Genomic DNA, 72,089 nt, shown 5'->3' with positions numbered 1-72,089 from the left:
ACTCATAGAAATACAAAGAGAAATAACCTTTCATTACATATTCCAAGCATGATTGTGGGTTCTCATAGAACACATCAATCAAAACTCCTCTAGGGCTTTCAGAGGCCATCCACCTCAACCCATCAAACAATGATTCCACCTCACGGTCAGACATCATAACACCATCATTAGATTAGTCTCTATCCTATCCTTCCAAGGCTCCAAAGCATTTGTTCCAACCCGGCTCTCAGGACTAGTAACTCAACCCACGGCTGTCGCCAAGCTCCAGAGCACTTGTCCAACCAAGGCTTCCAGGACTAGTTACTCAACCCACTACTGTTGTAGGGCTTCAAGAGTGTTTTTCCAACCAAGGCTTCTAGGACTAGTAACTCAACCCACCAAGGGCTTCAGAGTGTTTGTCCCAGCAAGGTTTCTAGGACTAATAACTCAACCCAAGTTGTTATAGGGCTTCCAGAGCATTTTTCCACCCAGGGCTTCCAGGATTAGTAACTCAACCCAAGTCGTTACAAGGCTTCCAGGAATTAATAACTTAACCCAAGCTAAGGATACATGAGAACCAACCAAAACAAAACAAGGAAATAAACCCATAATCTCCATGGATATCCTAAAAATGGCAAGGCAAGGCAAATCCACTATCAATCCGCGTAATCATCCATGCCAGTGACAGATCATGACCAAGAAACCACATGCATGTGCCATGCATGCCAAAACTAGTGAAGAAAGCATACATACAACTTGGTACCTGCAAGCAAATTTGCTAATCCCAATGCCCTCTTGCGCTTTCGTGCTCTTCCTTTTCCCTCTTTCTCCAAAACTCCAAGTATGTCACACCCTCCAAGAGTGCTCCAAGAAAACTCTATGTATCCAAGAGTATGATAGAGAGAGCGAATAATGAGAGATCTCCAAAACTGAACTGACCAAGTCTTGCCCACTGATCCTTAAAAGCCTTCTTATTGACGAGGCCTTTATTTTCTTCATTTTCCATTATTTTCCTTCATTTTCCTCCTCACATGCAACCTATGACCTTTCACCTTCCTTTTCTCCTAATTTCCATTATTTTCTTAAATGAATGTGCCAAATTACCTTTTTGCCTCTTTAATGCCTTTGCTAATTTCCTTAGTCATAAACAACCAAATGAACACCCACTAGGATGTCTTGCCCACCATTCAGCTTAAAATATGTGTCCCATCACTGTGGCCTTTTATATTTTTACTTGAGTTTTTCCACCAGGGTTGCTACAGAACCCTCCCCCTTCAGGGAACATCGTCCTCTATGTTCAATGACACCTATAACCAAAAAAATTGTTGAATCAAAACATACTGCCCATGGAGCTTTATAACATAGCTCGTTGCAGTATTTATAATGATCACTACTGAAACATGACAATGATACTGTTTACTAGAGCTTTATAACACAACTCATTACGGTATTTACAATCCACATATACACATACAAATTTGCTTCAACCAGCAAATAACCATAATGTCTATGGAGCTTTATAAATCCAGCTTGATATGGTATTTACAATAATATACACATTTTCTCAACTAGAAAAAAAAAAGATACGATCCCTGCATCCGCAACAAGGGAATCTAGAGGCTCACACGTCCACCCTCAAAGTAGTACTAGGATTCACCTCCTTCCCAGGAAGTCCATAATCTACTGCCACAGTCAAAGCTACATCAAATGTCTAGCGCTGCAATCTTGCGCCACTTGTCCTCTCAGTGAATAGTTACCGACTCATTGTTTCCAGGGCGCACTCTTAATGTGCATTTGATTCCATCTGGCCATACTAATGACCAAAACCAAATCCATCCACAAAATTCCCTTCTCTTCTACACAGTCCCTCAGGAATCAGGTCAACCCTTCCGTGAAGTCAATCACCTTCCAAGTTCCACTGGCAAACCCATCTCAGGTAGTCCATCCCTTGGCAAGGCTTCCATGCATCTCAAGATACAAAAACCAAGGCATATACATGCCTCAAAACCATGATATCGACCATAGCATGCTCATGGAAATAAATGGACACAATTGGGTACCAGTGTCCCACAATGGCCCTATTCCTTAAGTGCTTTACCAACATACTATTGCATGTTCCAATTCCTTTTTCTGTTGCAATTTCTTGCAGTCGATTTCAATCACCCAACTGGGCATTTCATGCATTCCTATACCAAGCACATAACTTCCATTAGATTTAAAATAAATTGAAATAAATTCACATCATACCTTATTGGTAACTCGTCAATAAGGTACATTTGCAATCATGTTCGCTTCCTGTCACAACAAGTCAAACTAGCATCATGTATAAAAACATCACATCAGGTTAGCTCAAAACATAACCATAATAGATCAAAATCATAAATCACATGTAACCATCATAAATCAGAATCATAGATCACATGTAATCATCATAGACTAGAATCATAAATCATATGCATAGTAAAACTGAAATACAATACCGATACTTATCCTTCATCGATCCTTACTTCTACCTTTGTTATTTTGTACACACACCATATCGGTTGCCACACCCAACAAACACCCAGTGCCTTCTCCTCCACCAGGTGCACATACGCATAATGTGCATCACACACATATAGCCACACATGTCATACAACACCATGCAACGAATGCACCTATACCCGACATACAACACATACACCTACACCCAATATACAACACAACACAATACATACGCCAACATCGGGTGTACAACATAATACATACACCTACGCCTGATGTACAACATAACACAAATACGTATGAGTGCAATACAATGAATGCATATGTCACGATACCATGACTACACAATGCACATACATAATACCGCATGGACGCAACACAACATGTACGACATGCACTCAATCCCACACATACACCAGTACCACATTTGCCAAGCACCACCTACATAATGTGTGCACAACATCACATGTACATGGCACCACCTACACAACCTGTACACAACGCCATATGTACACTGCACCATTGTACAATGTATACACAATACCACATGTACACAGTACCACACACATGAGATGTACGCGACACCACATGTACACAACACCACTTGCACACAAAGCCACTTGTACAACATGTACACGAAACCACATGCACACAACACCACTTGTACAATCATGAACACCACAACATATGTACATAGAACCACATGTACAACATGCATGCAACACCACTTGTACATAGCACTGCATTTCCAACGTTTACATAGCATCATACACATCACTACATATCCAACATGTGCACAACACCGCATATCCATCATGCACACAGTACAATATGTACACAATACCACATATCCAACATTTATATAGCACTACCTATACCCAATATTGAATATGCAACATTCATATAACATTATATGTACTAACACCTTATACATAATATTGCATAAAACACATGTACACACATTACATATGCACAATACTGCATGCGCACAGTCATCACAAAAGCAACATGTACAACATGTATGACATATGCACTACAGTAATACCACACATCTTAAACCACTCTACCTTACCAAGAAACCTTGCTTCCAGTGTCTTTTTCATGCTTATCCTAGCATGTCGCAGACACACTTGTTGCATTTCGTTGATGTGTCCCTTGGTATAACCTGACCATAACATAGACATAATATAATCACATAATATCAACTCATAACCACATGATACTGACCTCATATATTTTTCATGACTTCTCTTCCCTATTGATTCCTTGTAAGACCGTGAACCTCTTCATGCCATTTGTCTGCGTAAGCAATCATTCCTCCACAAGAACGATTCATGATGACCCTGTCGGACAGTTACATAGATACATAGACACATACATACATATACATAAACATTAGCATAAAACAATCATGATCCATGACGACCTTGTCAGATAACAACATGCATACATACATATATGCATATAATCATTAGCATAAAGCAATCATGATCACACCATAAATATTAGATATCAAGGTCAAGGTTAAGAGAAATTCCTTTATTCATGCACAACATTGAGAACGACCATTCCCAACCTAGTCAAGCCATCCGACATCTCAGGTCCATTTACTTAAACTTTTTCTGGTTACCTTTATCGTATCCGTACTGTCATTGTCTGTTTACCACAATGGACCCAACCACTCCAACCGATTGTGATAGTTTTACCCTCCTCTGCGCTTACTCATGCACAGAGCTTCATCTGAATATTACATTACCTTTCGGGTACCACACAGCGCTTCTGAGCTCCACCAACTCTCCTCTTTCCCAAACAATCCCCAAGACTCAAAACACAAAAGGCAAGTCCAAAAAAAAACAAGAAGAAGATCATGAAAACCAATGACAATAATACAACAACAAAACCAAAGTGGCAAGTCCTTGCACCAAAAATAATAATAAATAAATTAAAATTAAAAAACAAAAAACAAACAACAACAACAAAATCAACAACAAATCAAGCTCAACAAATCATAAAATACCAAAAGCACAAGACTAGAAACAAATATTATGACTCAATCCCCATGGTTCCTAAGGAAAGCTCAACCTGAACCTTCTTCAGAATTTCGTGGCAATCTCTCGTGCCATGTAACTGCCTACATCATACTTCCATAAAAACATAACTTTTAGTGCATAAATAAACATAACAATACACTAGTTACCTCATTTTGTTGTGCCAAGCACGTTTCTTGCAACTGACCACATCCACGCCTTCTCTCAAGGGACTCCAATTCCCTTGACAGATCTACCTACAAATAGAGATTGACCAATATATCTATCAAGTACATGTTCATGACAATAGCACATATCCACATAATGTCAGACAAAATCAAGGTTAAGAATACTTCATGTATGCAAAGCACTCATTCATTGGGTATTAGGGTTTCCAAACATAGCCAAAGGAATTCTTGTCCAATTCCTTTCTTTTACACTTTTTACCTTGTTGCAATCGAGGCTTAGTATGTATTGTCACATCACCCAACTGTTAGTGATATAAACACATCAACTATTACCTTTTTAGGCTAATACCAGTATGCTTCTTGCAACTGCTCACACATGTCAACCACATGTTCCAAATATCAAGATAATCATATCTTATCAATTGAAATTAACGTTTACAAAGACTAACAAACATGTCATAATCCATAGTCAACTCATAGTCATTAGAAATAATGCTACAACTATCACCTACTACATTCAAGTACCTATCAATTGTCTCAACACATAGGTATTAGTACAATCATCTTAAGACAAGATCATTGGAACACATACTCATATTATGCAATTCGTTAAACATTCGACCAACTTGCAAACATACCATGTTACATGAATCAACCAGAGACATAATAGACACCAAATATTTGAACACCAAATAGATGACGTAATCAAACAATCAAGCACCAAATATACGACATAAGCGAAATCATACCTTAGTGTATTTCAAGGGAGGCTATCTTGTTTGCACAGTCAATCTAGGTTAGCACAATACAACTTCACAACATATCAACTCAAACCTAAATCATGATATCCATATCAGTAACTAACTAACATGTTCACGTCATAAGTTCATAAGCATTTGTCGTTCATGCATAACAATCACATATGTACGATCAATATAGATTAGTACGCCACCATATCACAAATATGTCGACTCATACCTGAATATCGCAACCATAACCATCTGCATAGGTCAAACTAGGTTAACAAAATGCATATAACATCAAGATCTTCAATGCAATGAACATAACCATCACACATATGACCAATCCAAATTACAACATCAAGATCTCAATGAAATAACCTCAATCATCAAGTTAATAACACATAACAACAATAAGCTATATGTCATGCCCATCAACAACATAAAACCTAATCGTAAGGCTAACCGTCATATATCAATAACAAGTTAACCTATAACATACTCATCAACAACATATCATATAACATAATCATCAAGTTATCTAACCTAACCAACAATAGCATTGCTTACAACCACATGTTAATATCATTATTGACTATCTGACTCATGTGCATATGACCATGCTAATCAACTATCACCTATCAAGTACATAACCATAACATCAAAAGACATGTGCATAACCTAGTGTACATAACCCTAATGCATATAACAATCCTTAACTTACATACCTGCATGCCCAACATACAAACATGTATGACGACGTGCTCTTGCCTCAAGGTTCAATGTTGCAACTTCATTGTGATGATCTGCATCTCTTTCTTTACCTCATTCAACATATTAGCATCATAAAAATTGATAGTGTCATGATGACCTAAATTTCATACAATGACTTCACAAGACATATTTGATCTACATTTCATGCATAACTATAACCAAGACCATGCCTGCATAACAACTGCATATACATATAAAAAATGAGTACCAAACTAGACACACACCATTCTAGCTAGAGTCCAGTCATCAATGTATGACCATACCAACTACACAAACCATGACCTCATGCATGACAAAACCAACCACCTCACCGGCACTTGATAGTATGTGATCACTGACGTGCATAACAATGCATAATCAACCATACACACATGAAGACATACTCCACGACCATGCCTTCAACCTTCACATGGAGACATCACTACAACCATGATCAACAAAATGCAAATGTAACAATCACATGGATTACATATATAAGGAACACATATGCAACCAACATGAAATCATGATCAACACACATCCAAAGGAGAGTGCAACCACTCTCTAATACCACTCTGTAACTCCCTCTGCACACATCTACTCAAGCAATCGGCCAGTCGAGGTAAACATACAATGAGAGGCCACTATGATATGATTCAACCTCCTAAGTAACCTTAAGAAAATTAAATTGACGAAAACACACCATACACACCTCCCTCAGGTGCTTCAGGACCCCCAGGAGCTAATCCACCACTCCAGGTACCCAATGTTGAAGAATCTAGTGCAAATAAGTGTAGTGTGATTCTTCGTTACTTGATAACAATTTGTGGATTCTTCTTACTTTTTCTTATTAGCTTAATCTTCTTATTATTATTCTTATTGCATGTGTGTTTACTTCATCAAACTGCTACCAAAACATAAGAACAAGAACACAATATGTTGGCTCTCTGCCAGGGCCAAAACCTCTCTTCTATTGAGAGGAAAACCCTTTAGTAAGTTTCTCTTATTGAAGCTTCTTATTGATCAATGTCAAACCCTAGACCCCTGACTTGAATATCCTCCAAGCACAAGTCAAGTCCTTCAGGCACTTTGTTACTTCAGCACTTCCTCCTTCCTCCTTGTTGCACTTGCTCTAGAAGAGACACATTTTGATAAGTCCCTTTTCTTGTGATGATCCCTTTATTCTACTTGACCAAATGAGCTCTTTCTTCAAGGTGTAGGTGTAGAATGGATATGGTTGTCCTGCAGCCCTATATTTCCACACATGTGGTGATTTCCTTGATATGGTAAGCTCTTTTCTTCCTTCGCTTGAGTTTCCTACTCCTTTGCTTGATTGGGAGACCTTATAGGTCTAGCTTCCTAGCCCAATTAGAGAGATATGCCAACTGTGGGTTTCTGCTGTTATGAACGCAGGAAACCTTCTCTATCCTCACACGTGTGACTATAGATTGCCCTAGAAAAAATCCTTTAAGATTCGGTGTTCTTCCTTCCTTCGATGGTGCACTGGAGGCTCCCTTTCTCATCTCTTTTTCACCCTTTACTTTCTAACTTACTGTGTTGATTTCAGAGGTAAGTGAATGCATTTTGGTTGAGTGGACAACCTCTATTTATAGAGGACTATCCCTTCTTTTAGGATAACTAGAATGCCGACTTGAGGACAATTTGTAGGGAGACTTGTTGTGCTTGCTTCGGATGGCTTCTTTGGTGGTGTAACATTCTTGAAGGAGCTTCTTTGATGGTGCCTTTGCATAGGAGGGGAATTGACTTTTCTTAGAGGTATTCTTTTGACCCTAATACATGGTGTAACATGCCCTTAAGGCCTTCAACATTTCCTTTTGACTATTTGAGTCACCTATAGCACTTAACATGTGCTAGACCTATTTCAATGAGCAAGAAACTCATTTACATATATTATAAAATAATATTTCTTTTCTTAAATAAGTACAAATATCAAAAGTACATATATGAAGACCGAACCTAGTTACATTTCCTTCAACACTCCCTATTAACTAGGGAGGTATTCATACAACATTACAAGGTGTTTGGCTATTATCAATTTCTGAAGAATTCACATAAGAGAAACTGGATTTGCAATCCATCTGTTATAGCATCATATCCATCAGCATTGTCACAATGCAAGGCCTTGACTAACAACTCCATCTCTTCGTGAGATCATGAGATACCATGTTGGTGAGACCAATGATTTATTGTTATGAAACCAACTCACCAAAATATAGAAAAGATAAATAAACGCCTTAGAAACAAGACTCTTCGAGGGGGAAACCTCCTTTACATTACACAAATGAAAAAATCTTAGATGATACAAATGACAAGACCTCCTTTCTATATATAGGAGTCTAAGGGGTCATAATATAATCAGAGTCGACATAACAATAATAATGTAAGGGCACAATAATAACAATAGTGGACTTCTATGGGGCACAATAATAACAATATGGGGACTACATGGGCACAACAATATAATAAGGGGGTTGTACTAATAACAATAAGAGGTTACAGTATTAGTATAGGGACCTAACATGCCCCTCTCCTTCAAAAAGTGTTGTCCTCAACGCTTGAGTAGTTCTTGATGCTTCTGTATAAAATTCTTGTCTCCCATGTGGAATCTTTGGTGGGTAAGTTCTTCCACTTGATGAGATACTCTGAAATTGATCAATTTCGTAGCTTTCGGGTTCTTGTTTCTGTGACTGCTCTAGGTTCCAATATGATTTTTCCTTCCTCGTCAAGTTTTGGCAATATTGTTTGAACTTGGATCTTCTGCAACTTTTGAATGAGTGGCCAGACTTCTTCATCCTTCTTCCATTCATCCCTTGCTTTGTTTATCCAATCTGGTTGGATAATAGAAATAGCATAAAACAATTCTTCCACATCCTCGTCCTTTCTTGAGAGTGCATTTGCAACAACATTTTGCTTCCCTTTTTTGTAGATGATTTCAAAGTCATAACCCAACATATTTGTGACCCATTTTTTTTGTTCTTCTAAAGATAATCTTTGTTCTAAAAAGTATTTAAGACTATCATGATCCATTTTTACCTTGAAGTGCCTTCCCATTAGGTAAGGTCGCCATTTCTTAAGTTCATGTAGTATTTCCAACATTTCCTTCTCATCAAGAGCTTACTTGAGATGCAGTCGTAAAAATAACCAATCGCCTACATCAAAACTTCTTTCACTACGATGTTGATATGCCTGTTGTTTCATTCGATTCTGCACCAAAGTGGCGTTATCCTTTAAAAGTTGGAGAAATTATTGTTGATGCTCAATGTGATATTTCACTGCTTGAATCTTTTTCTTCTTGATATGTCCTTCTATCTTGAGAGTTTGAGTAGTGGTAATTTCTTCCAATGCATTACAAGATATGGCTGGATTCATTTCTTGATGCTCAATGTGATGTTTCACTTCTTGAACATTTTTCTTCTTGATATGTCCTTTTATCTTGAGAGTTTGAGGAGTGGTAATTTCTTCCAATGCATTACAAGATATAGTCGGATTCATTTCTTGATGCTCGATGTGATCTTTCACTTCTTGAACATTTTTCTTCTTGATATGTCCTTCTATCTTGATAGTTTGAGAAGTGGTAATTTCAGCCAATGCATTACAAGATATGGTCAGATTCATTTCTTCTTTCTCGATGTGATCTTTCACTTCTTGAACCTTTTTCTTCTTGACATGTCCTTCTATCTTGAGAGTTTGAGGAGTGGTAATTCTTGCCAATGCTTTACAATATATCGTCAAATTAATTTCTTCTTTCTCTGGGGTTGGTTCCTGGTGTATATCCTTTTCTTTTGACGTTTCTTGATCCTTTTCTTCCTCCTCTTCACAATCAATGTAAAATAATTTCTTCTCAACACACTTATGACCTTTAATGTATTTGTTATCACAATTGTAACAAAGCCTTTTGCTCCTTTTTCTTCCAATTGTTGCGGTGTCAACCTTGTAGGTTTTGGAAGGCTAGGAGAAACAACACTTCCATCTTTATAGTTATGAGGGGTAGACTTCCTTGTTGTCATAACTTTGCTTTCCACTTTTCTTTCCAACCTGAATGCATTCTCCAATGAATCAGGTTCCCAAAGACAAACCTCATGTTGAATGTTATCCTTTAAAGTCCCTATGGAGACATCAATCCTTTGCTTCTCTGGAATATCATTTTCCCTTATATTCAATTTTTTAAAGTCCTCAATGTGCTCTGCCATTGAACCCTTTTGTTTGAGATTTATCAATTGGCTAAAGAAGGTGTTACTCTTTGTATCCTCACAATGTGCTATCATTTATTCCGTGAAAATTGACCAAGTGAGAAGTGCTTTACGAGAACACAACTCTTTATACCATAAAAAATGATCCGCTTCTAAATATGAAGATGCAATACGTACCTTTTGTAATAGTTGCACCTCATGTAGATCAAAATATTGCTCCATCTGTAGTATCCAATTTACCGGATCCTTGCCATCAAACTTCCTCATATTGCTTTTTCTTGATTTTAGGAGCTTGATCTTGAAACGACTATGACTCTATAATTTCGAATTTTATAGTTCTGAAATCACGACTGGCAGTAGCCCTCTACGTCCTCTTTCCAAGGCCACAAGTCTAATCCAAATTTGATTCTCCAAGAAGGAGTTATGCACAATCTCCCAAGATGACATGATTATGTTGACACCTAATCCGAAACGGATGGGTGAAGCTGGACAGTCATCTAGAAGATGAACTGATCCGTTTTATGTATGTATAAATAATAGTTGGCTAATGAATAAAATTATCAGTTCTTTCTTGCGCTCATTAATTTCTGGAGTTAACCTGGCCTGACATGGTATCAGAGCACAGGTCCCAAAATAGTGTAACTCTTGCTGAGCGCTGCATCATCCTGAGCGATTCCCTGACACTGAGCGCCTCTGTCCTGAGACTGCGTGCTTCTGGCGGTGTCCTGAGCGCCTCTGGCATGACAGAATATGGTGCGGTGAGCGTGGAATGCGCTGTTGAATTTCGTTGAATTCTGCAAAGCAGTGACTGTGGGCGTTTTGAATTTTTTGATGCCAAAGATGTCGAGAACCTTGATTCTGATAACCTTGCTGTGCGATGACCTGCTCATACGGTAAGAAAATCAAACGTATTCCTCTCATCTTTGTAGTTGTGGCTATGGCATCCTTTGGCCTGCTTTTTCCACGTTGTGGTCCTCTGAAAAATATGATAAGACATTAAGCTGCGGTATCACCATGCGACCATTTGAGTCGAGGCCTCTAAGACCGCCAAAGGAATCTGTCGTCTGCCAGGGAAATTGTGTTAAATGTTTTTTTTTAAGGACGTGACCTGGTGCATTTAAACTGCTTGTGTTTTGGTGACTGCATTTTATTATGGTGACTGAGTTTTATTGGTGACTGCGTTGTATTGAGGCTGTCGTAACCATGACTGCGTTTTTATGAAGACTGCATTGTATTGATGTATATGAAGACTGCGTTTGTAAAAAAAAAAATGCGACTGCGTTTCTTGTAATGGTGACTGCGTTTCTTGTAATGGTGGCTACGTTCTTATTTTAATGAAGACTGCGTTTTTTCTTGAAGAATGACTGCGGTGTATTGAAGACTGCGTTGGAGCAGCATTTCTGATGTCTTATGGAGCAGCATTTGCCGAAGAAATTATTTTTAAGAAAGTTGTCCCTTTGTATTTTATATTGATAGTTATCTAAAACGTATAGGTCAGAGGCTTTTTTGTTGTGGAAGCTATTTCTTTGGGCTGTGTACTGTAATTATTTGAGCAGCATTTGAAGTGCTGTTTAAGGGCCCCTCTCTTTGCATTGAATGCCGGTGAAAGAATGACTATGGTATTAATGACTGCGTTTTTAAGTGCACTCCCGCAGCTGCTTTAGATATATTTTTGAAGATAGCTGGTTTCCGTCTCTATCAAGCATATCCTAGACCTTTCACAAAACTGTTAAATGCTATATCAAGAGAGTTTATAGAGAGGCTGAAATCACAAAATGATCCAGACTCAAATCCAGTGATTTGCAGCTTGGAGACATAACTGACATGGTTATTGAAATTGTATTGTAAGCAGTTTTCAAAGGGGTTATATAAGTTGTTTTCAAGTCATATCAGTCAGAACATTTGCACAGTTTGTTTTTATGCTGTATTGAAGCACAAAAGTGTTATAATATTTCAATGAAATTCTGATGCCTTCTGTCACACATTAGAGGGATTTGTAGAATTTTTTTGTATAAAGCAGAAGTTTTTACAGAATGCATTCAATCATTTCTATGGTCGGAATAGTTCTCACTGGCAAGGAGAACTATTCTGAATGGTCTCGGATGGTAAAACACACCCTCATCTACAATGAGTTGTGGAAAGGTGTGTGTGTCGGAGAAGAAGACAGAGACCCTGTGCAGCCCACATCAGACAAAGAACTCGCCATTTGGGAAAACAAGAACAGCAAAGCCTATGCATTGATCGCAGCATCTGTAAATGAGGAAGTAAGTCGTCATATTTCATCCTATTCCACTGCCTTTGAAGCTTTACAAAAGCTGAAAGAACTCTATGATACACATTCTGCACTTGAAGTTGTTCAGCTCATGATTAAACTCTTCACTCTTGAACTGAAAAATAATGATCCTCTTGCTCTTGCATCTGAAATAAAGTCTATAATGCATGATATTAAATCCACTAAGGTTGAGCTGGATATCTCTCTTATTGCCTTTCTCAAAGCACTCTATCCTACCTACTCCAATTATCTTGAGTCTTTACAAGCAAATGGAAATCTTAAAGATATAACCTTTGACTCTCTTGTGAAAAAGTTTGCTGAAAGAGAGAAAGCCTTTGGAAAGAAAACAGTCCCTGAATCTTCTGAAGAGACTGTTTGCCTTGCTCACAAAGAAAAGCATCCTGCTCAAGATTCTACAAGAGGAAGAGGTGGACGAAGAGGAAGAGGAAGATACTTCAGAGGCAGGGGGGGCAGACATTCTCAAGCAGAAAAGGCAGATCTGCATTGCATTCGCTGCAAACGAAATGGATCACATGATGCTTCTACATGCAAGCTACCATGGGACAAGGTTGAGCAGAGAAGAAACCAGCAGAAAGGTAAAACTGATGACACAGACAAAGGTAAAGCACCTGAATCCGCTCACTATATTGAGGCACAATGTAACATTGGAGTAAATGAAGATTTGTTTAATGCTTCACTTGCTTCTTCGAAAAATCACTGGTTGCTTGATTCAGGAGCAACCTGTCATATGACTCATAGGAAAGATTTTTTTGAAGATTTCACTGACAATGTTGATGGAGCAGTATACTTTGCAGATCAGTCAAAAATCAAGCCATCAGGGCTTGGCACAATCAGGCTTAAACTGCCTGGTCTTCCAGACTTTCTTCTGGATCATGTTCTATATCTCCCACAGCTCAAGAGAAACTTGATGTCCCTGGTCCACATCCGTCAGCAAGGTCACTCCATTCACATGTTTGATGGCAAGCTTGAGGTAAGAAAGGCATCTGACCACTCACTTGTCATGAGGGGTATAGAAGAAGAAAGACTTCTTAAACTGCAAGGAACCTCTGCTCATGCACAAAATTTCTCATATATTTCTCATCATGAAGAAGATGCACTTCCTTCAAGTTTATTATGGCATGCTAGATTTGGACATTTAAACTATGATAGTCTCCGCTTGTTGAAGAAAAATGGTGTTGCTGGTTTGCCTACAATTCCTAGAAAACATAAACAATGTGATGCTTGCATTCTAGGAAAGCATAGCAAACAGTCTTTTCATGATTCACATTCAAGAGCACATAGGAAGCTTGAACTTATTCATTCAGATTTATGTGGTCCAATGCCTGTTCCTTCTGCAAATGGAAATAAATATATCATGACATTTATTGATGATTACACCAGAATGTGTTGGGTTTATTTTTTGAAGAACAAATCTGATGCTTTTCAAACATTCAAGAATTTTCATAAATGGATTGAAAATGATGCACAATCTCATATTGGGTCTATTCGCACTGATAATGGAAAAGAATATACATCAAATGAATTTGAACACTATCTTCGCCAACATGGGATTAAACATCAAACAAATGTGCCTTATAATCCTCAACAGAATGGTGTAGCTGAAAGAATGAACAGAACAATTTTGAATATGGTACGATCCATGCTTTTCTTCAAAAATGTAAAGACAATGTTTTGGGCTGATGTTGTTCTATGTGCTGCATATATAAAGAATAGATGTCCATCTAGTGATATAAGAAACAAGACTCCTTATGAATTGTGGTATGGACATGTTCCTTCGGTAAAACATCTCAGGATATTTGGTTCCACCTGTTATGCTTTAATACCAAAGGTACATAGAAACAAACTTGGTGCTAGAAGTCGTAAGTGTATCTTCCTGGGGTATTCAAACACATCTAAAGCATACCGCCTTTATGATGAAGTAAATAAAAAGTTTGTTTTATCTAGAGATGTCATTTTTCTTGAATCATCCAAATCTGACAGTGTTGTTGAGCGGCAACTTGATCGCTTGGATAGATTCACAAAACCGAAATCATTCCAAGAGTTTGATAATCAGATTCCACATCTTGAAGGGGGGATTCCTATACTAGATCAACATGTGGAATCTTCTTCTGAAGAACAATCTCCCCTGCATGACACTCCAACAACGGATGATGCTTTAAGTGATGTAATTGATAGAATTGGGAGACTCAATCTTGATTCAGACCCAACTCAATCAACAGAACAGCCTGGACCATCTCAAAAAGGTCCCCCAAAGTGGCTGACAAAGACACTTGAAAGTGTTCATCCTGATGAAATTGGAAAAACAGGAACCAGAAATTCAAACCGACAAGATGGAGGTGATGTAGATAACTCTAATTCACCTGTTGATATGGATGTTACTTATGATTGTGAATTGAACTTGTCTACAGATTTTGAACCAACTTCCTTCAAAGAAGCTGCTCCTCATGATAAATGGAAAGAAGCGATGCAGAAGGAGTATGATGCCCTCATAAAGAATGGCACTTGGAAGCTGGTTGATCCTCCATTTGGAACCAAACCAATTGGCTGCAAGTGGGTCTACAAGAACAAGTACAAAGCTGATGGCTCACTTGACAAGCACAAAGCTAGGCTTGTGGCAAAAGGTTTTGCACAGAAGGAAGGGGTCGATTATGAGGAAACTTTTGCTCCCACAGCAAAATGGGCCACCATCCGGACACTCTTTGCACTAGCTGCTCAGAACGGTTGGAAAGTCCATCAAATGGATGTAAAAACTGCATTCTTGAATGGAGATCTAAAGGAGAATGTTTTTATGTCCCAGCCTGAAGGATTTGCTGTGAAAGGACATGAACACAAAGTATGCAAACTTGTGAAGTCCTTGTATGGCCTCAAACAAGCACCACGAGCCTGGTATGAAAAACTAACTGAGCATCTTCTGAAACTCAACTTCAATCATTTTGATCTTGATGATGCAACTTTATTTGTCAAGAAAGTTGGCAAAACAGTTGTATATCTTGTGGTATATGTAGATGATCTTTTAATGACAGGGAACAATGAAAGCTATATTGCATCCATAAAGAAAGAATTAGGAAAAAATTTTGAAATGACTGATTTGGGCTATGTTCATTACTATCTTGGCATTGAAGTAACCCAACATCCAAAGTCCATATTTCTTTCTCAAAAGAAATACATTGGAGATTTGTTATACAGATTTGGCATGACAGAGTGCAATCCCCTTTCTACTCCAATGGAACAAAACTTGAAGCTCACATCTACTGAAGGAAAGGAATTTGAGGATGCAACAAAGTATAGACAGCTTGTAGGAAGTCTCATCTACCTCACTACTACCAGACCAAACATTTCATTTGCTGTTGGAATCCTCTCCAGGTTTATGCAAAGGCCTTGTGAGGGACATTGGTCTGCTGCAAAAAGAGTTCTAAGGTACTTGAAGGGAACTCAAGACCTTGGAATCAAGTATACACAGGTGGATGACTTCAACTTGATTGGATACTCTGATTCAGACTTCGATGGAGACAAAGAAACTGGGGTATCTACTTTAGGATATGCTATGAGTCTTGGATCGGGAGCTGTCTCCTGGAGATCACGCAAACAATCAGTACCAGCAGATTCCACAACAGAAGCAGAATATGTGGCAGCAGCTGAAGCAACGAAAGAAATTGTGTGGCTCAGGAAAATTCTTGAAGATTTGCAGGTAAAACAAATACAATCAACTCCACTCATGATTGATAACACCTCTGCAATAAAATTGGCCAAGAACCCAAAGTTCCATGATCGTACTAAGCACATCAACACTAAATATCATCTGATCCGACATCATGTTGAGGCCAAAACAATCCATCTCCGTCATTGTTCCACAAACGAGCAAATTGCAGACATCTTCACCAAAGCGCTTGGAAGAGAAAAGCTTGAAAGATTCAGAACGATGCTTGGACTCACCAACATCCCTTTAGATTAAGGGGGGGAATGTTGACACCTAATTCGAAACGGATGGGTGAAGCTGGACAGTCATCTAGAAGATGAACTGATCCGTTTTATGTATGTATAAATAATAGTTGGCTAATGAATAAAATTATCAGTTCTTTCTTGCGCTCATTAATTTCTGGAGTTAACCTGGCCTGACAGATTATATACCTTTTCAGAAGAGCGAACTTGTATGAAGTTCCACGTGTAACTGTTTTGACCTTTGGATCTGAAAAATATACACAGAAAACTACATTCCATCCTCATTCTGTAACTTCTTACGAAATTTCAATCTGATGCTCAGAGAGATAGTTATGACGATTTTCCCAAGGTCACTTTTGAGGATGTAATTTGGGAATCTTCAAAAACCCTAACTTGCTCAAATCATATATCCGAAAATATAGCGAGCCAAGATCTGAAATTCAGACCTAAGGTTCAGAGTGATTTCATTTCAAATGGGTTTATTGTTTATCTTCTGAAACTTTGTAGAAAAAAAGTTATGGTGAAAATTCCACGATGACCTGTTTTAGATGAAATTCTGGATCTTGCAAAAACCCTAACTTCCTCAAATCATATCTCCGACAATATAGTGCGACAAGATCTGAAATTCGGACCCGAGGTCTAGTGTGATTTCTTATCAAACGGGTTTTTTTTCACTTTCGAAACATCGCAGAAAAACAGTTATAGAGAAAATTCCACGATGACATGTTTGGAGCAGCGAAACCCTAGAATCCAAAGCTCTAATACCAAATGTTATGAAACCAGCTCACCAAAAGATAGAAAATATAGATAAACGCCTTAGAAACAAACCTCTTCGAGGGGGAAACCTCCTTTACATTACACAAATGAAAAATTCTTAGATGATACATATGACAAGACCTCCTTCCTATATATAGGAGTCTAAGGGGTCATAATATAATCAAAGCCGACATAACAATAATAATGTAAGGGCACAATAATAATAATAGTGGGCTTCTATGGGGCACAATAATAACAATATGGGGACTACATGGGCACAAAAATATAATAAGGGGGTTGTACTAATAACAATAAGGGGTTACACTAGTAGTATAGGGACCTAACATTTATAGACACCTTCATTATTGTCTCTCAAGGTACATACCCACCCCGGTGTTCTTTGAGTATGACCTTCTAGGACTATTCTTATCTTGGGTTCCCAACCCTCAAATAATATCGGTCCTCTTGCCTACTCTTGTTTTGGATGTCCTATACATCCTCAAAGAGTATTAGATGCCAGATGATTACCCAATCCTGCCATTCTTTCTTCCCAAGTGAAGGTAAGAATGTTGTGTCTATCTTGAGTCTATATTCCCATTCATGACCTTCATCTAGACTTACGACTGTTAGTCCTGGTCAAGTGCATGACCCATGAGATGGAAAAACACAAATGTCACTCCTTTGTAATCAAGTGTGATCCAAAAATCCCTTTTTATCAGGGACTTGTCATATCTCCCCCTTAACTAGGGACTCTTTCATTCATTAGCAACTTCATCTTCATGGGTCCTTCAACTGCTTGATCTCCTTTCTTTCTTTGATGTCATGAAGTATTTGTTCAAACTTCTTCTAGGTAGCGCACCATCCATCAATCACTTTCCTTCCTGTTTTGTCATGTCATTGCTTCCTTCGTGGAAAGTGTATTTCTTGCCATACATCAGGTTTTCTTGTCATTTGGCTACTCCTTTGTCATCTTTCCATGCTTAGGAATATTCTTCTCATGGATGCTTCATTGTACTTGCTTGTTTACATGCTTCGACCTAGTAGCCCATCATGACTTCATCCTGACATTGCTTTTTCTTTTTCTAGATGGCTTCTTCATCACGACATCTTTGTAGAGTAAAATCATTTATCTGCATCCTTCATATCTCCAAGGGCTTCATAGGTGTCAAGGGTCCTTCCTTCCTTTTTCAGAGATTTCCTGCCTTCTTTAGGGAGATATCTTCAGATTATGTTGTCAAATAGTGATTCTCGATGATCATGGTGTTCTTCACATGCTTGATATCTTTCTTCATTCACTTCTTCTTAGATAGATAGGTCAACCATCTTATGCTTATTGCGAGAGAATTTCTTCATTGCTTGCTTCCTGGATTAGTCAACATTTCTTCTTGCTTCGTAGTCAACAATCTTATACTCCTTATATGAGCATATTCTTTTGTTGACCTTCATTGCATTGTAGTACATGCCTTCGAGCATGTTCTTGGTGAAAGAGATTCTTTCATACTTAATCATGTTATAGACCTATTCCCATGACTCAATAATATACAAATGATAACATGACTAAAATTTGATGCATACATACCTCATCTTGATTCTCTTTTGATCATCTTAGCTTCATTTGGTTGTCCTTGGTGTAGCCCTTCTTGCTTCATCTTAGCTTGCCTGCATATCATCCTTTTCTTCAATCCCATGAATGGGATTCCCAATGAGACATTTGCTTTGGTTTATGAACCTTCTTTTGAAGATTCCATCATAGGATCTTAAAGATCCTTGCCTTGCAAATGTTTCTTTTCTTTTGATGATGGAGGTTTTCTAAGATTATTTTCCATGATAAATTTTCTTTCATAGTGGATGAGGTCCTATTCTAGGTATGCTCCTTCTTCATGAATATCTTGAGCTATGCTCATCATGCTCCTATATTCTAAAAGATATTTCTAACCATGCATTTTTGTTCTCATTTATAAATGTTCTTTCTACATGAGTATCTAGAACTCTATGTACTTCATGTTTCTAGATTCTAGAAGATGTTTCTAGCTATGCAATTTTAATTTATTCCTACATGATCCTATCCTACTCAAAACCTTGAAAGAAGACTTGAAGGTAAGAGTTTGACCTGGTCATAGTAGAGATCCAGAGGATCTTCCTTCTTTTGCTTCTTTTCTTCTTCTTTCACCTCTTGAGTCATGTGAGCTTCTTCCCTCTTTCTTTTGTTGTTGTTGTGCTTCTTAAGCTTAGGATAATTCCTTTTGTAGTGTCCATATTCTTGGCATCCAAAACATTGGATTTTTGGACATGTCTTTGTTCTTTGTTCTTCGTGGACTAAATTTGCCAAATTTTCCCTTTCTTTTGGCCATGGTAGCAAATGCTTGCTCCTTTGACCCCACATCTTCCTTTGCTTTAAGTCTGGCTTCCTTTGTCCTGCCTAGAGACCACATTTCACTGAGTGTGGTTGCTTCCTTCTTGGCATATATGCTTCATGTGAAGTTGCCCAATACTCAAGTAGAGCATTGAGTACTACAATTGTCATCTCTCTATCATACATGACTTCCCCAAGCTCTTGAAGTTGATCTCTCATTTCAGAGATTTTCATGAAGTAGGGAGCTATTCCTTCCTTTATTATCTTCATCTTGTACAATTAATTCCTTAGAGATATTACTTCTCTAGTTGTGGATACCGAGAATAGCTCTACTAGCTTCTCATAAATTTCTTTTGATGTTTCAAATTTGCAGACATAAGGAATGAGAGAGTCTTTGATTTATTATATTAGAATCCTTTGAGCTCTTGTCTCATCCTTATTGTACTTAGATAAGGCTTGAGTTTGCTCCTTAGCAGGGATAATGGTATTCCCTTAACATGTTCTAGGAGTTCATTCTCCTTGAGAAGTAAATCAATCCTCTTCTTCCATGCAAGAAAGTTATTGGTACCTACCAATTTGTTGCTTTCCTTGCAAAAAGACATTGATGTATATTTAGAAGGGGACATATACTTACTTGATAGATTTTGAGATGTATGGGATTTGCTTTCTCCTTGAAGACTTGATGGCTTGTCTTCCTAGGATCTTGATGCTCTTCAAGTTTCCTTCTAAAAGTGGACTTGCTTGATGATGAGATTTACTTGATGACTTGTCCCTTGATGTAGATCTTGCTTCGATCTACTCTTCTTTGTAGGTGCCATTATCTAAGGCTCTTCTTCTTTCTATGTAGACTTCCTTGATGAATGACGGATTGGAGACCTTATTTTCCTTGAAGTGATTGAGATTTCTAGGCTTGATGCTTTAACCTTATAGATATCCTTCCTTGATAAGTGTTCTTGAGTTTCCCTTTCCTTGATGTGTCACCTTAGCTCCTATACCATGTTGAAGAATCTAGGGCAAATAAGTGTAGTGTGATTCTTCGTTACTTGATAACAATTTGTGGAGTCTTTTTACTTTTTCTTGTTAGCTTAATCTTCTTCTTATTATTATTAGTGCATGTGTGTTTACTTCATCAAACTGCTACTAAAACAAGAACACAAGATGTTGGCTCTCTGCCAGGGCCAAAACCTCTCTTATCTTGAGAGGAAAACCTTTAGTGAGTTTCTATTATTGAAGCTTCTTATTGATCAATGCCAAACCCTAGACCCCTGACTTGAATATCCTCCAAGCATAAGTCAAGTCCTTCCGGCACTTTGTTACTAAGGCACTTCCTCCTTCCGCCACTTCAACCTCCTTCTTCTGGCACTTCGTTCTTCTCTTAATTGTTGATAGACCTTATTGTACTTTCTCTAGAAGAGACACATTTTGATAAGTCCCTTTTCTTGTGATGATCCCTTTCTTCTACTTGACCAAATGAGCTCTTTCCTCAAGGTGTAGGTGCAGACTGGATATGATTATCCTACAGCCCTAGATTTCCACATGTGTGGTGATTTCCTTGATATGGTAAGCTCTTTTATTCCTTCGCTTAAGTGTCCTTCTCCTTTGCTTGATTGGGAGACCTTATAGGTCTAGTTTCCTAACCCAATTAGAGAGATATGCCAACTGTGGGTTTCTGATGTTATGACCATAGGCAACCTTCCATGTCCTCACACGTGTGACTATAGATTGCCCTAGAAATAGCCCTTTAAGATTCGATGTTCTTCCTTCCTTCGATGATGAACTAGAGGCTCCCTTTCTCGTCTATTTTTCACCCTTTACTTTCTCACTTGTTGCGTTGATTTCAAAGGTAAGTGAGTACGTTTTGGTTGAGTGGACAACCCTTTTATATATAAAGGACTATCCCTCCTTTTAGGCTGACTAGAAGACCGACTTGAGGAAATTTTACAGGGTGACTTGTTGTGCTTGCTTTAGATGGCTTCTTTGGTGGTGTAACATGCTTGAAGGAGCTTCTTTGATGGTGCCTTTGCATAGGAGGGGACTTGACTTTTCTTGGAGGTATTCTTTTGACCCTAATACATGGTGTAACATGCACTTAAGGCCTTTAGCATTTCCTTTTGATTATTTGACTCACCTATAGCACTTAACATGTGCTAGACCTATTTCATTGAGCAAGAAACTCATTGACATATATTATAAAAATAATACATCTTTTCTTGAATAAGTACAAATATCAAAAGTACATTTATGAAGACCAAACCTAGTTGCATTTCCTTCAACACCCAACCCTTGAGTTAACCTAGCATTTCAATGAATTAGAACCAGATTCGCTCCCATGACAGCGCATGAGTGCGACTGTAAACCTATAGTCTCTCCCAGAGTTCCTGCACAAGAGAGACTATCAACCAGTTATGTGCCAGACACTACGCGATTTAAGCTAGTTTTTCAGGGCTAGCCTCCAAACCAATGCCTAGAACTTGATGAGACTCTCCAAGACATTAAATTACACCAATGAAAAGTCTCTAACATTAAACTTGATCAAGGGCTTGACATAACCAAGCCTAACCATGATATACATTTTGTTAAACACTTAGTAAATATGCAACCTACATGTGTAAATAACATATCTGAGCATAGAGGTCTCATACTTATCTGAGATTCACTATGCAGCATTGTCTCCTTATCACATTAGATGAAATTTCATCCATTAGGTCATAGACACATTGATCATTCAATAAAAAGTAATAACATGATGAGAGCCATACATAATTTTTGTCATAAAACATATAAATAACCAGCATAATAAGGGCAAAAATATCCATGAAATCACAACCATATATACCACATATAATGCATCACAATACTCATATAAATACAAAGATAAATAACCTTTCATTATTGATGCAAAATCCAAACCCAGGATGGGACTTCCACATTCCACCCGACAGTAGAATAGCTGACCCAAATCTCTCTTCATCCATTCACCCATGTGCCATATTCCAAGCATGAATGTGGGATCTCATAGAACACATCAATCAAAACTCATCTAGGGCTTCTAGAGGCCATCCACCTCAACCCATAAAATAGTGATTCCACCTCATGGTCAGACATCACAACACCATCATCGGATTAGTCTCTATCCTAGCCTTCCAGGGTTCAAAAGCATTTGTTCCAACCCGACTCCTAGGACTAGTAACTTAACCCATAGTCGTCACCAGGCTCCAGAGCATTTGTACAACCAAGGCTTCCAGGATTAGTAACTCAACCCACAACTATTGTTGGGCTTCCAGATCATTTTTCCAACCAAGGCTTCTAGGACTAATAACTCAACCCAAGTTTTTATAGGGCTCTTAGGACTACCAACTCAACCCAAGTCATTACAGGATTTCCAGAGCGTTTTTCCAACTAAGGCTTCCAGGAATTAATAACTCAACCCAAGCTAAGGAAACATGAGAACCAACCAAAACAAAATAAGGAAATAAATGCACAATCTCCATGGCTATCCAGAAAATGGAAAGGCTAGGAAAATCCACTGTCAATCCAGGAAATCTTCCATGCCAGTGACAGATCATGACCAAAAAACCACTTGCATGTGCCATTCATGCCAAAACTAGTAAATAAATAATCCATGCAACTCGGTTGCTGCAAGCAAATATGATGTAGTTGTTGATCCTAATGCCCTCCTGCGCTTTCCTGCTCTTCCTTTGCCTTCTTGCTCATAAACTCCAAGTATGCCACACCCTCCAAGGGTGCTCCAAGAAAACTCTAAGTATCCAAGAGTATGAGAGAGATAGAGAATAATGAGAGAGTTATGTTGTACTAGTTTCTCGTAGGTAGCCCTTGGATGCAAAAACTACGCTAAGAAGCCAACTCAACCAGTCTTTAGGTTTAAACTGGCCCTTGAACTAGAGGGGGCTCCGTCAATTGTTGTCAGGCTTTGTTTAAAATTGTTCAATGTCACTGGACAACAGCCTATGAGGCACAATGGCCAGATTTATGATATACTTTGGGTGGTTGCTGATGATTGCACAATCCCTATTTATGAATAAATCCCTCTCTTGCAGAGTCCTTGCTCAAAGTGTCAACTTCCAACCTGACAGAATAACATGATTTTTAAAGAATTTGACAGAAGAATATAAGGGAAACCCTGATAATTAAGCAGTCATACTTAATCAACTAGTAAAACTTGAATGCGTGTAGAAGACTTATACAGCCAAACAAGACACATTCAAGAGCTGACATGAGGTAACAATTTAAAGATGTAGAGGATCTATCTCATATAGACTGTCCAATAAACTAATCTCTTTAAATCGTTATAACTTTGCAAGGGATTTCAGAGAGATTGATACTCAATCTATTCTTACCCAGAATCTCCTATGTTACTTTGAATGTATGTAGAAATAAGTTGTGAAAACACTAGAAAAACATACAGGAAACAAAAATTTTGTCATAAACTAGAGCTAGAAGGCTTTAATTAGGAAATTTGTAATAAAGTTTTACAAAGATGATAGGTTTTGGCATCAAAGGCCAACCATTTTTTATTACAAATGAAACAATATATAGACTAACTCTATCCTAAACTGTTACAATAATTCTGGAATAAAATCCTAAATAGTATACTAAAAATAAAACAATCTCTGAATAGTCTGCAAGAAATTTGGAACTATTTGCAAATCCTTTGCCTTAGAATATGGAAAGCTTTTGTAAAGTGTCTGAAGTTGTAGGTATTGCTGGAGTGTTTAGAATCATCTTCTGAATCTATTGGCTGCCAGGTGTTCATTAGACTGCTAGCTATGATCCTTTGGATAAAAAAAGCAAAAGATTTGCTACTTAATGTTGTAGCTAATTTTGAGCTTAGAAAATCTCAATCTCTGCCCGTTTATTGTGTCATTGTTTGACCCGTTGATTGGATAGATGGCTAGTTAGTAATGCCTCGGTTAGGTAACCTACAATCCCACCATGTGCATCTCGGAAGTTAATCCCAACACCAGCATTTAGTATTGGAGTTATTTCCCATCGTAACCTAGTGCAGATGCTATGTGTAAGACACATTGCCCATGCTTGTTAAGAACTGAGGCACCCTTTTCCCCTTCAGTGACGAAAATAACTTCAGTTCGGGATGCCAAAGTGACATGACTACCTCATCCTTTTCATAATCTGCTCCATTTGTAAGGAACGATGCTTCTTCTTCATTGATCTTAATCAGATCTACCTTATCCCATATGCTGAGAATTCCTTTACAAGCTTCCTCGAGAGATGGAAACAGTGGCAATCTAAGATTCGGATCATAAGATTATAAAAAACTCCAGTGCTTTTTGCAATCTTCATTGCTTCAAGATGGGATGATCTGCATAGTTCTGAGATCAGAATTATTGATCCATAATGAAAAATGCTTGCATGTCGAAGTAAGTCTACATCAAGTTTAGACGTGGTTAGTAACATGTCAGCACTGGGATTACGATAAAACATAAAATCTCGTTCACCATCATCACACAATGTAAAAAAATCAAGTGTTGTTCTCACATTCTTATCATAATGTATGCCTCGATCCAACACACCTTTCTCCTTCAAAATGTCAACCAATTGAAACCCAAATTGATCTTCACAAACATTTCCAATGAAAGTTGAGAACCTGCCAAACTTAGCTATTTCTACAGCAACATTTGCAGGTGCACCTCCTGGGGCCTTTTTAAACATTTATGCATGTGCTAACGAAACCCCTGACTTCGATGGGACAAAATCAATGAGCATCTCCCCAAAGCAAACAATCAAGTCTTTTGAGGTAAGCATGCTTCCTTCATTCAACTTTGTACCACATAGCTCCAATCATGGAATCATAACCAAGTTGGTGCCTTAATGGCCTCGATTCACTAGCAGAACCAAAGGGCAGGTGACTGAAACCTCTTCATATACAACATGACAACAAAATTTTGATAACCATTTGCCAAAGATTCTGCTTCTTCTAAAGAAACTGAAAACTATGGATATGAACCTTAATAAGGGCACCAATTGATCGGATCAATATGCTCATCTGAAAATACTAATTTAGAAACACCATAAATATCATAGTCATCTTCATAAATTATGTTTTCAAATGGAATGTATTCATGTGAATTACACATATTTTCGTTAGTTCATGTGTAGGATCGCTCGGGCTCCATGTTGGGGTCGCATGGTGAGAACCATGACAGGTGCATGAGCATAAGATGGCAAAATGACAAAGAAAATCGTTGTGGAATCATGGCTAATACTACTTTCGCTTCCAACAGAGAAAAGTTATGCCCCAAACATATCCTTGGACAAAATCCAAAATGCATAGATGTCAATGGATGTTTCACAACCTTTACTATTCCCTCATTAAATTGTGTTGGGTTGAACTCGTTTGCATCATTTCCCCACAAAGACTGATCATGGTGGATTTCAAGGATTGGAAGCAAAAGTCCAATCCCTACAGGAATTGAAAGCCTTCCAAGATTCATTGGCTTACATGTCTGACCTCGTGAACTATTTGTTGGTGGGTAAAGTATCAGGGCTTCATGTAGAATCATTCCCACAATTTTAAGATGATTCACACCATCCTCATTTGGAACAACATTTTTCACAGACTTCCAATACCTCTTTGCATCCACGCTCCTGCCATTCTTGGTGCATTCCAATAAAAACATGGTCCATGTCAACATGATTGATGTGGTATCATATCCTACGAAGTAGAAAAGCTTGCATTCATCAATGATTTCTTCTGTAGTCATGTGTACATCTTGAAGGTTTCCCCCCAACCATTTATTTCGAGAAGATATCATGAGACCAAACAGATCAGTCCCACAGATTCCTGACTTTTCCATGTCAGCAGTCCTTTCCCGAGCCTCAATCACCTGCCTCATGCATTTCCTGATTTCTTTCTCAAACTTCCAACGTTGCATGTTCTTATTTGTAGGCAAAAACTTGAAGCCCAAAACATAAACAATGTGAAGTAATTCAGTTGCGAGAACAATTTGTTGAGCCTGCAAATTCAAGATGTTATTTTCCTCTACATAATTGCTTCGAAATATAGCACAAGAAATAACATATGTTGTGAGATCGCAGAACTCTTTAAGCACTTCAACTTCTTCTGCACTAGACAACACCAATTCACCCTATTCCTCTAACGTATGGTAGTGCTTTCCACAATTCATATACATGATCACAAGGGCACTATGCACAAAGGCATCTGATTGAAATCTCCACATGGGTAGTTTGAGATCTTTGTTTTCACATACACTCCAAGCGCATTAACAGTATCATTTACAAATGGTGGCCTAATCTCCAAACCATAGATCCCACACTATGTCTTTCATTCTCCCCATCGCTACCAACATAACTAATCTGGTCATCCCTAGATGTAGAGACAAGCTATGGATCCTCAAATGTAAGTGAATAAATCGGGCCAGGTAGGACACCATCTCTTACCATCTCTTCATTCTAAGCATCATTAGTTGAGCCAGAAGATATCTGCCATCCTAAATTCATTAGAAAATTTTTGATTTATAGTAGTTGTCGTTCTCGTGGAGAATATAGATGTTGCGCATCTAAAACATGACCACACAAGGATCTTATTGCCACCTTAAACCCTACCTGGCATAGTTAACCTTTGCGTTCTCCCTGAAACCACCAGTTGATTTCAGAGGGGGTCGATTATGGTAAGTTGTTTTGCACCTAGGGGGATCGAAATTTACCCAATGATGCCTTGTAATAATACGTGATTTTACAAAACTGACTTATTTCGGACCCCCCCAACTGTTAAAGCTCGGATGACCATGGGGGGCCGAAATTAAACTTCATACATTGATTTGAGAACACGGATATTTGTCATCAAAAAGTACGAAACTTTTACCTCTTATGCTCCCATCATATACCACGCATCGTGTGTGCTCCTCCCTTGGCTTGGCGCTTGAGTGTTGAACTTTGACTTGGCTTATGACTTTGATGAGTTCGAAACATGTAACATGAGTCTGACTTAGAGATGGGTTACAGACCCAATAATTTTACACAAAAATTAATATTTTACACACATATATATATATATATATATATATACTAAAATAACCCAAGAAGTAGTATATGCACCTTTATACCTCAGAACTGTGTCAAGGAATAAACTGACAGTTTTCAAAAAAATTGTAACTTTCAAAGGTGTCAGAAAAAGTTACAACATCGGCTCCAACTGGGGACTGCTTCCCCCTGTGGGACACAAAGAACTAGTAGACCAGTAGCCTTGATTGTTGGACATGGAGTCATACCATAAAACTATGACCTGAAGTTGCAATATGCTATAATCAAACCGATGCTCCCCACTAAAACGCTGCAATCCTTAACTGTAACTTTCAACTCATAATCTGACCACTATAACCTATTACTTGAATGCATCCTCTGTCCATTATTGATTATTCCTAGCAGAAAGAATATAAACAATAAAGAAAATTTCACCAAAACCTCTAGCACCATTGCTTGAAAATAATTCTTTATTCATTCACTGATTACCAGCTGCTTAAAATGTAACAATCCACCCATTGCACACCAAAACTGAATAATCTAATACTCACTAAATTTGAAAATAACTAATTCAACCCCACACAGCCTTTACCTAACTGAACTAAACATTTACATTGTTATGTGTAATCTTCTTTCCAATGTAACCAAGTGAGGAGTGGATTTACTGATAGATCACTTTGCCAGCAACTGGAAACTTGAAACATATTTACAATATAAAACTCAAACTCCACACGCAATAGATACTTACATGTGAACTTTAAAAGCTGCATCCTCTATGGACATCTTAGATTTCTAATCATGGATAAAAGGAAAAAACATATACTGCTGACTGCAACTATCAATGAGCCTTGCACAAACACAGCTGTAAAGTCAACTGATATTTCGAAATAGTGGAATTGGTAACCTAGTGGAATCACCACATGACAAAGTGGAGTCGTTGGGTGAAAGAAATGCAACCAATAAAAAATTCCTACTCCTTGTTCACCAGCAAGGAATAGATCTAATTATCTTCGTTACTTTTCTCCCCAACAACGGCGCCAAATGTTGTGCTTATTTCTCGTAGGCAGTCCTTGGCTGCAAAAAATACACCGAGAAGCCAACTCAACCAGCCTTTAGGTTCAAGTTGGCCCTTGAATCAAAGGGGGCTCCCTTAATTGTTACGAGGCTTTGTTTAATGTTGTTCACTATCACTGGACAACAGCCTATGAAGCACAATGGCCAGATTTATGATTTAGTTTGGGTGGTTGTTGATGATTGCACAATCCATGTTCATGAATAAATCCCTCTCTTGCAAAGACCTTGCTCAAAGTGTCAACTTCGAGCCTGACAAAATAACATGATTTTTAAATAATTTGACAGAAGAATATAAGGGAATTCCTGATAATTAAGAAGTCATACTGAATACTTAATCAACCAATCAAATTTGGATGCGTGTAGAAGACTTCTACAACCAAATAAGACACATTCAAGAGATGACATGAGGCAACAATTTAAAGATGTAGAGAGGCTATCTCAGACATACTGTCCAATAAAATAATCTATTTAAATGACTATAAATCTGTGGGGGATTTCAGATAGATTGATACACAATCTATTCTTACCCAAAATCTACTATGTTACTTTGAATGTATGCAAAAATATGTTATGAAAACACTAGAAAAACATACAGGAAAAACAAATTTTGTCATAAACTGGAGCCAGAAGACTTTAATTAGGAAATATGTAATAAAGTTTTACAAAGCTGACAGATTTTGGCATCAAAGGCCAACCATTTTTTATCACAAATGAAACAATATATAGACTATCTCCTAAACTGTTATAATAATTTTGGAATAAAATCTTGAATAATATACTAAAAATAAAACAATCTCTGAATAGTCTGCAAGAAATTTGGAACTGTCTGCAAATTCTTTGCCTCAGAATCTGGAAAGTTGTTGCAAAGTGTCTCAAGTTGTAGGTATTGTTGGAGTGTTTAGAATCATCTTCTGAATTTATTGGTTGCCAATTGTTCGTTATATTGCCATCTAAGGTCCTTTGGATGCTAAAATAAAATATCAAAAGATCTGCTACTAAATGTTGCAGTTAATTTTGACCTTAGAAAATCTCAATCTCTGCCAATTTATTGGGTCATTGTTTGACCTGTTGATTGGATAGATGGATATTTAGTAATTCCTCTGCCAGGTAACCTACAATCCCACCATGTGCATCTCAGAAGTTAATCCCAACACCAACATTTAGTATTGGATTTATTTCCCATCGTAACCTAGTGCAGACGCTATGTGTAAGACACATTGCCCATGCTTTTTAAGAACTCAAGCACCCTTTTCCCCTTCAGTGAGGAGCAATAACTTCATTCTGGGATGCCAAAGTGACATGACTACCTCATCCTTTTCATAATCTGATCCATTTGTAAGGAACGATGCTTCTTCTTCATTGATCTTAATCAGGTCTGCCTTATCCCAAATGTTGAGAATTCCTTTACAAGCTTCCTCGGGAGATGGCCATAGTGGCAATCTAAAATTTAGATCATAAGATAAAAAAAACTCCAACGCATCTTGCAATCTTCATACCTTCAAGATGGGTTGACCTGCATAGTTCTGAGCTCAGACTTATTGATCCATAATGAAAAATGCTTGCATGTCGAAGTAAGTCTACATCAAGTTCATACTTGGCTAGTAACATGTCAGCATTGGGATTATGATAAAACATAAATTCTCGTTCACCATCATCACACAATGTAAAAAAAGCAAACGATGTTCTAGCATTCTTATCATGCATATGCCTCGATCCAGCACACCGTTCTCCTTCAAAATGTCAACTAATTGAAACCCAAATCCATCTTCACAAACCTTTCCAATGAAAGTTGAGAACCCGCCAAACATAGTTATTGCTACAACAACATTTGCAGGTGCACTGCCTGGGGCCTTTTTAAACATTGATGCTTGTGCTAACAAAACCCATAACTTCAATGGGGCAAAATCAATGAGCATCTCCCTGAAGCAAAACAATCAAGTCTTTCAAGGTGATCTTGCTTCCTTCATTCAACTCTGTACCGCACAGCTCCAATCATGGAATCATAACCAAGTTGGTGGCTTAATGGCCTCGATTTACTAGCATAACCAAAGGGTAGGTGATTGAAACCTCTTCATATACAACATGATAACAACATTTTGATAACCATTTGCCAAAGATTCTACTTCTTCTAAAGAAACTGAAAACTGTGGATATGAACCTTGATAAGGGCACCAATTGATCAAATCAATATGCTCATTTGAAAATACTAATTCAGAAACACCATAAATATCATAGTCATCTTCATAAATTATGTTTTCAAATGGAATGTCTTCATGTGAATTACACCTATTTGCATTAGTTCATGTGGAGGATCACTTGGGCTCCATGTTGGGGTCGCATGGTGAGAAAAATGACAAGTGCATGATCATAAGATGGTGAAATGAAAAAGAAAATCATTGCAGAATCATGGCTAATACTACTTTCGCTTACAACAGAGAAAAGTTCTACCCCAAATATACCCTTAGACCAAATCTAAATGGCATAAATGTCAATAGATGTTTCACAACCTTTACAATTCCCTCATTAAACTGTGTTGGGTTGAACTCATTTGCATCATTTCCCCACAAAGACTGATCATGCTGGATTTGAAGGATTCGAAGCAAAAGTTCAGTCCTTGCATGAATTGAAAGCCTTCCAAGCTTCATTAGCTTGCATGTTTGACGTTGTGAACTGTGTGCTGGTGGGTAAAGTCTCAAGGCTTCATGTAGAATCATTCCTACAATTTTAAGATGATTCACACTATCCTCATTTGGAACAACATTTTTTCACAGACTTCCAACACCTCTTTGCTTTCACGCTCCTACCAGTCTTAGTGCATTCCCAGTAAAAACAAGGTCCATGTCAACAAGATTGATGTGGTATCATGTCCTGCGAAGTAGAAGGTCTTGCATTCATCAATGATTTCTTCTATAGTCATGTGTACATCTTGAAGGCTGCCCCCAACTGTTTATTTTAGGAAGAGATCATGAGACCAAATAGATCAGTCCCACATATTCCTGACTTTTCCATGTCAGTAGTCCTTTCCCGAACCTCAATCATCTGCCTCATGCATTTCCTGATTTTTATCTCCAACTTCCAGCGTTGCGTGCTCTTACTTGTAGGCAGAAACCTGAAGCCCAGAACATAAACACTGTGAAGTAATTCAGCTGTGAGAACGATTTGTTGAGCAAGCAAATTGAAGATGTTCTTTGCCTCTGCGTAACAACTTCCAAATACTGTGCGATAAATAAAATCTATTGTTAGATTGCAGAACTCCTTAAGCACTTCAACTTCTTTTGCACCAAACAACACCAATTTGCTCCATTCCTCTAACAAATGATGATACTTTCCACAATTCATATACATGATCACAAGGGCACTACGTGCAAAGGCATCCGATTGAAATATCCACATGGGTAGTTTGAGATCTTCGTTATTACATACACTCCAAGCGCATTAACAGTCTCATTTACCAATGGTGGCCTAATCTCCAAACCATAGATCCCACACTGAGTCTTTGATTCTCCCCATCGCTACCAACAGAGCTAATCTGGTCATCCCTAGATGCATAGACAAGTTATGGATCCTCAAATGTAAGTGAATAAACCGGGCCAGGTAGGACACCATCTCTTCATTCCAAGCATCATTAGTTGAGCTAGAAGATATTTGCCATCCTAAATTCATTAGAATTTTTTTATTTAAAGTAGCTATCATTCTCGTGGAGAAGATAGACGTTGCCCATTTGAAAGATGGCCACACAAGGATCTTATTGCCACCTTAAACCCTACTTGGCAGAATTAACCTTTACGTTGTCCCTGAAACCACCAGTAGATTTCGAATGGGGTCAATTATGGTAAGTTGTTTTTCACCTGGGGGGGACCCAAATTTACCTAATTATGCCACGTAATCATACGTGGTTTTATAAAACTGACTTATTTCGAACTCCCCCAACTGTTAAAGCTCAGATGACCATGGGGGCCCGAAATTAAACTTCATACATTGATTTCAGAACACAGATATCTGCCGTCAAAAAGTACAAGACTTTTACCTCTTACGCTTCCATCATTTACCACACCCCCTGTGGTCTCCTCCCTTGGCTTGGCGCTTCAATGTTGAACTTTGACTTGGCTTATGACTTTGATGAGTTTGTAGATTTCGAAGGCATATGTAACATGAGTCTAACTTAGAGAAGTATTATGGACCCAAAATCTTTACACAAAATTAATATTTTAAATGAAAAAGCATTTTATAAAAAATATAATTTTATGCTTTTTATAAAATTAAATTTATTTAAAAATTAAACTTAATATTAAAATAACCCAAGAAGTTGTATATGCACCTTTATTCCTCATAATTGTGTCATGGAATAAACTGACAGATTTCAAAAAAATTGTAACTTCCAAAGGTGTCAGGAAAAGTTACAACAAGCTCCAAAACATACTGACTAAGTCTTGCCCACTCATCCTCAGAAACCTTTTTATTAATGAGGCTTCTATTTTCTTCATTTTCCATTATTTTCCTTTGTTTTCCTCCTCACATGCAACCTATGACCTTTCACCTTCCTTTTCTCCTAATTTCCATATTTTCATAAATAAATGTGCCAAAATACATTTTTGCCTCTTTAATGCCTTAGCCATTTCCTTTGCCAATTTATTTACCCATAAACAACCAAATGAACACCCACCAGGATGTCCTGCCCACCATTCAGCTTGGAATACATGTCCCATCATCATGGCCTTTTATATTTTTACATGAGTTTTTTCACCAGGGCTATTACAGTAAATTATGAAACTATTTCCATCAGATTCAACCCTAGGTCTACTGAAAACTTAATTTTAGTTAGTAATTCTAACAATATATGATAGTTAATTTTACAATTGGTATCAATGAAAATAAATAAAAGTAGTAAAAATGGGATACTAGTTATAAAAGGTTACCAAGCGATTGTGAATTGCGAAATACTATTTCCATTACATGCAGGAAATCTCCCTGAATGTTGTGTTCAAAGTATCACAAACAACAAGACGACTAACTCAATCACCTATGGCAGGTTTGCAACCTAGAGGGGGTCTTTCGATATACCCGAAAGTACATGGAAGCTCAATCTGTATTAGTGTTGTCTAGTGCATCTTGTACGATAGGAAGCATTCCAATATATTTATCATACATGGAGCATCATCTGATATACCCAAAAGTACACAGAGAACGATCCTATATACTTATATACGTGGAATACTGACTACCTGCGAAATGTAACTCAGACAATTACCGACAAATATTATGTTTAAGACAAATTCTTCGGCGTAAATCACAAGATAAATCATTTGTTGACGCGTTTTGAACCAACTAGTGTGGTTCATCGTCAGGACAAGTTGAAGAAACAGATCCAGCTTAGCATGTTAAATAGTCTGAGCAGAGCCTCCAACGGCTATCTTGTACAACGGCTAATTTTGACTTTAGGACCAGAGTCATACAAAATATTATAATTTAATGGAAATCAGTTATATTAGTTGACCAATAAAAATTATATAAAATTATAAATTAATTTAAATGGTGTTAATGGTTAGTTAAAAAGATATTGTTTGATAATTAAAATAATAAGTTATTTAGTATTTAAATGGGAATTAGTTATATAAGGACTTTTTTTATTATAATATGATATATATATATATATATATAAAGTAATATACATAAAAGTTAGTTATAATAAAAAAATAAATATAAAGTAATAAAAGTTAGTTAGAATAAAGATATTGGAACACGAAAAAAAAAAAAATAATAATAATAATAAATAAATATAAATAATAATAATATAATAATAAATAATAATAATAATAAAAAATAAATAAATAAAAAATATAAATATAAATAAATAAAAAATAATAATAATAATTTATTATTATTTATTGTTTTATTTATTATTTTATTAATTTTATTTCAATTCTTATTATTATTATTTTATTTTATTTTATTCATTCATTTGTTTATTTTTATTTTATTTTATTTTTTTTAAAGTTTATTTTATATATTTGTTATTTTTATTCATTTATTTATATATATATATATATATATATATATATATATATATATTTTTTTTTTTTTTTTTATTTTTAATATTTTTTTTTTTTTTTTTTTTTTTTTATTTAGTTATTTATTTATTTATTATTATTTTTTATTTTTTTTTCGCGTTCTAATATCTTTATTCTAACTAACTTTTATTACTTTATATTTATACTTTTATTCTAACTAACTTTTATGTATATTATTATATATATATATATATATATATCTATTCATATTATAATAAAAAAAGGTCCTTTATATAACTAATTCTCATTTAAATATTAAATAACTTATTATTTTAATTATCAAACAATATCTTTTTAACTAACCATTAACACCATTTAAATTAATTTATAATTTTTATTGGTCACCTAATATAACTGATTTCCATTAAATTATAATATTTTGTATGACTCTAGTCCTAAAGTCAAAATTAGCCATTGTACAAGATAGCCGTTGGAGGCTCTGCTCAGACTATTTAACATGCTAAGCTGGATCTGTTTCTTCAACTTGTCCTGACGATGAACCACACTAGTTGGTTCGAAACGCGTCGACAAATGATTTATCTTGTGATTTACGCCGAAGAATTTCTCTTAAACTTAATATGGATCACAGAAGTCTCAATTCAACGACAAATATTATGTTTATAGACAACATAACACATCTTCTAACCTAGATCCACTAAATATGATGTGATTAATTAATGCCTTGCTAAATTTTAATTGATTTTATTGTTTTTCTTTTTATTAAAGTAGTCAAATGTGTATGGTAACCAACCGATATAGTAATCGAATTTCAAATGCAGCTAACAGGAAATGTAACCTTTTCACTTTGATGAATCCTATCTACGAAAGAGAAAAGTCTTCATTCACGTTTCAACAATGCAATAATCAATGAATCATTTTCGAAATGCAAATCAAAGAGAATGCAGAATAGACGATTTTTGGCCCAGGATTTTTTTTGAAAAAAATACAACCTAATTTCCTTAAAATCCAAGCCAAAAAATGCTTCCCACAACAAGTCAAACAAGAAAACAAGGTCGGATTAATCTATATTTTTTTGAAAGTAATCCAAAATTCTTTATCGTAGACACAAGTAATTCTTAATCACATCACTGAAAGAAGACATGTTCATACAACCAAATTCCAGAATCAAGAAATTTCCTTTTGATAAATCAATGAAACTAATCAATTCGAAAAGCCTAAATATGTAAATATAAACAAATTACACAAAAATACAATTAAACATGACAATCCAAGCAAAGGTTTACTTTTCTATAATGTAAACAAACCCAAGAAATCATAACAAGCAAATTTTTCCAGACCCAAATGGAAAAAAACTTTTTTTTTCAAATTTTCAAAGTGTGTTGCAGGTAATCTATTCACACAAGTGCGGTGTCACTCTGTTGCTAATAGTAAATTGTGCAATTGTCACTCTATTGCTAATAGTGAATTGTGTAATTGTTTCTCTGCTGCTAAAAAGGAGAGCGCGACACCTCAAAAAAACAAAGAAAAAAAAATGTAGCCACAGATCCAAAAATTTAACTTTAAAGTATCTAAATACAATCAATCAAGGTAGTGGAAGGCAATCAGAGAACACGGGAAGGCATATAGAAGAACAAAACATTCCCCAATGGAGTCGTCAATTTGTTAGGCGAACAAATCTCATATTACGGACAAGACAAGATATCCCAAGAGGAAATCCTTGGTTGGTGGACTCCATTTTTCTCAACCTAAGACCAACGCAGGAAAGGTGATGTTTATTCCGATTAAAATAAATTTTAGACGCTTTGACACAGCTTGTTTTTTCAATTTTTAAGAGTCGATAAAAAACAAAAGATGACTCTAGTCGCCTTCGATTTTTAATGAGCTTGAAGTGACAAGTGCTCAGATGGACCTTTTCCTTTAAGGAGTCTGAAAAGGAACGAAAGAGACTACTCTGGAAATCTAGACAGAGGGATTACCAAACCAATCGCAAAACTACAGAATACTTTTTAAGGTACGGCAGTCAATCTTCCCGAATGTTGTGTTCAGTGCATTGCGATCGATAGGGCGGCAGACACGGCTTCCTATGGATAAAGGATAAAGCCTATTGTGGTCTCCCAATATATACTCGATGGTACGGGGGAGCACAAGTCCGTACTAACACTTATCGTCTCAAAGTGGAGGAATCACCCAACCAACAATGAAAACAACAGTTATCAGGCTTTACGACGCCGGAATACGTCTCTAGCCTAGACTTCTAAATGTTGTGCGTTAGGTTCCAAAGCGTTTTTAGATTCATTAAATTTATTTTACAGTTGATCTTGCTTAAGAAAGTTGCCTTTCAGGTTCACCACGTGATGTAGATATACAATTCCTAAAATGCAATCTAAGATGATAAACAATCGTTTAATGTTCTTTTTGCAATGAAAATCCTAGCTACTAAGGAAAGAGAGACGATATTCTTTCAACATAGAGCAGAGAGCACACACTATATGCACTGTCCTAAATCAAACCAACAAACAATCTAAATGCAAATGCACATGCATGTATTTGTTTTTAGCCTTCTTAATGTGTGAATGATAGAAAGAAAGCTAAGCGCAAATCTGAATTATTTTTCAAAGCGACATTACTAACAAGTTTCTTTTCAAGACAAAATGAAGACAATGACGACACTTTGTTATTTGGAATTGAAAACTTGCTTTCGACACTTGAAAAACTATTAATTCAAATCAAATACAAGAGTAACAGTGTAATCGGCTATCAAGAACAATCATATTCTCTTCTATGACTGAAAACGACACTTGCGACACTTCCAGATCAAGAAACGACAGTTCAATTATGCTACTTCTTTGTAAAAGAGAATTGAAAATGGCTCACAATACATAAAAACATTTACAGCTCTTTGCACAATGGAGGCAGAATAATGGCAAGGAAGCGGGTTTCCAACAGAGGTATACTAACTACAGACAGCAAAACTCCTTAATAAAGCTGAAAAGAGTGAAAAAACCAAAGTCTGAAGGCAAAATTAGCCCTTTCTGATCAGCGCACCTGTTACACAGGGATTCCAGTATGCATCCCACCTACAGCACACGGGAAGTGTGATGCATACTAATATCCTTGAAGAGAGGGTGCGATGGTACAGTGCGGGACTTTTGATCCAGTTCTTGATCATAGTTTCCAGCACAGTTCAGGGATTTTGGCCGAGCAAGTGGTAATCAGTAAATAAATCATAGGGGTAGATCTAAGGAGGTTACTTGAGCCACCACAAGGGCAATTAGAGAGCTTGTAAATCGATTTTTCAGTTTATAAACAAAACCCAGAGATAGACTTAAGCAGCATTGATCTACTTTGCACTTGTATAGCAAATGCAGTTCGAAGGCTAGCTGACTTGACTTCAGGCTTCGTCTGTAAGTTTATAAAGCAAACAAATATAGACAAACAAACAATCTATTCACTCCCCAGTGGAGTCGCCATTTTGTTATCGGGAAATCTAGTGTCTATGCATAGCTGCTAGTCCCACTAAGGCTAGTAGCTACCTTAGAAACAAACAAACTAAAACCACTTACGTTTTCCTTTATGAGAAGTAGATAAGAGGGGAATAAAGGAGACCATCCTCTGTCTTGTGCTTGGTTCCTTGCTTAATTCCTCTCCCTTCTGATAGATCTTTGTCACTCGCTTCCTTGTCTACCCAGCTTCAAAGAGCACCTGTAGAATCAAAGCAGCATAACACTATCCAAGAACAGAGTTCTACTATCATAAACAATATAGGACCAGATATATATTGACAACACAAATGCATATATCATCAATCATACAAGAATGTGGAGGAAAACTTGAATAGCTTTATTAATAATCAAGAATAGCAAAGAGGATTACAACCAATTGTTCTAACCCAGCGTCATCCTCTCAGCAAGAGAGCCCTTCTTCACCTCATGAAAAGCTTAGATCACCCAACACTATGATGTTACACCACGAAACCAGCAGCACTTCCTTACAAGATACAAAATTCCAGCCTCCGGATCTCTGGGATGAGGGATCCATATATAGATGTATGCAAGGGGGGTGATTCAGCTTTTGAGATTTGATTAGTGTCCTCTCTTTGATAGTTCTTGATTCCACTTGGAGATTGATGATCTCTTACTCATCCTTGGGCGAATGTAGAGAGGCAAGTGTCACAGGAGAAGTTTCTGGAAGATTCCATGATCCTCCACCTTGCAGATTGACCCTGCCATTTGTCCACTCTCACCCATCGCACCCCATAGAAGGGCTTTTCAGTATGCATCGCACCTCCCGTGTGCATTTAGGTGGGATGCAGCGCACTTTGACCATGGAGCAAGTGAGATGGTCCAATTTTGACCAATTCTGAGTAGTTTTTCATGGAGAACTTCTGGGAGATGATGTAATCAACTGACCTTGTTCTTTTAGGGGTTGGAACAACACTTTTAGGGACTTAAGAGCCCTTGGTTTATGGACATTTATGATTGGGGTTGCAGTGCCCAAAAATGTCTATAACAAATACACAGAGATTTTCCCCTAGATCCCAAAACCGGGACTACCAGATTGATTTTTCATTATATTCCTTTCAATGTTACAATACATATATATACATGTTGAAGCATTCACAAACCCCAATCCATTAACCCTGGATAAGAAGATAGTTGTAGGTCCCTTGATTGAATCTACAAATACCATGAGTAGAAAACCATCTGCGCAAAACCATTTGCAAAACCCACGCACAAAACCATAGGTAAGTCCGCTCACCTAATATAGGGTCCAAAAAAAACTCTCGGTGCACTGCTCCGAACCCCGCACAAGGGGGCTACCACTCCCCTAAAACCCCCCAACAGGACGGGTCGCACCCCCCTGTGACCCCCCTGCTGCACCCAACGTAACGAACAGGGAAAGAATATAACACACACCCAACATTCTCCCACTTGTTGTTTTCTTTTCCACACATGGGGTCACATGAGAGTTTAGTCATTGGTCAAACCCTGCAACGCCCATTGTTTCTCTACACCAAGAAAACTTCTTAGTGGGTCAGTACATAATTGAGTTCTTAGCAACATTTCTAAAGTCGATACTCCCATTGATATCACTGCATTTTTATGATCTTGAGATGGTTCATTCCACCAATTATATACAATACCTTCCATTCTCCTTTTTGTTAAGGCAAATATGGATTGGTTATCCAATCTTCTAGCAATTTTCATTTGATATAAACTACCAATCCAAACACTAATAACATCTTATGGATCATCTAAATTATCTAAATCAAGTATATATCCATTTGAGCTAGCCGACATCAAGCCTTCTTCAACCTTTGGATATTTTTGAACATGTTTTAGGATATGAACTTTACTTATACTTGGTCGAATAAAATCGGTAAATAATATTGAAGCTTCTGTTAATCAGACCTTGGATTTCTTAAGATCCATCTTTGGTATTTTTTCTTTAGATGGGTTCAACTTAGAAATTTCTGGTATCTCTCCCCCATTGCAAAAGGAACTAGAAGTTGGCTCAATAGAATTCATTTGACGAAAAATCTGAGATAAATCAACTATAGAATCTTCAGAGCTTAAATATGTGGTAGGAATACCTCATGCTTCTGCATAATAATGTTGTTTCTTTTTCTCCTTGAGCTCCTTCCTTTTTTCTTTATTTTGTTTTTGAACTTGTTTTTTTACTTTCTCTGCTTGTTGTTCATTATATAGTAATTCTATATTTTGCATAATTAAGTCAGCCTGAGTGCCCAACTCATATATAGTTAATTCTACATATTTGCACCAATTAGTAAGATAATTTCCCAATTGGTAGATAGGATTTGTATCTTTTGGCTTATTGGCATCAACTTCTAACATAGGAGCACAGTCTTCTCTGTTGGTGGGTTATCTAATATTGGGCAAGCTAGTACTGTTGAACCTTGTTTTAGGAGGCCATGTTCCACCTCTACAATATATATGACTATTTACTTGTTAATCCCCTGCTACTCATCGAATAGGATGAAATTCGCGGAAATATTTGGCAAAGAAATGATTTTCTTCAGGAATAATAAGTTCTTGAGGACTAGGGAAAACTCGGGAAAACTTGAGTGATTGGAATATTTGAAATTTATGCTACATCAGTACAGAGAGGATTTATAGAGGAATGTTTAACTAGTTTAGAACACTTATATAAAATAAGTGGTTCTTTTGGAGGAATGAGTTTGACTTGACCATTTTTTACTACTACTCTTTTTGGGATTTTACATTTTTTTATGTGCTTCTATTAACCTACACTGAAAATACCAGTCACTTGGGAGACCAACTTCATCATAAGTGTTAGAAAATTATATATCACAGAGCAATGGAACACATAAAATATATTGCAGAAATATAAACACAGAAAACGCATAAAACAAGAGAGACACAGATATGCATGGTTCACCCAATTTGGGCTACGTCCACGAATGAACAACGAGTCCTTCCTTTTATATTATCCAGCAAAATGAAGAGATATAACCTATAGCAGATCCGTTGTAATTCCGTCTTCGCTCTCACACAATCTCCTCTCTCTTTCTCGCTCAGAATACAGATCTACATAGACACAATACAATTCCCTCATATATAGCGAGGGGTTGCCTTATAGGGAAAAAAACCCTAAATTAAACATAACTTCTATCGTCAGATCTCCACCTAATGAACGGCCTAGATTGACTACGAAATTACAACATTTTATAAGGCAATTTTACATCTATTTTTAGCTTTGAGGGCGCTGCCCCTAATCCCCTGCCAAGGGGGGCTCCAAATAATCGTCGCCCCCACCCCCCCTAGACCCCTGATCTGAAAATGAAACTACTTGTATTTACTGTTCAAGGTATTCATTTCCATTAAATTATATATGCAAACTGTTACTCATGTCTTGCAATTGAAACAAAGTGTTTTTAATAACTTTCTGAGTCTTATGTGTGAAGGAGTATTATTTCAATTTACTATTTAGCATATCAAATCTGAAAAACACAGCAAGATAAAATCACATAATATAACACAACAGCTGATAAGGTAGTTCACCCCTCCTGGGCTACATTTGTCGGGTCCAAGGCCCCCAAATGGGCATGTCCTTGCTCTTATTAGATGCTTAAATTGGTTATACAATGAAAAGAAAGCCTAAACAGGAAAAATAAGTTGTGGAAATGAGTTCAAAACAGATAATAGTAAAGAATGGCTTTTGTTTCACCTCCAATGGTTAACCACAACCCAATACAGCACTAACACTCCCTAGGCCTTGATGGCTCTCCAAGCTTCTATGCCAAAAAAGTACCTGAATATGACTCCGTTGGCTCTGGAACCTATACCATTGGCTCTGGAATGCTCAAAATACTCAAAATCAAAAAAAAAAAATCGCTCAAAAATATTCTCCCTAGTGAAAGTTATGACCAACTGAAGTTTTGTCCAATCTGCCCTAAAGAAACTCCACCAAACTTGGAGTAACTGCAATTAGCTCCGCTAATTTTGGCAATTGGTGCTAAATTTGGAGTTTCACCAGTGAAATTGTCGGGCTGACTATAACCGTCAACCTAAACCGCGCGCATGTGACTGGGATTCTGGTGGCAGTTACGGTTAGCGGGTTAACTAACCGTGACCGCCGGAGTACACTGCGCATGTAACTACGATTCGGGGGCGGTTAAAGTGTTAAGGCTGGCGGGTTGGAAATTAACCATGGCGCAAATGGTGGCATGTGAACTCGTCTCCTGGGACCACTGGTGGTCTATCCCCCGAAACCATAACCTGTAACATAAAAAGTATAAACCGCGAGCTAATATGGTTAAGAACTGCTACGAGGGCGGGCCAGTCGGGCCTGAGGGATGGTAGCACAGATACCAGCGATCGAATCTTGTGGAGACACAAAAATTTTGCACCATAAACCTGCAACATCCATTCATTAGCTAGCAAGGAATATTCCATGGAATATTCCAAGGAATATTCCAAGAATATTTTGAGGAATATTCCCAAAATATTCTAAGTAATATTCCCATAATATATTTTTTATTCAAAGTCAACCCAGGTCAAACTGGACTTTTGCATGAAATTGTGAATTTTCAAACTTGAATGACTTTCACATACAGTGTCGGATTTGAGTGTCGTTCATGGCTACAGGATCATATCGACGAGGCCTATCCTGTCATTCTACTTTCAACCAATTCTGAGCAATTCAAAATTTGAAAATTTTTTCCACTTACAACATGATCACCTGATCACACCTCCCAAATGGGAAGCTTTTGGACCCCAAAAGCATTCAATTACCTGTTAAGAAGGTGAGGGTACAGCTCCATCACCTTTTCCACCTCCATCCACTTTGCCTTACTTGGTTTGCTACCTTTAAGACCAACCTGAACATAATCAACATTTCCCCTCCTCGAAGTGCGTGATCTTCTATCAAGGATATCATCCTCTTTCAGCTCATCCAAAAATTCTAGCGAGAAATCATCTATGGATGGCAGTTTAATGTCACTTTCATGATCAACAATTAAAGGAGGTTCATACAAACGTAAATTTTCCACATTCACAATGGAATACATTTGCATATATGAAGGCAAATCTAGTTGAAAAGCATTATTTCCAACTTGTTTAAGGATCTTGAATGGACCATAACGAATAGGCTTCAGCTTTTTACCTTCTCCTTGCATTCTTTCCTTACTAATATGCAGCCATACCTCATCTCCTTCTTGAAACTTATGATCAACTCTATGTTTATCATGTCTCTCCTTGTACTTGCCTTGACTTTTTCAAGTTGTTCTTGAACTTGCTGATGTATGAGCTGAATTTTTTCAATGAACATGCGAGCTTTGTCAATGTCACTATGCCCATCAATGGCAACATCCTTCTCAAGAATTAAATCTAAAGGTGACTAAAGCAAATACCCAAAACAAGCTTCAAAAGGTGAAGTATTTGTAGAAGAGTGCTTGGCCCGGTTGTAAGCATGCTGATTGTAATACAAGTGCTCATCCCAAAGCTTGGGATTCTTGCTGCAATAACCTCTCAAAAGATGTACGATGGTTCTGTTCACTACCTCTATTTTGCCATATGTTTGTGGATGGAAAGTAGTACTCTTCTTCAACTTGGTGTCCATCATCTTCCATAGATTGGACCAAAAATTCCCAACAAATCTGGAATCCTTGTCACTAACAATAGAAGTAGGCAAGCCATAATGAACCCATACATGTTGAAAATATAAATCAGCAGTTTGTTCAGCAGTTATAGTTTTCTTACATGGCATAATAATACACATCTTGATGAATCTATCAACTACTACATAAAGATAATCATGTTGCTTTCTAGATAATGGTAGACCTCCTACAAAATCCATAGAAACACTTTCCCATGGTCTAGAAGGTACCGGCAATGGCGTATATAATCCAAGCTTCCTATTGCTAGGCTTGCTTGTAGCACATAATGAACAACCTCTAATGAAACGTGAAACACTATCTACCATGCGAGGCCAATAACAATACCTCTGTAAATGTGCCACCGTTTTTCTTACCCCGAAATGTCCAGCAATAAGAGAAGAATGAGATTCTCTCATGATACTTAGTCTCTCTCCCTGTGGTATACATAACTTGCCCATATGAAACAGCAAATTATTATGCAAATGATAATCATTCTCCTCAACATGATTCCCTTCACTCAAGTTAGCATACACATCCTTAAAATCAACATCTGATGCATACTGTTCTATGTAGCTCTCATGTACAATAGAATCATTCTTAAGTAAAGTAGTAGCACTAATAATAGGCCTTGAAAGCATATCAACAACTTTATTGAAAATACCTTTCTTGTACCTTATTACCAAGTGAAATTGTTGTAGGAAGCCCATCCATCTGAAATGTCGTGACTGCTACAATTTACTTTGCAACTGCAAGTACTATAAAGGCTGATGGTCGGTATGAACAACTGTTTCTTTGCCCATCAAATAGTGTTTCCACTTTTTGACGCTTTGTACCAATGCATAAAACTCCTTATCATATGTAGGATAATTCACAATAGCACCATTAAATGTTTCAGAATGAAATGTGATAGGCTTAACACGTAGTAAGAGAATTGCACCCATGGCGTAATCACTAGCATCGGTCTGAATCTCGAATGGCTGTCTCAAGTCCGGTAATGCAAGAACTGGAGCTAAACTTATCTTTTCTTTCAAAGACTCGAAAGCTTTCTGTTGCTTGCCTCCCAATTGGAAAGCACGCTTCTCACTTGTCATTGCATGCATAGGAGCTGCTATGGCAGAGAAGTTAAAATAAACTTCTTCTAATACTGAGCTGCACCGAAAAAACTTCTTACCTCTGTAATGGATTTGGGAGTAGGCCAATTTAAAATAGCTTCTACCTTAGAAGGATCAATTCTCAAAGCACCTCCTCCTACTATGTGTCCCAGATAAACCAAAGAAGTATTTCCAAATTCACACTTTGACATTTTACGAAATAACTGATTTTTCTTCAAAATATCAAGTACTTTCTTAACATGCATGACATGCTCTTCTCTAGTCTTGCTGAAAATTAAGATGTCATCTAAGTAGACAATAACGAAATCATCAAGAAAAGGACGTAAGACATCATCTATTACCCGCATGAAAGTTGCAGGTGCATTGCATAAACCAAACGGTATAACAAGCCACTCATAGAATCCTTGTTTGGTTTTAAAATTTGTCTTCCAAATGTCACTTTATTCAATTCTAACTTGATGATAACCACTACGTAAGTCTAACTTAGTGAAATATTTAGCATCTTTCTGCTGATCTAACAAATCATCTATCCTTGGGAGTGCGTAACGATTCTTTACCGTTATTTTGTTCAATGCCCTGAAATCCACACACATGCGCCAAGTTCCATCTTTCTTTGGAATCAACACTATCAGTGACCCACATGGCAAAGTGCTTGGTCTTATGAAACCTTTGTCCAACAAGTCTTTAATTTGCTTCTTTATTTCAGCATTCTCCATGATAGACATGTAGTACATGCCTATGTTAGGAAGAGGACAATCTGGATGTAAATGGATTTCATGCTGAATCTCCCTTTTAGGAGGAAAACCTTTTGTTCCTGAAACATCTCATGATGTGCATCAACTACATCATATAAATCTGATTTAAGCTTGGAATCACAATTTTCAAATGACTCATGATTCACATCAACCTTAGGCTTGATCATAAGAAGTACAAAACTCTTACTTAAATTAACTAGCCTTTTTACCTTTCCCACATTTACCATCGCTATATTTTCCTTCTTGTGATGTGCCCTGACAATGTACTCCTTGCCATCTTTAAAAAGATGATATTTATTTTCATGGCGATGGAAGATCGCTTTCTTGTCAAATAAGTAAGGACTTCCCAAAACAATTCCTGATATATCAAGCGGTACTACATCAAGTTCAACTATGTCTATAAAGTGTGCAGTAATTGCCAAGTGCAATATGCACTTTCTTGAGACTTGTAAGTTTGCATCCTTGCATATCCACCCAAGTGGATAAGGCTTTCGATGTGGAATGGTCTCAAGTTTAATCTGTTTGACCAAGTCTTTTGATATGATATTTTCTTGTGACCCACTGTCAAACAGTGTGTCAATTTTTATATGTTTTGAAACTACCCTCACATGGAACAATTCAATTCTTTCTTCCTCATTAGGAGCTTGTACATGACAGTTTTAAGTACTAGTACTTTAGTTTCAGTTTCCTTTCCCTTCATACTCTTTAAATCCATGGCTGCAATTTTGGTTTCATCACCTAAATCTTGAGGTGTAGTTGTAGTAGTTGTAGTTTTCTTCTTTCCTTTGTTTTTTTTAAACTGATTTCTTTCTTCAGGATAAAGTTTCCAACAATTTTTCTCTTTATGGCCTTCTTTTGAACAGTGTTTACATATCACTTTCTCACCCTCCTTTTTGGCAGATGCATTCTTTTTGCCTTTTCCCTTAAAGGTTTTCTCTTTGTTTTTCCCCTTAAAAGGCTTGTTTCTACCCTCATCAAAAGTGTTTTCCCCTCTAGTCTCTAAATGCGTAGCTTGTACACAAACTTCGTCTAGACTAGTCGGATTGAACATAAGGATAGTATGTTTAAGGTAGTTGTGCAAACCACCTATATATTTCAGCAAAGTGTCTTGAATTTGTAAGTTTACCCCTAATAAGAGTGCTCTTCTCCTAAACTCATGGGTGTAGTCTTGAACATTTTGTCCCTTTAGTTGCCTAAAGTTTTGCTAGTTCATTATAGCCTTTTGTAAATGAGCAAGAGGATAAAATTGCTTCTTAATTGCGGAAATAAATTCAGCCCATGTTAAAGTAATCTTACCATGTTTCTTAATTTCATCCTTGGTCTTGGCTTCCCACCATACCAATGTTGCTCCATCCATTCTTAAAGAGGCTAACTGAATTTTGGTGTTGTCATCCTGTAAGTTTTGTATCCTTGAATAAACTTCCAACTGTCTTATCTAGTTGTCAAGTTTCTCTACATTGACTTCACCGTTAAACATGGGTAATTCAAATTTAACATCTAGCTTTAAAAATGGACTTTTTCCAGAAGATTTAGGCTTATGAGGTTTGATTTACCGAGGTAGAGGATGACGATGGAGATGGCGGATCACCATTTCCTCCGTGTCCTTTCTTTAATTATCATCACCTTTCTTTCCTCTTAGAGAGCCCTCTCCTTCTTTCTGATGTTTAGACCCTTCTCCAACCAACCTATCATTCCTTTCCTGGTATAATATTCTTACCATATCAGTCATGTCCAAAAAAGCTTTTCTGAATACCCGTTCTTCTTCTCTTGGATTCATGTCTTCAGGAACTTCTCCTTCCCTTTCAGACATACTTGAAGCTTCTTCTAAGGCTATTGAGGGTGAATTAGAAGGTGGAGATAATGGCACCCTAGCCCTCCTTGGTTGAGGATTACCTTGTGCTCTAACCAATTGTCCTTTCCCTCTTTGAAGCTTAAGCTTGGTAAGCATTAAAACTTGCAAAACAGTTAAAATATCTTTGCACAAAACTAATACTCAAAACTGAGTTCTGATACCAACTAATCTAAAAATGAAACTACTTGTATTTGTTGTTCAAGGTATTCATTTCCATTAAATTATATGTGCAAACTGTTACTCATGTCTTGCAATTGAAACAAAGTGTTTTTGATAATTTTCTGAGTCTTATGTGTGAAGGAGTATTATTTCAATTTACTGTTTAGCATATCAAATCTGAAATATGTGCAAATTGTTACTCGTGTCTTGCAATTGTGTGGAGGAGTATTATTTCAATTTATTGTTTAGCATATCAGATCTGAAAAACACGGCAAGATAAAATCACCTAATATAACACAACAGTTGATAAGGCAGTTCACCCCTCTTGGGCTACATCTGCCAGGCCAAGGCCCCCAAATGGGCATGTCCTTGCTCTTATTAGATGCTCAAATTGGTTATACAGTGAAAAGAAAGCCCAAACATGCAAAATAAGTTGTGGAAATGAGTTCAGAACACAGAGAACAGTAAAGAATGGCTTTTGTTTCACCTCCAATGTTTAACCATAGCCCAATATAGCTCCAACACTCCCTAGGCCCTGATGGCTCTCCAAGCTTCTCTACTGAAAAGTACCTGAAGATGAGCTTTTTTGGCTCTGAAACCTGTACCATCAGCTCTGGAATGCTTAGAATATCCAAAATCAAAAAGAAAATTCACTCAAAAAGGTTCTCCCTAGTGAAAGTTATGACCAACTGAAGTTTTGTCCAATCTGCCCTAAAGACACTCCACCAAACTTGGAGTAACTGTAGTTAGCTCCGCTAATTTTGGCAATTGGGGCTAAATTTAGAGTTCTGCCAGAGAAACCTTCGGGCTGACCGTAACCGTCGGCCTAAACCGCACGCATGTGACCGGGATTCTGGCGGCAGTTCCAGTCAGCGGGTTAACTAACCGTGACCGCCAGAGTACACTGCGCATGTGACCGCGATTCGGGGGCGGTTAACGTGTTAAGGCTGTGGAGTTAGCAGTTAACCGCGACGCAGATGGTGGCATGTGAACTCGTCTCCTAGGACCACTGGCAGTCCATCCCCCCAAACCATAACCTGTAACATAATAAGTATAAACCGTGAGCTGATATGGTTAAGAACTGTTGCGAGGGCGGGCCTGTGGGCTGGTAGCGCGGAGACCCGCGATCGAATCCTGTGGAGACACAAAAATTTTGCACCATAAACCTGCGGTCTTGGGGCCAGGTGGCGGCCTCCGGGCAGGCCATGTGGGATCCATTCATTGGCCATCAAGGAATATTCCTAGAATATTTCGAGGAATATTTCGAGGAATATTCTCGGAATATATATTTTTTTAAATTCAAAGTCAACCCAAGTCAAACTGGACTTTTACATGAAAATGTGAATTTTCAAACCTGAATAACCTTCACATACAGTGTCAAATTTGAGTGTCGTTCACGGCTACAAGATCGTATCGACAAGGCCTATCATGTCGTTCTGGTTTCAACCAATTCTGAACAATTCAAAATTTGAGCATTTTTTCCACTTAGAACATGATCACCTGATCAACCCCCCTCGCAGCATACATTTTACGGGCGGCGTTGTCACCACATTACGAACTAAGGTCCAACGCGACGATACCTCTTAATAAGGAAGATAATCAGGCTCCACACCCAACAATAAGATACCCCTTCAGTTTTGGCTGGGTTGCATTAGTTAATTGAAAAGAAGTTTGGATGATTAAAGAGATAAACTCAGAATCTTCTACCACAGATAATCCTTGTACACCAACTAAAGCTTTCTAAGCATCTTTATGATGGGTATATGCTAAACTGAGAACATGATCTGGATATATAGTGCTATAGTGAGTACTCAACTTTAGATTTCCAGTGATCAATCCATTGCAGGATGTTCATCATTTTTATGTCCGGTGTCAAATAGCTTGACCAAACAGGGAGAATTTATTCCATGTCTAAATAAAGGAGCTATTCCTATTTCGATCCCCCCAAAATGAATGTAATTATATTTTGATTTCTAAAGATACTCTGCAAACTTTTTTAATTATTCAACAAAAAGTCTATTTAAGGCTATGATTTGTGTGCGTGGCCCAAAAATTTTATTTTGACCTCAGTTTCTTTAAGCAACACCTTTTTCTTTAAGACATCTATCGTAGACTTATTGTAGACCTCATCACAAGTCAATTTAGGAGGATTCAAGGACTGAGGATTTTCAATTTGTGTAATATCAATTTACACTTACCTAGTACTTGGTGAAGATTGGAATTTTGAAGAGCATATTGAAAATATATCGCTAAATAAATACATTGAATCTCTTCCTTCACCACTAATGGGATTTTCTTGTGGAGAAGATGATTGTGTGTGTTTTAATGATTCTGAATAAGTGTACAAAATAATTGAGTAGACCTAATCTGGTAATATTCCTAACGAAACCCTCAATTATTCACTGTTGGTATGTCCTTTAAAGTAAATGTCAGAATAATTGAGTATACACCATCAGATTCTTGATAAGACCCTCAATTATTCACGATTAGAATGCCATGTAAAGTATAAGTCAAAGTAATTGAGTAGACATCGTCAGGTAAAGATTCCTGACAGGACCCTTTATTATTCACTGTTAAAGTGTCCTTAAAGTAGATGTCAGGATCTGGTTCCTATATGGTCGATCCTTTAAGGGATGAGATAACTAGTGGTAGTCCCCACTAGTGCAAATCCATAGGATTTTATAAGATTTGTTGAGTACATGGACTGCGCGCCAAATGACTTACTGGTGTAAGTCATAGGTAACCAAATATTGGGGCAAAATTATATAAATAAGACTCTCTTCTCCTCATTAAGGCATCACGAGTGAACAAAAGTCAATGTGTGTGAAGTATGAGTATTCTTTCTGCTTCTGATCTTATATGAGCATAATAGCCTTTGTAATCAAAGCTTTATAACTTGTTGATATTTATTTTAATATTGAAGCCTAAAAGGTCGCTAATCTAAGGATTATTCTGCAAAATACCTTTATTGCGTAAGACCTGTTGAGAGAAGTAGAAGAAGACGTTGTGATCGATGAGTAGAAGAGACTGTTGGGTTTCTCGTTCAGTTTCAATTCAAGTTTCAGAGCCATTTATTTGGTCGGTCCTACAATTTTACTATACCTTTTTCCTTTCCTTCATGTTGCTTTTTCTTTTTCCTATTCTTCTTATTCGGCCATAGCTTTAACATGTGCCAATGGGTCCACACTCCACGTTTATTCCCTGTCTCGAATTTTTAGGTGCATGGGAATATCTTGAACTTTAAATTCCACACCAATTAAGTCAGTATATCTCGTTTCTTTTGTTAAAAAATTTCTTATCTAATCTTCACAATACTCATTAATTGGATTTGCTTCATATGTTAACCATTCAAGATCAAAAAATACTCTTGAACATGACCAAGATTTTAATATCAAATATACCATTAATAGCACATCAATGCTCCATTTTCCAGATTTTATGACTAGACTTATTAACGATTCTTGATTTATAAAGAAGCTACATGCATGCATGATTTCTAGAAATATGCTATTAAATTCTTCTAATACCACCCTTTTTTCTACAAATGGTTTTAAAGGGAATTCTCTCAACCACCTTTTATATTTAGGTATAATATCATTATGTCCCACCAATGTGTGGGTCTGAAACATTTGATCAAAAGGATTTGATTATTGTGGTGCTTCACCAATGAATATGGTTTCCCACGCAATAATATTTATCAAATAGTGTTTGCTTCTAAAATATCCATGAACTAATGTAGGATGCATCTATTTGGTACACATGTCACAACCCTCCAATAATATCCCAATCCGTAAAAGGTCCATAAAGACTATAGGAGGGAAAAGTATGGTTCCAATCATAAGTTTCATTAAGTGTTTTAAGATATGTAGACTCAATCTCTTCAAACAATTCTGGAATATGGAAATTATTCAAAAACTTTCCAACTAACATGCATATTGGAATTTATTGCAATTCTAACATCTTGGTTGTTGCATATATTTTAAAACCAATATCAATGTATCCAATTAAACCATAATATTATAATTTATGTAAAACCTGTATTTTTTTACGATCCCACATTTCTATCCATTTGTGCCATTGTTTGACCCATTGATTGGATAGATGGCTAGTTAGTAATGCCTCAGTTAGGTAACCTACAATCCCACCATGTGCATCCCAGAAGTTAATCCCAACACCAGCATTTAGTATTGGAGTTATTTCCCATCGTAACCTAGTGCAGATGCTATGTGTAAGACACATTGCCCATGCTTGTTAAGAACTAAGGCACCCTTTTCCCCTTCAGTGACGAAAATAACTTCAGTTCGGGATGCCAAAGTGACATGACTACCTCATCCTTTTCATAATCTGCTCCATTTGTAAGGAACGATGCTTCTTCTTCATTGATCTTAATCAGATCTACCTTATCACATATGTTGAGAATTCCTTTACAAGCTTCCGCGGGAGATGGACACAGTGGCAATCTAAGATTCAGATCATAAGATTATAAAAAACTCCAGCGCTTTTTGCAATCTTCATTGCTTCAATATGGGATGATCTGCATAGTTCTGAGATCAGACTTATTGATCCATAATGAAAAATGCTTTCCTGTCGAAGTAAGTCTACATCAAGTTTAGACATGGTTAGTAACATGTCAGCACTAGGATTACGATAAAACATAAAATCTCGTTCACCATCATCACACAATGTAAAAAAATCAAGTGTTGTTCTCACATTCTTATCATAATGTATGCCTCGATCCAACACACATTTCTCCTTCAAAATGTCAACCAATTGAAACCCAAATTGATCTTCACAAACATTTCCAATGAAAGTTGAGAACCTGCCAAACTTAGCTATTTCTACAGCAACATTTGCAGGTGCACCGCCTAGGGCCTTTTTAAACATTTATGCATGTGCTAACGAAACCCCTGACTTCGATGGGACAAAATCAATGAGCATCTCCCCAAAGCAAACAATCAAGTCTTTTGAGGTAAGCATGCTTCCTTCATTCAACTTTGTACCACACAGCTCCAATCATGGAATCATAACCAAGTTGGTGCCTTAATGGCCTCGATTCACTTGTAGAACCAAAGGGCAGGTGACTGAAACCTCTTCATATACAACATGACAAAAAAAAATTGGTAACCATTTGCCAAAGGCTCTGCTTCTTCTAAAGAAACTGAAAACTATGGATATGAACCTTGATAAGGGCACCAATTGATCGGATCAATATGCTCATCTGAAAATACTAATTTAGAAACACCATAAATATCATAGTCATCTTCATAAATTATGTTTTCAAATGGAATGTCTTCATGTGAATTACACATATTTTCGTTAGTTCATGTGGAAGATCGCTCGGGCTCCATGTTGGGGTCGCATGGTGAGAACCATGACAAGTGCATGAGCATAAGATGGCAAAATGACAAAGAAAATCATTGCGGAATCATGGCTAATACTACTTTCGCTTCCAACAGAGAAAAGTTATGCCCCAAACATATCCTTGGACAAAATCCAAATGGCATAAATGTCAATGGATGTTTCACAACCTTTACAATTCCCTCATTAAATTGTGTTGGGTTGAACTCGTTTGCATCATTTCCCCACAAAGACTGATCATGGTGGATTTCAAGGATTGGAAGCAAAAGTCCAATCCCTACAGGAATTGAAAGCCTTCCAAGATTCATTGGCTTACATGTCTGACCTCGTGAACTATTTGTTGGTGGGTAAAGTATAAGGGCTTCACGTAGAATCATTCCCACAATTTTAAGATGATTCACACCAACCTCATTTGGAACAACATTTTTTCACAGACTTCCAATACCTCTTTGCATCCATGCTCCTACCATTCTTGGTGCATTCCCAGTAAAAACATGGTCCATGTCAACATGATTGATGTGGTATCATGTCCTGCGAAGTAGAAAATCTTGCATTCATCAATGATTTCTTCTGTAGTCATGCGTACATCTTGAAGGTTTCCCCCCAACCATTTTTTTCGAGAAGAGATCATGAGACCAAACAGATCAGTCCCACAGATTCCTGACTTTTCCATGTCAGCAGTCCTTTCCCGAGCCTTAATCACCTGCCTCATGCATTTCCTGATTTCTTTCTCAAACTTCCAACGTTGCATGTTCTTATTTGTAGGCAGAAACTTGAAGCCCAAAACATAAACAATGTGAAGTAATTCAGTTGCGAGAGCAATTTGTTGAGCCTGCAAATTCAAGATGTTATTTGCCTCTGCATAATTGCTTCCAAATATAGCACGAGAAATAACATATGTTTTTAGATCGCAGAACTCTTTACGCACTTCAACTTCTTCTGCACTAGACAACACCAATTCACCCCATTCCTCTAACATATGGCAGTGCTTTCCACAATTCATATACATGATCACAAGGGCACTATGCACAAAGGCATCTGATTGAAATCTCCACATGGGTAGTTTGAGATCTTTGTTTTCACATACACTCCAAGCGCATTAACAGTCTCATTTACAAATGGTGGCCTAATCTCCAAACCATAGATCCCACACTATGTCTTTCATTCTCCCGATCGCTACCAACATAACTAATCTGGTCATCCCTAGATGCAGAGACAAGCTATGGATCCTCAAATGTAAGTGAATAAATCGGGCCAGGCAGGACACCATCTCTTCATTCTAAGCATCATTAGTTGAGCCAGAAGATATCTGCAATCCTAAATTCATTAGAAAAATTTTGATTTACAGTAGTTGTCGTTCTCGTGGATAATATAGATGTTGCGCATCTAAAACATGACCACACAAGGATCTTATTGCCACCTTAAACCCTACCTGGCATAATTAGCCTTTGCGTTGTCCCTGAAACCACCAGTTGATTTCAGAGGGGGTCGATTATGGTAAGTTGTTTTGCACCTAGGGGGACCGAAATTTACCCAATGATGCCTTGTAATCATACGTGATTTTACAAAACTGACTTATTTCGGAACCCCCAACTGTTAAAGCTCGGATGACCATGGGGGCCGAAATTAAACTTCATACATTGATTTGAGAACACGGATATCTGTCATCAAAAAGTATGAAACTTTTACCTCTTATGCTCCCATCATTTACCACACATCGTGTGTGCTCCTCCCTTGGCTTGGCGCTTGAGTGTTGAACTTTGACTTGGCTTATGACTTTGATGAGTTCGAAACATGTAACATGAGACTGACTTAGAGATGGGTTATGGACCCAATAATTTTACAATATATATATATATATATATATATATATATATATATATAACCCAAGAAGTAGTATATGCACCTTTATGCCTCAGAACTGTGTCAGGGAATAAACTGACAGTTTTCAAAAAAATTGTAACTTTCAAAGGTGTCAGAAAAAGTTACAACATCGGCTCCAACTGGGGACTGCTTCCCCCTGTGGGACACAGAGAACTAGTAGACCAGTAGCCTTGATTGTTGGGCATGGAGTCATACCATAAACCTATGACCTGAAGTTACAATATGCTATAATCAAACTGATACTCCCAACTGAAACACTGCAATCCTTAACTGTAACTTTCAACTTATAATCTGACCACTATAACCTATTACTTGAATGCATCCTCTGTTCATTATTGATTATTCCCAGCAGAAAGAATATAAAAAATAAATAAAATTTCACCAAAACCTCTAGCACCATTGCTTGAAAATAATTCTTTATTCATTCACTGCTTGCCAGCTGCTTAAAATGAAACAATCCACACATTGCACACCAAAACTGAATAATCTAATACTCACTAAATTTGAAAATAACTAATTCAACCCCACACAGCCTTTACCTAACTGAACTAAACATTTACACTGTTATGTGTAATCTTCTTTCCAATGTAACCAAGTGAGGAGTGGATTTACTGATAGATCACTTTGCCAGCAACTGGAAACTTGAAACATATTTAAAATATAAAACTCAAACTCCACACGCAATAGATACTTATATGTGAGCTTTAAAAGCTACATCCTCTATGGACATCTTAGATTTCTAATCATGGATAAGAGGAAAAAACATATACTGCTGACTGCAACTATCAATGAGACTTGCACAAACACAGCAGTAAAGGCAACTGATATTTCGAAATAGTGGAATTGGTAACCTAGTGGAATCACCATATGACAAAGTGGAGTCGTTGGGTGAAAGAAATGCAACCAATAAAAAATGCCTACTCCTTGTTCACCAGCAAGGAATAGATCTAATCTTTATTGCTCTCTTGGGAAAGATATCTTCGTTACTTTTCTCCCCAACAACGGGCCAAATGTTGTGCTCATTTCTCGTAGGCAGTCCTTGGCTGCAAAAACTACACCAAGAAGCCAACTCAACCAGCCTTTAGGTTCAAGTTGGCCCTTGAATCAAAGGGTGCTCCCTTAATTGTTACGAGGCTTTGTTTAATGTTGTTCACTATCACTGGACAACAGCCTATGAAGCACAATGGCCAGATTTAGGATTTAGTTTGGGTGGTTGCTGATGATTGCACAATCCATGTTCATGAATAAATCCCTCTCTTGCAAAGTCCTTGCTCAAAGTGTCAACTTCAAGCCTAACAAAATAACATGATTTTTAAATAATTTGACAGAAGAATATAAGGGAATTCCTGATAATTAAGAAGTCATACTCAATACTTAATCAACCAATCAAATTTGGATGGGTGTAGAAGACTTCTACAACCAAATAAGACACATTCAAGAGATGACATGAGGCAAAAATTTAAAGATGTAGAGAGGCTATCTCAGACATACTGTCCAATAAAATAATCTATTTAAATGATTATAAATCTGTGGGGGATTTCAGATAGATTGATACACAATCTATTCTTACCTGGAATCTACTATGTTACTTTGAATGTATGCAAAAATAAGTTATGAAAACACTAGAAAAACATACAGGAAACACAAATTTTGTCATAAACTGGAGCCAGAAAACTTTAATTAGGAAATCTGTAATAAATTTTTACAAAGCTGACAGATTTTGGCATCAAAGGCCAACCATTGTTTATTACAAATGAAACAATATATAGACTAACTATCTCCTAAACTGTTATAATAATTTTGGAATAAAATCTTGAATAATATACTAAAAATAAAACAATCTCTGAATAGTCTGCAAGAAATTTGGAACTGTCTGCAAATTCTTTGCCTAAGAATCGAGAAAGTTGTTGCAAAGTGTCTCAAGTTGTAGGTATTGTTGGAGTGTTTAGAATCGTCTTCTGAATCTATTGGTTTCCAATTGTTCGTTAGATTGCCATCTACGGTCCTTTGGATGCTAAAAAAAAATATCAAAAGATCTGCTTCTAAATGTTGTAGTTAATTTTGACCTTAGAAAATCTCAATCTCTGCCCATTTATTGGGTCATTGTTTGACCTGTTGAATGGATAGATGGATATTTAGTAATTCCTCTGCCAAGTAACCTACAATCCCACCATGTGCATCTCAAAAGTTAATCCCAACACCAACATTTAGTATTGGATTTATTTCCCATCGTAACCTAGTGCAGACGCTATGTGTAAGACACATTGCCCATGCTTTTTAAGAACTCAAGCACCCTTTTCCCCTTCAGTGAGGAGCAATAACTTCATTCTGGGATGCCAAAGTGACATGACTACCTCATCCTTTTCATAATCTGCTCCATTTGTGAGGAACGATGCTTCTTCTTCATTGATCTTAATCAGGTCTGCCTTATCCCAAATGTTGAGAATTCCTTTACAAGCTTCCTCGGGAGATGGCCATAGTGGCAATCTAAAATTTAGATCATAATATAAAAAAAACTCCAACGCATCTTGCAATCTTCATACCTTCAAGATGGGTTGACCTGCATAGTTCTGAGCTCAGACTTATTGATCCATAATGAAAAATGCTTGCCTGTCAAAGTAAGTCTACATCAAGTTCAGACTTGGTTAGTAACATGTCAGTATTGGGATTACGATAAAACATAAATTCTCGTTCACCATCATCACACAATGTAAGAAAAGCAAACGATGTTCTAGCATTCTTATCATGCATATGCCTCGATCTAGCACACCGTTCTCCTTCAAAATGTCAACCAATTGAAACCCAAATCCATCTTCACAAACCTTTCCAATGAAAGTTGAGAACCCACCAAACACAGTTATTGCTACAACAACATTTGCAGGCGCACCGCCTAGGGCCTTTTTAAACATTGATGCTTGTGCTAACGAAACCCATAACTTCAATGGGACAAAATCAATGAGCATCTCCCTGAAGCAAACAATCAAGTCTTTCGATGTGATCTTGCTTCCTTCATTCAACTTTGTACCGCACAGCTCCAATCATGGAATCATAACCAAGTTTGTGGCTTAATGGCCTCGATTCACTAGCATAAACAAAGGATAGGTGATTGAAACCTCTTCATATACAACATGATAACAACATTTTGATAACCATTTGCCAAAGATTCTACTTCTTCTAAAGAAACTGAAAATTGTGGATATGAACCTTGATAAGGGCACCAATTGATCAAATCAATATGCTCACTTGAAAATACTAATTCAGAAACACCATAAATATCATAGTCATCTTCATAAATTATGTTTTCAAATGGAATGTCTTCATGTGAATTACACCTATTTGCATTAGTTCATGTGGAGGATCACTTGGGCTCCATGTTGGGGTCGCATGGTGAGAAAAATGACAAGTGCATGAGCATAAGATGGTGAAATGAAAAAGAAAATCGTTGCAGAATCATGGCTAATACTAGTTTCGCTTCCAACAGAGCAAAGTTCTACCCCAAATATACCCTTAGACCAAATCCAAATGGCATAAATGTCAATAGATGTTTCACAACCTTTACAATTCCCTCATTAAATTTGTTGGGTTGAACTCGTTTGCATGATTTCCCCACAAAGACTGATCATGCTAGATTTGAAGGATTCGAAGCAAAAGTTCAGTCCTTGCATGAATTGAAAGCCTTCCAAGCTTCATTAGCTTGCATGTTTGACGTTGTGAACTGTGTGTTGGTGGGTAAAGTCTCAAGGCTTCATGTAGAATCATTCCCACAATTTTAAGATGATTCACACTATCCTCATTTGGAACAACATTTTTTCATAGACTTCCAACACCTCTTTGCTTCCATGCTCCTACCAGTCTTAGTGCATTCCCAGTAAAAACATGGTCCATGTCAACAGGATTGATGTGGTATCATGTCCTGCGAAGTAGAAAGTCTTGCATTCATCAATGATTTCTTCTATAGTCATGTGTACATCTTGAAGGCTACCCCCAACCATTTATTTTAGGGAGAGATCATGAGACCAAATAGATCAGTCCCACATATTCCTGACTTTTCCATGTCAGTAGTCCTTTCCAGAACCTCAATGATCTGCCTCATGCATTTCCTGATTTCTATCTCCAACTTCCAGCGTTGTGTGCTCTTACTTGTAGGCAAAAACCTAAAGCCCAGAACATAAACACTGTGAAGTAATTCAGTTGTGAGAACGATTTGTTGAGCAAGCAAATTGAAGATGTTCTTTGCCTCTGCGTAACAACTTCCAAATATTGTGCGATAAATAACATCTATTGTTAGATTGCAGAACTCCTTAAGCACTTCAACTTCTTTTGCACCAAAGAACACCAATTTTCTCCATTCCTCTAACAAATGATGATACTTTCCACAATTCATATACATGATCACAAGGGGATTACGTGTAAAGGCATCCGATTGAAATATCCACATGGGTAGTTTGAGATCTTCATTATTACATACACTCCAAGCGCATTAACAGTCTCATTTACCAATGGTGGCATAATCTCCAAGCCATAGATCCCACACTGACTCTTTGATTCTCCACATCGCTACCAACTGAGCTAATCTAGTCATCCCTATATGCATAGACAAGTTATGGATCCTCAAATGTAAGTGAATAAATCGGGCCAAGTAGGACACCATCTCTTCATTCCAAGCATCATTAGTTGAGCTAGAAGATATCTGCCATCCTAAATTCATTAGAAATTTTTTTATTTACAGTAGTTATCGTTCTCCTGGAGAAGATAGACGTTGTGCATTTGAAAGATGGCCACACAAGGATCTTATTGCCACCTTAAACCCTACTTGGCAGAATTAACCTTTACGTTGTCCCTGAAACCACCAGTAGATTTCGGATGGGGTCAATTATGGTAAGTTGTTTTTCCCCTGGGGGGGACTCAAATTTACCTAATGATGCCACGTAATCATACGTGGTTTTATAAAACTGACTTATTTCGAACTCCCCCAACTGTTAAAGCTCAGATGACCATGGAGGCCCAAAATTAAACTTCATACATTGATTTGAGAACACGGATATCTACCGTCAAAAAGTACAAGACTTTTACCTCTTACGCTTCCATCATTTACCACACCCCCTGTGGTCTCCTCCCTTGGCTTGGCGCTTCAATGTTGAACTTTGACTTGGCTTATGACTTTGATGAGTTTGTAGATTTCGAAGGCATATGTAACATGAGTCTAACTTAGAGAAGTATTATGGACCCAAAAATTTTACACAAAATTAATATTTTAAATGAAAAAACATTTTATAAAAAATATAATTTTATACTTTTTATAAAATTAAAGTTATTTAAAAATTAAACTTAATATTAAAATAACCCAAGAAGTTGTATATGCACCTTTATTCCTCATAATTGTGTCATGGAATAAACTGACAGATTTCAAAAAAATGTAACTTCCAAAGGTGTCAGGAAAAGTTACAACAAGCTCCAAAACTATACTGACCAAGTCTTGCCCACTCATCCTCAGAAGCCTTTTTATTAATGAGGCCTCTATTTTCTTCATTTTCCATTATTTTCCTTTGTTTTCCTCCTCACATGCAACCTGTGACCTTTCACCTTCCTTTTATCCTAATTTCCATTATTTTCATAAATAAATGTGCCAAAATACCTTTTTGCCTCTTTAATGCCTTAGCCATTTCCTTTGCCAATTTATTTACCCATAAACAACCAAATGAACACCCACCAGGATGTCCTGCCCACTATTCAGCTTGGAATACATGTCCCATCATCGTGGCCTTTTATATTTTTACATGAGTTTTTTCACCAGGGCTGTTACAGTAAATTCCGAAACTATTTCCATCAGATTCAACCCTAGGTCTACTGAAAACTTAATTTTAGTTAGTAATTCTAACAATATATGATAGTTAATTTTACAATTGGTATCAATGAAAATAAATAAAAGTAGTAAAAATGGGATACTAGGTATAAAAGGTTACCAAGCGATTGTGAATTGCGAAATACTATTTCCATTACATGCAGGAAATCTCCCTGAATGTTGTGTTCAGTGTATCACAAACAACAAGACGACTAACTCAGTCACCTATGGCAGGTTTGCAACCTAGAGGGGATCTTCCGATATACCCGAAAGTACATGGAAGCTCAATCTGTATTAGTGTTGTCTAGTGCATCTTGTACGATAGGAAGCGTTCCAATATATTTATCATACGTGGAGCATCATCTGATATACCCAAAAGTACACGGAGAATGATCCTATATACTTATATACGTGGAATACTGACTACCTGCGGAATGTAACTCAGACAATTAACGACAAATATTATGTTTATAGACAACATAACACATCTTCTAACCTAGATCCACTAAATATGATGTGATTAATTAATGCCTTGGTAAATTTTAATTGATTTTATTGTTTTTCTTTTTATTAAAGTAGTCAAATGTGTATGGTAACCAACCGATATAGTAATTGAATTTCAAATGCAACTAACAGGAAATGTAACCTTTTCACTTTGATGAATCCTATCTACGAAAGAGAAAAGTCTTCATTCACTTTTCAACAATGCAATAATCAATGAATCATTTTCGAAATGCAAATCAAAGAGAATGCAGAATAGACGATTTTTGGCCCAGGATTTTTTTTGAAAAAAATACAACCTAATTTCCTTAAAATCCAAGCCAAAAAATGCTTCCCACAACAAGTCAAACAAGAAAACAAGGTCGGATTAATCTATATTTTTTTGAAAGTAATCCAAAATTCTTTACCGTAGACACAAGTAATTCTTAATCACATCACTGAAAGAAGACATATTCATACAACCAATTTCCAGAATCAAGAAATTTCCTTTTGATAAATCAATGAAACTAATCAATTCCAAAAGCCTAAATATGTAAATATAAACAAATTACACAAAAATACAATTAAACATGACAATCCAAGCAAAGGTTTACTTTTCTATAATGTAAACAGCCCAAGAAATCATAACAAGCAAATTTTTCCAAACCCAAATGGAAAAAACCTTTTTTTTTTCAAAATTTCTAAGTGTGTTGCAAGTAATCTATTCACACAAGTGCGGTGTCACTCTGTTGCTAATAGTAAATTGCGCAATTGTCGCTCTGTTGCTAATAGTGAATTGTGTAATTGTTTCTCTGCTGCTAAAAAGGAGAGCGCGACAACTCAAAAAAACAAATAAAAAAATGTAGCCACAGATCCAAAAATTTAACTTTAAAGTATCTAAATACAATCAATCAAGGTAGTGGAAGGCAATCAGAGAACACAAGAAGGCATATAGAAGAACAAAACATTCCCTAATGGAGTTGTCAATTTGTTAGGCGAACAAATCTCATCTTGCGGACAAGACAAGATATCCCTAGACTCAATGATTGAATCTAATAACAAACAAACAACATAGTAAATCTTTCCCTGGGTCCATTTCTATTTAATCATAAGTAGGAATAATGGAGTATGAAATCCATACCTTTCAAACGAAATACTTGATGAAGACCCTCACTATTATTCGTTACAGCCTTTGAATACCCGAAATACAGACCTACAAATAAAATGGCAATTAAAGGATCTAATGCATATGATATCTAAATAATTCAATACAACCTATACTAGTGATCAAGGAGACTAGTACCTAATACCATAACCAATGGACAATGAAAGAAAACATTCAATATATCATATGCAATGGACAATATAGTGAGAAATAAATACTCTTTTGTATTATAATTGAATGAAGAGGAGAGATACAACCTAGCCTTGATGTTTCAAACCTCCTTCCAATAGTCTCCAATCCTCCCTTAAGTGAAAAGCTTCTAGCCTCAAATTGACAGCATAAGTTCACATCAAAAGTCAACCCCTTCCCCTCTAGTTTATAGTGAATATATAAGACAAGAGGAGAGGGTTAGAAATCCTCTTCCTGTGGGCTTTAACCTTGTACAGAAATTACCTGCAGATGAATTCTAAAAAAATAAAATAAACAATGAGAAGAATATAAAACAAATACTGTTATCGGGAAATCTAGTGTCTATGCAGAGCTGCTAGTCCCACTAAGGCTGGTAGCTACCTTAGAAACAAACAAACTAAAACCACTTTCGTTTTCCTTTATAAGAAGTAGATAAGAGGGGAATAAAGGAGACCAACCTCTGTCTTGCGCTTGGTTCCTTGCTTAATTCCTCTCCCTTCTGATAGATCTTTGCCACTCGCTTCCTTGTCTACCCAGCTTCAAAGAGCACCTATAGAATCAAAGCAGCATAACACTATCCAAGAACAGAGATCTACTATCATAAACAATATAGGACCAGATATATATTGACCACACAAATGCATATATCATCAATCATACAAGAATGTGGAGGAAAACTTGAATAGCTTTATTAATAATCAAGAATAGCAAAGAGGATTACAACCAATTATTCTAACCCAACGTCATCCTCTCAGCAAGAAATCCCTTCTTCACCTCATGAAAAGCTTAGATCACCCAACACTATGATGTTACACCAAGAAACCAGCAGCACTTCCTTACAAGATACAAAATTCCAGCCTCCGGATCACTGGGATGAGGGATCCATATATAGATGTATGCAAGGGGGGTGAGTCAGCTTTTGAGATTTGATTAGTGTCCTCTCTCTGATAGTTCTTGATTCCACTTGGAGATTGATGATCTCTTACTCATCCTTGGGTGAATGTAGAGAGGCAAGTGTCACAGGAGAAGTTTCTGGAAGATTCCATGATCCTCCACCTTGCAGATTGACCCTGCCATTTGTCCACTCTCGCCCATCGCACCCCATAGAAGGGCTTTTCAGTATGCATCGCACCTCCCGTGTGCATTTAGGTGGGATGCAGCGCACTTTGACCATGGAGCAGGTGAGATGGTCCAATTTTGACTAGTTCTGAGTAGTTTTTTCATGGAGAACTTCTGGGAGATGATGTAATCAGCTGACCTTGCTCTTTTAGGGGTTGTAACAACACTTTTAGGGACTTAAGAGCCCTTGGTTTATGGACATTTATGATTGGGGTTGCAGTGCCCAAAAATGTCTATAACAGTTGCCCCCTAAAGCATGAGGTCGTTAATCTTTTGATGTCGGGTGAAATGCTTTATCATGAGGATCCGAAGTTTTTTCAAGCTGGAAGGCGTCCTGTAATAAGATACAATACAATACATTATCTTCATAATATTTTCATGATCTAGCTGAGACGGGCATTCCCATGCTCAGCTTTATAAATTCATTTTCATGTACATAAGACAGACAATCGTCTGAGTGCAGACCGATGATTCTGGTAGAGCCATCATCTCTTGGATCGGATGATTATCTATGAAGCAATGATGTACATTTGATGTCTTTATTTTCCTGAATATATATCGCAGCCCAGATGGATGAAACTAGATCCGGGGTCTTCAATCTCGTTCGATCTTCACTCAAAGTACAAGTCGATCCATGTGAGAGATGTTCTGGAGTCGAACATGGAAAGACATCGCCTGATTACCAGCCAATGATGTAAGCTGTTAACAGGCGCGAGAGGAATCACCGATAATGATGATGACCCTCAAGGTACTACAGTACAATTCATGTAGTGTGAATAAGGGACTTGGCGTCGAACACCACGCAAAATCTTTCGGTCGAAGGCCATTGATGTAAACCTGTCACCGGAAGTGAGAAACTTGCCATTGAGGCATGCAAGCTTCAAAGTACTGAAAGGGTTGTCCCTAAGTCGAATTCTTGGATAATGAGCTAATGTCGACAAGAAGCGACCCATCGTAGGAGGGCCTTAATGAATCCCACATCTACGGCACGGAACAGAGTAAATTATTTTAATGGAGGTGAAAACGATTTGATGATATAAGGTTCAGGGTGGCGGTCATGAAAGAATGGAGCGTGAATGTATTGCAGTGGATGAGACACAGATGAATTCTCTGAGCGACTTCTCTTGAACATACCGGTGACACTAACATGATGTATTGGTAGCGTTAACCCCAAATGTGGATGGTGTGATGGACCAATGGCGATAAGACCAGTGAACGGAACAACCCAACCTGACTCGGATGCGGAGTGAAAGTGTCATGTTCAAGAGCGACTTGCTACCAATAAAGTTTCTTCAAGTTTTCTTCCCAATTTTTCCCGAGTCATTGCTGACCAGTACCTCTTTATTTTTTTCAAGCTTGAGGAGGATAACATATGCTTGTTCTATAATTTTCCCTTCGGGAAAACCCATCGCTATTTTTTAATGAGCCTAGCGATAGTGAAACTCATTCTTGTCTGTATGGACAAGTTTGTCGCTATTCGGTTTTAACGAGTTTAACGACAAAGATAACTCAGTCCTTTTCAATTTTAGAGAGTCTGAATGGGACGTAAAGAAAACTCCAACAATCCTTTTTCGTCATATAATCCCTTAAGTCCGAAAAAGTATAAAATAATACAAAAGGGATGAATTTTCGGTAATTTTAACGAGCCGAACAAAACAAGCGCTCGATCTTTTTGTGTAATAAACCCTCAAGTCCAAAAATATTAAAATCTAAAGGAGGGACACTTCCGGTCACTTTAACGAGCTGCAAAGGCCAATTACTCGACAATCTTTTCATATTTTACGAGTCAGATGAAAAGAGCTTAAAGGAGACTCGTTTTTCGAGGAATGAGTGATAAATTCGGGTAGCAGCTAATTCCAGGTAAGGTTTGGAATTTTCCAATCACGGCAGTGTCACAAGGATGGCTAACAAGATCACTCTTCGCAGCTATTCCTCAAAAAGGGTAAACAATCAAATGGAGGTGAATGATCAGCCAATACAGAGTGGAGGTGATGATGAGAACACGACCAAGGCTTCCAAGGCTGATGATAATTCATTCACGATGGTTATTCACCGGAAATTGGTTCATTTTTTAATGAATGAGCTTAAACTCTGGGGGAAACATTTGCTCACCGCTTATGTTTAATTTTTAACGAGCTTAAACTCCACATAAAAACTGCTCGATGTGGGTTTATTTTTTAATGAGCTTGAACCCTGCGGTAACACTGCTCGTTCCAGTCGTATAATAAGGATGTATCATTTAAAATGGCATTTTTCAAAGCTTTGCCCCACATCCTTTCTTTATGCAAGTTAGAAAACGACCAATCCTACGAGTTTAAAGGGTTAGAGGACCTACAAATTTAAAAAAAATAAGTGGTCGCTCTTCACTTACATGCCAAAAGGTTTGCATGCCCCCGGGTATAGCGAAAAATTTCTGGGTTACCAAAGACTGTTCTATCCATACTTCAGACAAAACATTTCCTCGGCGATGTCTACCGAAATAAACAAAGGTGAGTGGCGCAACTGGCTCCACTCACATAACTTTGACGAAGGAATATTATTCTAGTCTAATCTCATAAACCGGTCATATATCCTTCGCGGAAACCTACCCTATACCCCAGGTTTTCCTGTCGAAACAGGCCACGGTGCATGCCCCCTGGGTTTCAGTCATGTCCTCCGAATCACTTGCGCTCATCAGGTGGACAGACTTGGGATTGATGAGACATTCCTTGCGTGAAAAGACCATTTAGTGATGGTATTTGACTATTTGCTGTGTGTGAACCGGGGAATGAAAGCTAGTCTACGAGCTTGACCACTCTTCCTTCATGCGGAAAACAAATTACTCTAAAGAGTGAGGAGACAATGGCTCCCATGCAATAAATATAGTCGCGTCCAAGGAGTAGATTATAATCCAGGGGTCCTTGGACTACCATTACGTTCATGTGAACAGTTTTCCTTCTCAATGTTATCGGCACATTGGGAAGGATCCCTAACAGTCAACTGGTTCCTTTATCGAAGCCTGTCAGATTTCTCATTTCAGGCAAAAGCGATGGCGAACCAAGCGCTTTCCAAGAATTTGAGGAAAGGATACTCACAGAAGCCCCTTCATCTATGATGGTACTGGCCATGACCATTCTATATATTTGAGCAATGATTCGAAATGGTACACTAGCCGGTAAACGGGGTTTGCCTAATAGATTCCAATCGAAGGAAACAACTAGGTTGCTTGGAGGTGGGACCGAATAGACGGCTGGATATGACTCTGACGAACTTCCTTCCTGTGGTAAAGGAACGGGTAGACTGCCCCCATGTTCATTGGAGTCTGTGCTTACGAAGAGAATTTGAACTATGTCGTTCTTGTTCTCTCCGGTGACTGTATCATCTGAAGATGGACCCTCTGAAGGCAAGACCGGGTCAACTGCCACCTTGACCTTTTGACTTTCGTTTGGTGTGGATTCAAAGGGTTCTTCTTCAATGATAGACGCTTCAACTGACCATAATGGCATGTCAGCAGGATTTTCAACTAGTGACGGACTTGGCAAGAGTTTCTTATATCCAGGAGGGAGCCGTAACGGTGAAACCAGACGGTCGTCCAAAACTCTTTTAGCCTCGTCTAAGAAGGGACAATGGTGGACTGCGTGATCGCCTTCACACAGTTTACAAGGAAATTTACATTTTCCTTTTTGTCCAGGGGCTTCACTTTCACTAGTTGACGGTGTATTCTCAACATGATTGTTAAAGGTTGATGACACCGAATTGTGCAAACGAGGAGACTAGTCCCTTAAGATTCGAGGGATGCAAGGACAATCTCGATGATAGTGGTCTCCTTTGCAAATGACGCATGGCGATTTAGGCCTGGACGGTGCAGTGTGTGGATTTTCGCTAGACGATGCCTGGTTGCCCCTTTTCGCCTTTGGCTCCTTCTTCTTCTTTTCTTTCTTCTTCTTCTCCTTCTTCTTCTCAGTTACTTGATTTTTGGCTTTACCAGCTTCATCAAGCGAAGAGGAAGGAGGAGAGGGAGAATTGGACGAAGTAGAAGGTTGGGGGGTAACTTTGGTATCGTTTAGTCGCTGACTTGATTGTTCAGGAATCACGGTGTTCTGAACAACAAAGTCGAGAAGAGCCATACGAGAAAGCCGATTGTCAATCCTGGAAGCGAAAATGTGGCCATATGGGGTGCACCAACATCTCCCCAAGAGGAGAAAGGACTAGGATTTCCTCCAAGAGGAAATCCTTGGTTGGTGGACTCCATTTTTCTCAACCTAAGACCAACGTAGGAAAGGTGATGTTTATTCCGATTAAAATAAATTTTAGACGCTTTGACACAAATTGTTTTTTCAATTTTTAAGAGTCGAGAAAAAACAAAAGATGACTCTATTCACCTTCGATTTTTAATGATTTTGAAGTGACAAGTGCTCAGATGGACCTTTTCCTTTAAGGAGTTTGAAAAGGAACGAAAGAGACTACTCTAGAAATCTAGATAGAGGGATTACCAAACCAATCGCAAAACTGCAGAATACTTTTTACGGTACGGCAGTCAATCTTCCCGAATGCTGTGTTCAGTGCATTGCGATCGATAGGGCGACAGACATGGCTTCCTATGGATAAAGGATATAGCCTATTGTGGTCTCCCAATATATACTCGACGGTACGTGGGAGTACAAGTCTGTACTAGCACTTATCGTCTCAAAGTGGAGGAATCACCCAACCAGCAATGAAAACAACAGTTATCAGGCTTTACGACGCTGGAATATGTCTCTAGCCTAGACTTCTAAATGTTGTGCGTTAGGTTCCAAAGTGTTTTTAGATTCATTAAATTTATTTTATAGTTGATCTTGCTTAAGAAATTTTCCTTTCAGGTTCACCACGCGATGTAGATATACAATTCCTAAAATGCAATCTAAGATGATAAACAATCGTTTAATCTTTTTTTTGCAATGAAAATCCTAGCTACTAAGGAAAGAGAGACGATATTCTTTCAACATAGAGCAGAGAGCACACACTATATGCACTGTCCTAAATCAAACCAACAAACAATCTAAATGCAAATGCACATGCATGTATTTGTTTTCAACCTTCTTAATGTGTGAATGATAGAAAGAAAGCTAAGCGCAAATCTAAATTATTTTTCAAAGCGACATAACTAACAAGTTTCTTTTCAAGACAAAATGAAGACAATGACGACACTTTGTTATTTGGAATTGAAAACTTGCTTTCGACACTTGAAAAACTATTAATTCAAATCAAATACAAGAGTAACAGTGTAATCGACTATCAAGAACAATCAGATTCTCTTCTATGACTAAAAACGACACTTGCGACACTTCCAGATCAAGAAACGACAGTTCAATTATGCTACTTCTTTGTAAAAGAGAACTGAAAATGGCTCACAATACATAAAAACATTTACAACTCTTTGCATAATGGAGGCGGAATAATGGCAAGGAAGGGGGTTTCCAACAGAGGTATACTGACTACAGATAGCAAAACTCCTGAATAGAGCTGAAAAGAGTGAAAAAACCAAAGTGTAAAGGCAAAATTAGCCCTTTTTTATCAGTGCACCTGTTACATAGGGATTCCAGTATGCATCCCACCTACAGCACATGGGAAGTGCGATGCATACTGATATCCTTGAAGAGAGGGTGCGATGGTACAGTGCGAGACTTTTGATCCAGTTCTTGATCACAGTTTGCAGCACAGTTCAGGGATTTTGGCCGAGCAAGTGGTAATCAGTAAATAAATCATAGGGGTAGATACAAGGAGGTTACTAGAGCCACCAAAAGGGAAATTAGAGAGCTTGTAAATCAATTGTTCAGTTTATAAACAAAACCCGGAGATAGACTGAAGCAGCATTGATCTACTTTGCACTTGCATAGCAAATGCAGTTCGAAGGCTAGCTGGCTTGACTTCAGGCTCCGTCTGTAAGTTTATAAAGCAAACAAATATAGATAAACAAACAATCTATTCGCTCCCCAGTGGAGTCGCCATTTTGTTATCGGGAAATCTAGTGTCTATGCAGAGTTGCTAGTCCCACTAAGGCTGGTAGCTACCTTAGAAACAAACAAACTAAAACCACTTTCATTTTCCTTTATGAGAAGTAGATAAGAGGGGAATAAACGAGACCAACCTCTGTCTTGCGCTTGGTTCCTTGCTTAATTCCTCTCCCTTCTGATAGATCTTTGCCACTCGCTTCCTTGTCTACCCAGATTCAAAGAGCACCTGTAGAATCAAAGCAGCATAACACTATCCAAGAACAGAGATCTACTATCACAAACAATAGGACCAGATATATATTGACCGCACAAATGCATATTTCATCGATCATACAAGAACGTGGAGGAAAACTTGAATAGCTTTATTAATAATCAAGAATAGAAAAGAGGATTACAACCAATTATTCTGACCCAACGTCATTCTCTCAGCAAGAAAGCCCTTCTTCACCTCATGAAAAGTTTAGATCACCCAACATTATGATGTTACACCAAGAAACCAGCAGCACTTCCTTACAAGATACAAAATTCCAGCCTCTGGATCTCTGGGATGAGGGATCCATATATAGATGTATGCAAGGGGGGTGAGTCAGCTTTTGAGATTTGATTAGTGTCCTCTCTCTGATAGTTCTTGATTCCACTTAGATATTGATGATCTCTTACTCATCCCTGGGCGAATGTAGAGAGGCAAGTGTCACAGGAGAAGTTTCTGGAAGATTCCATGATCCTCCACCTTGCAAATTAACCCTGCCATTTGTCCACTCTCGCCCATCGCACCCCATAGAAGGGCTTTTCAGTATGCATCTCACCTCCCGTGTGCATTTAGGTGGGATGCAGTGCACTCTAACTATGGAGCAGGTGAGATGGTCCAATTTTGACCAGTTCTGAGTAGTTTTTCATGGAGAACTTCTAGGAGATGATGTAATCAGCTGACCTTGTTCTTTTAGGGGTTGGAACAACACTTTTAGGGACTTAAGAGCCCTTGGTTTATGGACATTTATGATTGGGGTTGCAGTGCCCAAAAATGTCTATAACAAATACACAGAGATTTTCCCCTAGATCCCAAAACCGGGACTACCAGATTGATTTTTCATTATATTCCTTTCAATGTTACAATACATATATATACATGTTGAAGCATTCATAAACCCCAATCCATTAACCCTGGATAAGAATATAGTTGTAGCTCCCTTGACTGGATCTACAAATACCATGAGTAGAAAACCATCATGTCCAAAACCATGTGCAAAACCCATGCACAAAACCATACGTAAGTCCGCTCACCTAATATAGGGTACAAAAAAAACTCTCGGTGCACTGCTCCGGAGCGCGCACAAGGGGGCTACCACTCCCCTGAAACCCCCCAACAGGAGGGGTCGCACCCCCCTGTGACCCCCCTGCTGCACCCAAAGTAACGAACAAGGAAAGAATATAACACACACCCAACGTTCTCCCACTTGTTGTTTTCTTTTCCACACATGGGGTCACATGAGAGTTTAGTCATTGGTCAAACCCTGCAACGCCCATTGTTTCTCTACACCAAGAAAACTTCTTAGTGGGTCAGTACATAATTGAGTTCTTAGCAACGTTTCTAAAGTCGATAATCCCATTGATATCACTGCTTTTTAATGATCTTGAGATGGTTCATTCCACCAATTATATACAATACCTTCCATTCTCCTTTTTGTTAAGGCAAATATGGATTGGTTATCCAATCTTCTAGTAATTTTCATTTGATATAAACTACCAATCCAAACACTAATAACATCTTATGGATCATCTAAATTATCTAAATCAAGTATATATCCATTTGAGCTAGCCGACATCAAACCTTCTTCAACCTTTGGATATTTTTGAACATGTTTTAGGATATGAACTTTACTTATACTTGGTCGAATAAAATCGGTAAATAATATTGAAGCTTCTGTTAATCAGACCTTGGATTTCTTAAGATCCATCTTTGGTATTTTTTCTTTAGATGGGTTCAACTTAGAAATTTCTGGTATCTCTCCCCCATTGCAAAAGGAACTAGAAGTTGGCTCAATAGAATTCATTTGAGAAAAAATCTGAGATAAATCAACTATAGAATCTTCAGAGCTTAAATATGTGGTAGGAATACCTCATGCTTCTGCATAATAATGTTGTTTCTTTTTCTCCTTGAGCTCCTTCCTTTTTTCTTTATTTTGTTTTTGAACTTGTTTTTTTACTTTCTCTGCTT

The 72,089-nt window shown here is 37.5% G+C and overlaps 6 pseudogenes; all 6 read right to left on the bottom strand.

Annotated features, from left to right (window-relative positions):
* Positions 1-24,723: 24,723 nt before the first annotated feature.
* Positions 24,724-25,507, bottom strand: LOC149260543 (putative fructokinase-5 pseudogene; annotated as a pseudogene).
* A 344-nt stretch (positions 25,508-25,851) lies between these two features.
* LOC149260542 (cytochrome P450 CYP72A616 pseudogene) lies at positions 25,852-26,637 on the bottom strand (annotated as a pseudogene).
* Positions 26,638-30,057: 3,420 nt separating this feature from the next.
* On the bottom strand, positions 30,058-30,756 carry LOC149260541 (putative fructokinase-5 pseudogene; annotated as a pseudogene).
* Positions 30,757-52,058: 21,302 nt separating this feature from the next.
* On the bottom strand, positions 52,059-52,842 carry LOC149260540 (putative fructokinase-6, chloroplastic pseudogene; annotated as a pseudogene).
* An 844-nt stretch (positions 52,843-53,686) lies between these two features.
* On the bottom strand, positions 53,687-54,232 carry LOC149260539 (cytochrome P450 CYP72A616 pseudogene; annotated as a pseudogene).
* A 3,160-nt stretch (positions 54,233-57,392) lies between these two features.
* LOC149260538 (putative fructokinase-5 pseudogene) lies at positions 57,393-58,103 on the bottom strand (annotated as a pseudogene).
* Positions 58,104-72,089: the final 13,986 nt, after the last annotated feature.

Source organism: Pinus tabuliformis, chromosome 6, assembly GCF_031772625.1.
Source record: "Pinus tabuliformis cultivar Carrire ecotype Pingquan chromosome 6, CPIR1, whole genome shotgun sequence".
Taxonomy (NCBI): Eukaryota; Viridiplantae; Streptophyta; class Pinopsida; order Pinales; family Pinaceae; genus Pinus; species Pinus tabuliformis.
The sequence above is the reverse complement of the archived record's forward strand: the minus strand, read 5'-3'. Positions and strand labels throughout refer to the sequence as shown.